This window comes from Biomphalaria glabrata, chromosome 11 (assembly GCF_947242115.1).
Source record: "Biomphalaria glabrata chromosome 11, xgBioGlab47.1, whole genome shotgun sequence".
In the NCBI taxonomy this organism is placed as follows: Eukaryota; Metazoa; Mollusca; class Gastropoda; family Planorbidae; genus Biomphalaria; species Biomphalaria glabrata.
The window spans coordinates 31652209-31724297 of NC_074721.1; the positions used below are offsets into that span (position 1 = coordinate 31652209).

General features: G+C 36.5%; 1 protein-coding gene and 3 non-coding genes across 4 annotated transcripts; 2 read left to right on the forward strand and 2 right to left on the reverse strand.

Moving 5' to 3' along the window:
- Positions 1 to 5794: 5794 nt before the first annotated feature.
- LOC129928965 (uncharacterized protein K02A2.6-like) lies at positions 5795 to 7774 on the forward strand. The gene has a single exon (XM_056045572.1). It carries the CDS (start codon positions 5795 to 5797, stop codon positions 7772 to 7774), a length of 1980 nt encoding a protein of 659 aa, XP_055901547.1.
- A 13563-nt stretch (positions 7775 to 21337) lies between these two features.
- Trnaq-uug (transfer RNA glutamine (anticodon UUG)) lies at positions 21338 to 21409 on the reverse strand. Its single transcript has one exon. It is a non-coding gene; the product is annotated as a tRNA-Gln (tRNA).
- Positions 21410 to 30696: 9287 nt separating this feature from the next.
- Positions 30697 to 30768, reverse strand: Trnaa-ugc (transfer RNA alanine (anticodon UGC)). The gene has a single exon. It is a non-coding gene; the product is annotated as a tRNA-Ala (tRNA).
- Positions 30769 to 31170: 402 nt separating this feature from the next.
- Positions 31171 to 31244, forward strand: Trnan-guu (transfer RNA asparagine (anticodon GUU)). Its single transcript has one exon. It is a non-coding gene; the product is annotated as a tRNA-Asn (tRNA).
- The last annotated feature ends 40845 nt before the right edge of the window (positions 31245 to 72089 follow it).

Consider the following 72089-nt stretch of genomic DNA (forward strand, 5'->3'; position numbering starts at 1 on the left):
CAAAGTTAAAAAAGCACTTTTATACTGCTCATAAATGCTGTATAATAAAGTACACAAAATTGCAAGTCACAAATTTTCGTTTCATAAAACTCTTTAATTGGCCAGTCTATATTTATTTATGTCTATGACTGTGCTTCATTTCTGTGCACTCTTTAGCATTAGGAAATCAAATCTTCTAAGCACTTCCGTTTGTGGTTCATTTTTTTTTAATCTAGTTGACGTCATTGAAGTCTTAGTTTAGTGTTCTTGACATTGTTCAGTGTTCTGTGAAAATCCTCAATAACATAACCTGTGTACACTTTTATATTTTCTAACAATTATATATTAGATCTTTATATTACGATATTTTGTTTTTGACACCTTTAAAAAAATGTTTTCGATGGTGTGTTGATTGGAAACAAAATTAAACTTGTCCAGCTAGAAAAAACAAATCACATGACACGTAATGTTTACTAAGCGTGACGGTGTTGAAAATCAAGAGTTTGTTTATTTTCTTAGCTCTTCAAGACCTCATTCAATGTTCACTCTGGAGACACTAACAAACGAACAAACAATTTGTGATAAAAGCAACAAAGATTTGTGCGATGAAGTTGTTGTTTTTAAATCTATTTTTTTATCATTTCTCTCTCTCTCTCTTTCTCTCTCTTCAGTCTCTCCCCTCTCCTCTCTTCTTCTCTCTATCTAAATCTTACCTCCTCTCTAAAGCGTTTTTTTTTGTTTAGCTCCCAATAGTGACGTCGAGTGGAGGGATTCAATACGCTGAATAGACACTAGCAGCGTACATTGTACTTCAAAGCGTTCATTGTCGACTGCCAAACTGTCGTCTGCCGAACTGCTAGTCAACAAAATGGTATCCAACATTTCGCATAAATAGCACAGAAGTATAAAAACCTGTCCAGTTCTCTGACGGACACAAAAATATTTGTCTTTATCAGTTTGTTCTTTTTGACTAGAGGTTAGATTTAGGGGTCAGAGGGTGCGAAACTTCAGGTTGCATAACGGAAAGTACATTTCAAATTGAACACGTTATATCCCCTAAGTCTACCCAACTCTAAATGGGTACCAGACAGTACAACACATGCTCCGGAAGCTAAAAAGTTGGGACCGGTTCTTCATCGTTCTCATTGTTATGTTGGAGTGTTCATATGACTAGACCAATACATGAGATGAACTGCGCAGTGGTTTCCAAATCAGGGAGCTCTCCATATAGTTTTCTTTCTATTGGGGTGATTTGGGGCCAATGTCTTATACGGGCCTCTTGGTAGAGAGAGCAGTTTTGGAGGACGTGGTCGGCATTTTCTGGTGATGCTCCACATGGGCAGATTTCACGGTTCCAATTTTGAGCTTCCGGAACATGTGTTGTCGCATTCTGTTGTGTCCGGTCCTGAGTCGAAAGATTAGACGTTGGTCTTGTCGGGATAGCTTATAGTAAGCGTCATCTTTTTTGTGATTTGGATGAGAGCTCGTCCATTTCTCATTTATTTTATGTACAATTAATTTCTTCATTTCTTCTGGATAGAGTGCAGAGTTTACTTGTGAGTTTGTTCTCCCACTCTTGGCGAGTGTGTCAGCCTTCTCATTTCCTGCTAGTTGTATGTGAGCTGGTATCCATTGAATAACAGTTTTTTGCTGTTGTGGTTGAGCTTTGTGAGTGCTGTTCTGAGGTTTTTAATATAAGGGGAATCAGAGTTTTGCAAGCTTTGGAGGGTTGTTTTCGCGTCTGTTAGAAAGACAATCTGACTGTGAGGGGAACTTGGATGATTTGCTAGCATGGTAGCAGCTAGTACTAGTGCTTCCCTTTCTGCTCTGTGACTGTCAGAGAGCTCTCCAGTTGCAATGGATATTTCTAGTTTTCCTCCATCTGGCCATTCGATAAGTATTCCAGCTCCTCCATTTGTGGTGGCTTTATGGGATGAGCCATCCGTGTAAACTCTGATCCACTGATTGCTAGGGTAATTGGTATGTAGAAAACAGTTCACTATTTCCTTGAGCTCTGTTGGTCTGTAATCAGATTTTCTTTTTATGTTTTCAATATGGTCGTTGGGACCAGTGAAATCAGCCATTGTGGGGTGTCACCAGAGAATTGCTGACCGTGTCCTTCAAAACTGCATTTTTTTTATCAAGAGGCCCGAACAAAACTTTGGCCCATAAACACCTCTATAGACAGAAAACTATACGAAGAGGTGCCTTAATTTGAAACCACTGCGCAGTTCATACCGTATACTTGTCTAGTCATCTGAACACTCCAACATAATAATAAGACCGAGGAAGAAGAAGAAGTTATGGAAAATAATGGCGATAAGTCATTGTGCTGGCCACATGACACTTGTTAACCTTCGGCAAAAGAAACATTACCATTACATCATCTGGCTCACAGATTGCAAGATCTGAAAGGGGTATCTTTATTTTGTAAGTACATCTCAGTTGCAGTATTTGACCGTGACTTAGTGTCGAAGGTACCGATTTGACACACTTAGAGTTGTAGCTGATAGGAAGGGGGTAGGACTCCTGTCATCATTAAGAACCTTCACTTTTTTCTCGCATTAATACCAAAAAGTTTTTTAAAATAACTAACAACGTGTGATGTTTGTTTTTTTTCAAAGAGATTAATATACAGTGGACTTTTTCTTCTTTGCCATTGCCCTAAGAGTTGAGTCTAAGACTCTTGGAACTCTAGGCCTACAGAAGCTTGTCCTAATAGTTGAGTCTAAGACTCTTGGAACTCTAGGCCTATAGAAGCTTGCCCTAAGAGTTGAGACTAAGACTCTTGGAGCTCATGGAAGCTTGCCTCCATCTGCCTGTCTGAACAAACTTTTGTCTGGGAAAGATCCAAGCAGATGTAAATTATTACATCACTTTTACCGATGTCTCGTATCCGAAAACGCTCGGATTAGAATAGTGGCCAAAGGCCGAGCACATCGGAGAAACTACCCAATATTCCTGTACCACATCAGCCGTGCAACTGTTAGCCATAATAAACGGTCCAGTGAGAAACGGTGTTTGGAGGTTACATGTTTGTTCTGGCATTTGTTTAAATTCCCACCAGTTTAATGGACTCGATCTCTACGCAACCTAACGGGATTTAAAAAAAATAAAAAATTCTGTGTTGACCTTATTGTCTCTTCTAACAAACGTGTCCACTCGAACTCCACGGGGAGGCTGAGAAGTATTGCCCGAGTAAGCGGGTGGACAAAAGATTTTTTTTTTTATTTGCTCATTAATGCACCCCTTCGGAAAGAAAACTAAACCACGCCACCGAGATATTTTGTACTAAAAGGGTAGTTGAATACATGTCAATGGCATGTCGATGACATGTTGAGAGATTAAGGCACCTGCTGTAAAACAAAAAAAGTTTACCGCAACCTGAAACTTCTTATCGTGGCAAGGCAACCCTTCGACTCTGGAGAGTTCGTCCCATCAGCGCCAACTCTCAGCCATTTTTTTCCATGTGTACTTTAAAACTTCTCAACAGACGGGTGCCATTAAGGAATGGCCGTGTGGTAGAGCGCTTGGCCTCCAAAGGGTAACTAGTTCGAATCCCGGTGAAAACTGGATTTTGAACATCGAGGTCTCTTAAATTGTCCCTGAGTCTACCCGACTTGTTGATAAATAAAGGCGGTTGATCATTGTGTTGGCCACAAAACACCCTCGTTAACCGTGGGCCACAGAAACAGATGACCTTTACATCATGTGTCCTATAGATAGGACAGTGGAGAAATTTCTCAGTGAGTCTGTTAGCAGTTTTAAGTTTGGTGCTAAGTTGCATTGCTATGTTAGGGTTTGAGGGAAGAAGGTTGACAAACGCTGGTCTAAGGAACTTTCCTCTTATCAGCTTGCAATTTCTTCATCGACAAAACCAGAAACCTGGAAACGGACCTCGAAAACAGCTCTACGATTTTCGTAAAAATTTTGACAGGTTAAACATATCTCTGGGGAAAACAATACTAGCTCATTGACGGCACAGAGAGAACACTAGTTTGACCGTTATGATTTGTCAAAATATAATAATCGTTCAATTCAAATTTGGTCTGGAGGTCTAAACATTCTATATCTTGAACACATGTACGTCAGCGGGTATTCCCGCATGTTTTCAATAAAGAGTTAAATGAATAACTAGGCGTTTAGAAATTTAGAAATATCTCTCGCACAGTCTTTAAGTCTGGATCTATAGGCCTGACATTCAAATGTTTTAGAATTGGAGTAGATATAGTTATACATGCGCACATACCGAATGTTTTTTGTAGGGATGTGGAGGAATTGGGCGGGGTACAAAAATGTTCATTTTTTTAAATCTATAGATTATGCAAGTGTTACATATTGAAAAGATGCATGCCTGATAAACAATTATGGATTACTATAATTCTGACAAATTTGTAGTCAGACCGCGGTAAAAAAAAAAAGGAAGCTTTATACCAAAACTTTGTATTTTATTATCGGTATTTCCCCAAATGGTCGTATTCTAGACAAGTATTTCCCCAAAACAGGATTTCTTTCGTTTTCTTTAAGTCATTGACCTTACGTCATTTCCGCTTCCTTTTAGCCTCACTCTAAATTTAAAAAAAAAAAATTCTAATAGAACCAAAAGATCTAGAATATTTTTTTGAGAGAGACAGACAGACAGAGAGCAAACTACTTGGTAGCACTATCATTTTCCAGATTCAAAATGGATCAAATAAACGATTACACTAATCGAAACATCGGGATATACAAACACCTTACATTTATATATATTGTTGATGGAATGTTATAGGTCAGGAAGAGTTGTGCCCATGCACAGGGTTAACTACTCCAGTAATTAAGATGACTAATTAAACTTGTTTGTGTTTACCTAAGAGTGTCATTATTTCAAGTGTATTTATATTTAAGTGTCCATCGTAACATGGTGGCAGCGGTGTACACATCTTATAAAGGTAAACGATAACCTAGAGAAACTTGGAGGAAAATATAAGAAATCAGTAGCTAAAATGGCAACTTCTAACAGATATTTCCCAGTACCACAACCGCTATTACAAACAGGCAATATGGCGGCCAATTGGAAAAGATTCAGAAGAGACTGGGATAACTATGAAAAGGCCACGAAACTCACTACAGAGACAGAAGATATACGTGTAGCAACACTAATGACCATAATTGGAAGTGAGGCAGCAGACGTGTCTGATTCATTTGGAAAAGGGCAGGAGACAAAAATAAAAGAAATTTTAAAGAGTTTTGAAGAGTTCTATGTTGGGAGAACCAATGAAACATATGAGAGATATGTCTTCAATACGAGAAGACAAGAGGAGGACGAGAACTTTGACTCGTACATAACTGCCCTGAAGAAACTGGCAAGCAGCTGCAATTTTGATAAACTAGAAGAGAGTCTGATTAGGGACCGAATTATCTTAGGGGTTAGAAGTGAACACTTAAAGATGAAACTGTTGCAAGACGATAAACTAACCCTACAGAAATGCATAGATGTGTGTAGGATATATGAAAGATCACAAAGGCAAATGAAAGATATCAGAGAAGGAAGAAACGAACTTTTGGACAAACCAACGATTGAAAGAATCTCAACATCTAAGTTAGGCCCAAAATACAGGAAGGAATATCTACAGAGTGACAAGGGGCCAAGACAAAGGAAAACATGTAAATTTTGCAAGGGCGACCATGAATACATAAAGGAAAAATGTCCGGCCTGGGGAAAATCATGTCACATTTGTGGAGGCAGGAATCATTTCGCCTCAGTCTGCAAAAAGAAAATATACAGCATTACATTCTGGAAAGAATAACTGAACCCACAGAGTGGGTTAGCCAAATGGCATTGGTAGAGAAATCAGATGGTAGTATCAGAATCTGCATTGATCCTCAACCCTTGAACAAGGCACTACTGAGGGAGCATTACAACCTAACAACACTAGAAGACATTTTGGCTGAAATGGGTAAGGCCAAGATATTTAGCAAAGTCGACATTCAGGAAGCTTTTTGGCATATCAAACTAGAACCGGACTCATCAGGTCTCACTGCAATGGCGACCCCATTCGGTAGATACAAATGGAATAGACTTCCTTTTGGTCTCAAAGTAAGCTCGGAAGTCTTTCAAAGACATTTGAATGATGCGTTGGAGGGACTAACAGGATGTTTTAACGTGGTGGATGATATAATGGTAATTGGAAAGGGGGATACAGTAGAAGAGGCTCGCAAAAATCATGAGGAAAACCTATCAAAATTACTCAATAGGCTCAAGGAAAAAAACATCAGACTAAATGAAAAGAAATCAGCATTCCGAAAGTCAGAAATTGTGTTTTTGGGACACATTATTTCCCAGTCAGGAATAAAACCAGACCCAAACAAGGTGAGAGCCATAACAAATCTAAAAACCCCTGAAGACATTACATCGGTTCGGAGATTTTGTGGAATGATACAATATCTATCAAGATTCATTCCAGGTCTTTCAGCAGACCTACAACCAATAACAGAACTGACTAAGAAACACAAGCTATTCGTGTGGTCGAATGACTGTGAGAAAGCATTTAATAGTGTCAAACAGAAGATATCCAATCATGGAACTCTAAGTTATTTCGACCCGGAGAAGAAAGTAACTATTCAGGCGGACAGCAGTCAAAATGGCTTAGGAGCTGTACTACCCATAGCATACACATCAAGATCACTCACAGAGCCTCAGAAAAAGTGGGCTCAAATCGAAAAGGAACTCTTGGCTGTAGTGGTAGCTCTAGAAAAATTTGACCAGTACACGTACGGCAGAACAATAATAATACAGAATGATCATAAACCATTGGAAAATATACTCAATAAACCCCTCAGTTGTGCACCTAAAAGGCTTCAAAGCTTAATGATGCGTTTGTACCGATACGATGTTCAGTACCAGTATACCAAAGGAAACAGATTACAGATTGCCGACACGCTAAGCAGAGACCCTTTGCCAGAGCAGGAAGATTTTCCTGACACCTCTATCAACACTGTAGTACTGGCCCTCCCAGATATAATGTTAAATAAAGTTAAAGATGCAGTCAAAATAGACAATGAGATGCAGATGTTGAAACAGTACATATTGAATGGTTGGCCAGACAAGCATCATATTATACCAGAACTTAAACAGTATTGGTCACTTGCAGATGTATTGACCTATGAGGATGGCCTTCTAATGAAAGGGGAGAGAATAGTTATCCCAAGAGCATTAAGAAAAGAAGTTGAAACCAAACTACATGCAGCACATTTAGGGTATGATGCCATGATGAGAAGAGCAAGGGACGCAGTTTTCTGGCCGGGAATAGCGGCAAGAATAAAAGAAATAGCCAATGCATGCCAACCTTGTCAGCAAAGTAAACCTGCAAACCAGAAAGAAAGCTTAATACAGCATAATGAGGGTTCAAATCCCTGGGACAAAGTTGGAATAGATTTGTTTCAAATATTTGACCAACAATACCTTGCCATAGTTGACTACTATTCAAATTTTATTGAAGTAGAACATTTGCACACGACAACTAGTCAAGTTGTTATAAGAAAACTAAAAAATTTGTTTGCCAGATATGGGGTCCCCAAAGTGTGCATCAGTGATTTTGGACCTCAGTTTTCATCTGCTGAATTCACAGCATTTATGGAAGCATGGGGTGTCCACCATTTAAAATCCTCACCAGGACATCATCAGTCAAACGGCAAGGCAGAGGCAGCAGTGAAAATATTAAAGAATCTGATGAAAAAATCCAAAGAAAGTAAATCAGATGCTTATGAAGCCCTACTAGAGTTAGAAATACACCCAGGCAAGATACCAATTTAAGTCCGGCTCAGATGCTCTTTGGAAGGGCAACAAGAACGCTATTGCCAAGAAGAGAGCATCCTGCAAGAATGTCACACCAAGAAGCCACGGCCAAACGGGAGAAGCGACAGCAAAGTGTTAGAAAACACTACAACAAAACAGCTCGTGACATGAAGCTTATAAACGTCGGACAGAAAGTCTTCTATCAATCGCCAAACGATTCTACCTGGAGACAAGGCAGAGTATGTCGGAAAGTGAACGAACGTGCCTACATTGTAGAAGGTGAAAATGGTTTCAAGTACCAAAGAAACAGAAGGCACATAAGACCTGACACCACTAACAACATAGACTTTTCTCAAGACAGAGAAAGTAATTGTTCTGACATTTTCCCAGACGCAGAGAATGAGTGTATTAACAGTCCACCCAACGCCCAAAACACTCATCAGTACTCTCTGCGACCTAGGGCCACTCTCCAGAAAACGTTGAGATATGAAGACTATGTTTAAGAACTGTACATATTTACTGTTGGAAATAGTTTTGTTGATTTGAGTTTAGTTATTTCACTTGGAACATATTTACGTTTTGTCAATTTGATTATATTATTTTTTATTTTTGTATTATTATTTTTTGTTGCAACTTTCCTTTTTTTTTTAGTTTTTTTGGGGAGGAGAGGGGATGTTGATGGAATGTTATAGGTCAGGAAGAGTTGTGCCCATGCACAGGGGAAACTACTCCAGTAATTAAGATGACTAATTAAACTTGTTTGTGTTTACCTAAGAGTGTCATTATTTCAAGTGTATTTATATTTAAGTGTCCATCGTAACATATATATATATTATACTAGCCGACCCGTGGCGTAGCATAGGTTGCTATTTAGTGACGGGTGAACACTTCCTGAAAGACAGTTGTCCGAATGGGGTGGGTTTGGACTAACGACTGAGTGCGCATACCTTGAGAGCGAGGAAGCCGCGGGTGCAGGTGGGAGGAGGGTTAGAAAGTCGGCGTGCGTGCGTGGTGTCCCGCATAATTGGGTGACGTAGAGAATTATATGTACAGATAAATTTAAAACTCGGGTGCATCCCCCCCACTCCAATTTCTTTTTATTCGAGCGTTTAATAATGACATAATTATTTTTCAGCTACGACTTTGATAATTCACGATTATTCACGATGATTCACTCCTTTATCCCACTATCGGCCAGAGTGTTACAAGATCAGCTGTCGTCATCGAGAAGTTCATAGAAGTCAAACTCATAAAGCGCTGGTTGTAAATGTGTATGTGTGTGAGTGATTGCTGTTCGAATTTTCTCATCCATATTGTTTTTGTAAAAGTAGTTACGCTGAGGTTGTCAAATGTAGTCAAACTGAATTTCCATTAGATTGGATCAATAAAATTATCTTATCTTATCTTATCATATCTTATTAAATCTCAAAAACGAAGCCGTGTCAGGATGAGAATATAGGTCTAGTCAGTGTGTGCTAAAATGTTTAATTGACAAGTGTAAGTCTCATTATAGCAAGCGTAATTAGTGAGCAGGTTATATTATTAAGTTTTAGTAAGCAAGCTTAGCTGGCAGTGTTTAGTTGATAACTTTTAGTTGAAATGTTTAGTTAGTAAGTAAGACAGCCTAAACTTCTTTTTTTTTATATAGTTATTGGAGCTGAGTAATCTACCCCCTAGTCCGCCCCCACTCCCAACAAAAAAAAAAAACAAAAAAAAAACAACATTGAAATCTCCTCAATTTCGGTCCTCAGTCTGAAAACAGAACAATAGTTCAAAGTTCAAAGGGTACAGAGAGATATACCACACCGCGGTTCAATCGGAATGTAAACACCGTCGTGGAGACGGACGAGCCGTGTTGCACGCACCGGGGGGCGGCTTTCCCCTTGCGTGATGTGGCGAGGACACGACAATGAACGCCCCTTGTGTCCTCGACTGAATGCTGCCCATTGTGTCCCGGCCTCATCCCGACTGTCTGCTTGTCCCCCCTTATTACTGGGTAAGCTCCCCCTCGCCAAACAATTACGTCAGCGAGGACTACAAAAAGGTGCTAAATGAAAATCGGTGACTTTCTCGCGCTGGACAGTGGTCAGTGAAGAAGAGATCAGAGATCAAAGACAACAGTCAAGTGGAGATCAAAGACCAGCAGCGGGAAGTCACTGAAAGCGTTTCAATAACGGAAACCACTTTTGATTGACCTACAAGCCTGTAACTGTCGGACTCCTCACTTACAGCCGAGATCTCTGGGTGATTGATGGATGGACAGAGCCAGGTCAACAATACAAGTGATGTTCCACCAGATAGTTTCTTGGTGAAAAAACAACAACAAAAAAAAACCCTTAAAAGTCCTCCAGGCGCACGAGCGTGTAAGTGCTAATGATACGAAGCATTAGCTGAGCAGGAATCTAGAGAAAAATACCGTATTGTCTCTAATAACCTGTAGTAAACGCCCAAAAGAAGTATCACGAAATAAGGATCAAACTAATTATAATTACATTATCATTTAATAATTATATTTAAAGCTCTATTTTTTTTTACGTAACTCGAATAACTTTTAGTTCACTGACACACTTTTGCGAGTTATTTACCATTTTGTAATATTTTATGTGAGCAAAATCAACAGCAACAAAAGAATGTATAAAGATTATTTCCTTATTCTATTCGAGAGTCTCAATTAGTTATTTTTTTAAGCAAATCCCTTCTTGTCCTTTTAGTTAAACCCATCTTGTTTCTTAAGATAAGCCCTTCTTATCCTTTTAGATAAGCTCAATGTGTTTCTTAAGATAAACCCTTCTTATCCTTTGAGATAAGCTCAATGTGTTTCTTAAGATAAACCCTCCTTATCCTTTGAGATAAGCCCACCTTGTTTCTTAAGATAAGCCCAGCCTCCATCCTTCAATTCACGTAAGGCTTTTACTCTTTTCTTTACTTCCTTGATCGATCTCGCGCTTTCAGGGGGAGGGAGCTTCCCTGACCTTGACCTTCCACATCGCTCACTTCAAGAAATACTGCAGTATGTGAGCACTTAAAAAACATTGGTCAAAAATAGATTAAGCTTAGTCTATAGTCTCTTTTTTTTAGTCTAGTCTAGTGTAGACATAGGTGCAGGGCCGATCCTAGCGATTGCGGGGCCCTATGCGAAACTGATTGCTCGGGGCCTAGTTTGTGTGGGAATAAGGATAATAAGCTAAAATTAAGATTTTGTATACGAAAAAAATTCGACATTGAATTTTATTCATTCTTTACTAAGTTAAAAACTTTTCAAACCTTGTAAACAATGATATATTTAACTGCCAGTGACTATAAAAGTAAATAAAGTATTGGAACTTCCGATCAAGGTAAAATTGCTCGATTATTACATTTTATTACATGAAAGCTGACAATGTTTTTTTTTTTTTTTATGGCGCGTAGGATTGGCGTTTTACGCAATGAATGACACCCAAAAATGACAATTTTGTCTATTTTTCAAGAGATTATAATAAATTCAGGAGATTTCCACGAGTTTTTCGTATATTTTTTTGCAATTTAATAATTACACCTTGAATTAGCGCGGTACCTATGAAAGCGCGGGGCCCACTGCGTCCGCATAGGTTGCAGTGGCCTAAGATCGGCCCTGCATAGGTGCAGGCCCTTTCAGAAAGTTCTATGTGACATATTGAACTTCAACAAAGAAGAATATTAGGCCTAACTTAAAATGCTGTAGCAGCGAAAAAAACAAAACAATAAACATTAGCTGCCGAAACGGAATGAAATATTTTTCTAAATACAATTATTGTTTTTGTCTGGAAACAAGGGCTGCTACTCATTTTATTTATTCTCCTCTTGGAGAGTTATCTTTAAAAAAATGATTTTGTGGGGAGGGACGGGAATCCAAATCAATTCGAAAATATTTGGACGCGCTAGAACTTTTAGATGTTGTTTCTGAACACAAAGACAACAAGATTACATAGAGAGTTTGTGTTAATACACAAACTCAGAGGCGGCCCCCATAGAATTCACCAAATGGACCAGGAATATTAAAGCCATAGTCTTTTTTTTATCGTTTAAAGTAATAAAAAGCGGCGATCTACAAAGAATAAAGGTGGCTAATTCAACTCATACCACTAAATCAGTCAAGTACAATTTCTTTCTCTTGTTCTATGCAAAACTAAACAATAAATTACCAATAGTTAATTAACTAATTGGTCTTTTGGTCTTGGTCTAATTGGTCTTATACTTGTGTTTTGTCAGGTAAAAGAAAGAAGTGTGCAAATTTCAACTTTTATCGGAGATTAGGTGTCGGAGAGAGAACGTGTTTAAACTTTTTACCAGAAGAGTTGTTATATGCCTATATATATATGTCACTGTGTGCACAAGACTATATATATATATATATATATATATATATATATATATATATATATATATATACAGTGCTTTCTTTTCGTGATGGTACGCACCAATACGGCGTACCGGCACCTTTTCAATGTCAGGAAAAAATTAGTAGGCCTACTTTTCTTGTATTTTAATATTTATAAATAATCTATTAGTAGTTAAAAGTTGTTGTTTTTTTACAAAAATTAAAAATGTTAAGATTTCAATGTGGCTTAATTTTTTTTTTCATTGACACAAGTTTGTATTTTGTAGCTCCGTTTATTTGTCTGTCTGATATATTGATCTATCACTGTGTGCAAGACTATGTCACTGTGTGCAAGACTATGTCACTGTGTGCAAGACTATGTCACTGTGTGCAAGACTATGTCACTGTGTGCAAGACTATGTCACTGTGTGCAAGACTATGTCACTGTGTGCAAGACTATGTCACTGTGTGCAAGACTATGTCACTGTGTGCAAGACTATGTCACTGTGTGCTAGACTATGTCACTGTGTGCAAGACTATGTCACTGTATGCAAGACTATGTCACTGTGTGCAAGACTATGTCACTGTGTGCAAGACTATGTCACTGTGTGAAAGACTATGTCACTGTGTGCAATGGACCTATTTCTTTTGAAGTCAAACTGTACTCTGAGACAGAGTTCTGAGATTCAGAAAATAAATCTTTTTCTTTTTGCAACAAAATGAAGACAAAAAAAAATGAAGACAAAAAAAAATGAAGACAAAACAAAATGAAGACAAAACAAAATGAAGACAAAACAAAATGAAGACAAAACAAAATGAAGACAAAACAAAATGAAGACAAAACAAAATGAAGACAAAACAAAATGAAGACAAAACAAAATGAAGACAAAACAAAATGAAGACAAAACAAAATGAAGACAAAACAAAATGAAGACAAAACAAAATGAAGACAAAACAAAATGAAGACAAAACAAAATGAAGACAAAACAAAATGAAGACAAAACAAAATGAAGACAAAACAAAATGAAGACAAAACAAAATGACAACTAAAAGTGTAGTTCTTGGATGAACTTTCACACCAATCTTATTCTAATCACAAATAAACTGAATTGGTATTCAAATGTATAGGAATGAATTACTGTGAGAACGGGTATTGAGGTGTGCGCTCTTAAAAATATGCACTTTGAAACTAGAGAAAATGAAGCAGCCTAAGGTGAGAAAAAGAACCACGAGTAGGGACAGAGTTATGTATACTGTGTGATGGAAAAGATTCCAATGCTAACAAGTGTTACAATTTTAATTACATAGTTCAGCATTTAATGTTTAAAATTGATTCCAGGTAATTATTAAAAACCAGCCACCACTCTTAAAGTTGTTTTTTTCTGTTTCCTCAGACTAACTTGTGGTCTATAACCGCAGCTTAGCTCACACACACACACACACACACATATGAGAAGACTTTTAAAGCCTTTAAGTTTATTTTTCATACGTCCAGCATTTATTAGGTACACTTTGTAAATTGTGTAATATTAACTTCTGAGGCTAAACACCAAAGTTCAAAACTGTTCATAGGAGATTTAGATCCACCCATCTTGGTCTGTGTCAGAGGACCTAATAGAACCATACTATTTCTACTGTTCTGAAGGATATTCATAAATAAATGTGCAGGGTATTTACTAATATGAGTGTTTAATTGTCACTAAATTTCATAATAGTGTTCTGGTTTCAAAACAAAGTAGCACAATTTGAAACTCTTTCGGTATGACGTATTCAGTACATAATTATTTCTATCTAAACATTTACCTAGATTAGCTTTTCATTTTGCTTTGCAAGTTGAACATTTAAAACAAAATGACTCATTGAAACTTCCTGGAGAGTGACTTTCTTATTAAAGTTATTTTTATGAACTGGGAAAATGTAATTGTTAGCTCCCTTTGTTCTCTTATATTTTTCTATAACTTCTATTGTACATTTCTATTCACACTTTGTTCTCATATATAGGCCTATATCTGTGTCATTATAGTAGGTTAACAGATTTCAGTAATTTTGTGTTGGGCACATCGGCACAATTTTGGCCATGTCTTGTACATATTCCAGAGTAACTATCAAACAAACCAAACTACATTAGTAAATGTAATAAAACTGGTTGAAATCTTGAAAAGTTTTTAACCCTACAAAGGTGTAATCTAACCAAAGTTTGTGTAAAAAAGAAGATTAAAACTGTAAGTGGAATTATCTAAAATGAAAAAAAAATGCATCTACAACAGGCAACATTTCTCTTTGTTTCCAAATTTTTATCTTTTCTGCTTTAAAATTTGAAAATGTGTATCGACTTGGAAAAAAAAAGATTTATTGGCTAGTCTAGAACATGGATTCCGCGCGGTTGCGCAATAGATAGAGCTTGACTCAAGGGAATTAACTCAAGAGAACTTGTCTCCCGTATGGAACAGTTGGACATCACGCGCCAAAACAAAGATATCCTCAGTTCCAGAAGAGGTATCATACATGGTATCGCTCCTTCCTCTCCCGCCCTTGCTGATGCACGGACAGACCGGAAGTACCCCCAATAAATCACCCAGAAGCCAGTCGTGAGTCTATGGTCGGACAGAGGGGGGCTTTATTTGACCATTAGTTTTTGTCAGTGTCAACCGGCAATCACTGATCAGTCGCGCTGTCAGGGGGCGGTATATGGATGGCCAATTGAGTGACGTGGGAAGCCGATAGAGAGGCAGGATCAGAGTGTGTGTGTGTGTGTGTAACAAAGAGAGAGAGAGAGAAGGGACTTACTTGCGAAACAGCCAGAGCTTGTTACAAAAGTCTAAAATAATATTGAAATAACAGAGGAAGCAGTATTAAGGGATACAAATATGAAATAAGCAAAATAAAAAAAAAAATCCTTTTTAAAAACAAAACAAAAAAATGCTAGATAAGTGATTTAACTACGTACTTACAACCATATGTCGCAATAATGTGGAAGTTATTTCCCTTATTCAACATCAAACAAAATAATTAATTACTAATAATTAATAGACTACTTGGTTAATTTTAAAATTGATTCAAGTTTTATTAGGTACAATAATTCATAGTTCAAAGTTTCAGCTTGATCCGAAAATAGGTGTGAGAGAAATAACGTGTTTAATTACTTAAGGGGATTAAACCCTACATATTTAACCATATCTGTGACTACTAAGGGATTAATTTCACCTAATGGTATCAAACAAAATACTAAATTACCAGTAATTAATTGACTAATTGGTTACTGTTTTTATTCATGTCTTGTCTACTCCAATGAACAATTGTGCAGATTTTCAACTTGATCCGAGAATGGGTGTGAGAGAACTAACGTGTTAAAAAATTGTTACCAGACTGACAGAGTGAGCTGATACTGAACAAGGGAAAGAAATTGATAGATGTGGTGGTATAAGTTCAATTAGTCTCCAATATACTTTCTCGCTTAAAAGTTCGAAACTAACAATGGATAGCTATGAAACCTTCTATTTTCAAAAGAATTTCGCTGGCAAAGTGGTTAATGCATTGGCTTGGGGAGGCTTGAAACCTCACTTTTGAATTCAATTCGCTAAACTTAAAAAAAAACAACAAAAAAAAACATCTAAAAAGTTTTCAAGGTAAGTTTTTCTTCCCTTCCCACCCCCCCCCCCAAACTTTTTTTCCCCAACTGGTCCAGAGACAAGTGATAGGATCATAGTGCACTGAGACAAGTGATAGGATCATAGTGCACTGAGAAAAGTGATAGGATCATAGTGCACTGAGACAAGTGATAGGATCATAGTGCACTGAGACAAGTGATAGGATCATAGTGCACTGAGACAAGTGATAGGATCATAGTGCACTGAGACAAGTGATAGGATCATAGTGCACTGAGAAAGCTAAAAGCACGCAATTGAGATAAACAAAAACCATTGGTAAAAATGTTTGCAATCGCATAGATTTATTATTGTCTCGATGTAATACACATTTAATTACTTGGCTGATCCAAACTATTTGACACAATTAAACTTAATATAAGCTTTTTCTTTTTTTTAAAGTATTTTTTTTTTTCCTTCTTTGAAATGACTGCACATCTTGGCAATATTCTGTTCTTGATTATTCTGTAGCAAGCACAAGTGTGACACGTTGTCACAGTCTTAGTTGACATTGCATGATCTAAAGTTCACGTCATGTTAAGAGTTCAAATTGCATGATCTAAAGTTCACGTCATGTTAAGAGTTCAAATTGCATGATCTAAAGTTCACGTCATGTTAAGAGTTCAAATTGCATGATCTAAAGTTCACGTCATGTTAAGAGTTCAAATTGCATGATCTAAAGTTCACGTCATGTTAAGAGTTCAAATTGCATGATCTAAAGTTCACGTCATGTTAAGAGTTCAAATTGCATGATCTAAAGTTCACGTCATGTTAAGAGTTCAAATTGCATGATCTAAAGTTCACGTCATGTTAAGAGTTCAAATTGCATGATCTAAAGTTCACGTCATGTTAAGAGTTCAAATTGCATGATCTAAAGTTCACGTCATGTTAAGAGTTCAAATTGCATGATCTAAAGTTCACGTCATGTTAAGAGTTCAAATTGCATGATCTAAAGTTCACGTCATGTTAAGAGTTCAAAATGCATGATCTAAAGTTCACGTCATGTTAAGAGTTCAAATTGCATGATCTAAAGTTCACGTCATGTTAAGAGTTCAAAAGACACGTGGAATTCCTGATGTAGAAAACAGGAAGTAGAATGAAAGTTGACTTTGAGTTCAGTGCAGATTTTCAACTTGATCCGAGAATGGGTGTGAGAGAACTAACGTGTTAAAAAATTGTTACCAGACTGACAGAGTGAGCTGATACTGAACAAGGGAAAGAAATTGATAGATGTGGTGGTATAGGTTCAATTAGTCTCCAATATACTTTCTCGCTTAAAAGTTCGAAACTAACAATGGATAGCTATGAAACCTTCTATTTTCAAAAGAATTTGTCAAAAGAGTTCAAATTGCATGATCTAAAGTTCACGTCATGTTAAGAGTTCAAATTGCATGATCTAAAGTTCACGTCATGTTAAGAGTTCAAATTGCATGATCTAAAGTTCACGTCATGTTAAGAGTTCTAATTGCATGATCTAAAGTTCACGTCATGTTAAGAGTTCAAATTGCATGATCTAAAGTTCACGTCATGTTAAGAGTTCAAATTGCATGATCTAAAGTTCACGTCATGTTAAGAGTTCAAATTGCATGATCTAAAGTTCACGTCATGTTAAGAGTTCAAATTGCATGATCTAAAGTTCACGTCATGTTAAGAGTTCAAATTGCATGATCTAAAGTTCACGTCATGTTAAGAGTTCAAATTGCATGATCTAAAGTTCACGTCATGTTAAGAGTTCAAATTGCATGATCTAAAGTTCACGTCATGTTAAGAGTTCAAATTGCATGATCTAAAGTTCACGTCAAGTTAAGAGTTCAAAAGACACGTGGAATTCCTGATGTAGAAAACAGGAAGTAGAATGAAAGTTGACTTTGAGTTCAGTCAAGTCAAGTCAGTAAGGTCTTGCTCCCGGTCCAGGAAGGTTGGACGTTTCTTCCTGGACTGGTGTATATATATGTATATAGCATGAAAGTCGATGGACTAATGATTGTTGATTAATTATATTTGAGAGTTGATTTCATTATGTGCTTATTGAATATTAAGGTATTATTCGTATTTCAATGGATATCTATAGTTGAAGCTCCAGTGTCACTAGTAGTAATGGTTCTTATTGTTACCCGCTGAGATGCGGACGTGATTTGTGACTGACAGACATGATTGATACTTTTGATACCGCTGTTATGCGTATAGGATTGTTATTATTTCTTGACTTAATGTAGCACTAACAAGGAGTGCAGTATATTATTATTATAGTAAAATAAACTTCATGTTGTCTGCTGAACGGACTTGAGTCAGTCTTGTCACGTGTCTAGAGTACTTCAGGAAGTAAGAGACCAGTATTACACCATTCAACGTTCATTGACACACGTGACCACGTAATGTCAAGCTCACTCTTGATCTTCGATTCCTTTCTTGTTATTTATTATTATTATAAAACACATCCATAGGCAACACAAGCTTTAGCTTAATGTCCTCACTTGCTTGGGGGGGGGGGGGGGGCTCAAAAATAACTCCATGGATAGTGTCAGTCATTTTGAAGTTAGAGCAAAGTAAACATTGCCTTATGTTTGATTCTGTCTCAAATAGCTCAGTGTCTCATCAAGTCCACCGCGATCGACAGGTTTACGGTATTTACTGACTCACAGTCAAACTGGAAAATCTCAAATAAGTTTGAAGAACAATAAATATACCGTCAACAGTGGACTATTTCCTCTAGTACCGCGTTCAGACCGTGCCAGATTTTAGGGTAGCTCATCTGGTACCACGGCTAACAAGGGAGTCACGTGACCATCTCGACGACCGCACCCGCACCTACTTCCCAAACATGCACTCCTTAGAGTTGGTCAGACTATAAAACGTCCTTCAAAATGCGGAAATTCAAAATCCCAATCATCGTCTGGATTAAAACCAAAGAATCCTCGGTTCGGAAATCAAGCGCTTTATCACTCAGCCACCACGCACTCAGACTACACCCTTTTCAAAACAAGAATTCGCCATTTTTTAATTGCAATCCACTATTTCCTTTGATTGAGATCCATATAGGTTATTAAGGTGATGTAATCCTATCGCAATGTCAACAATGAGGACGCCTACAACATTTGGCTAATGAATGCATTTCATTGGTTGGTAACCCTGAAAATAAACGTATATATGTAAGTGCATATGTGTGTGTGTTTGTATAGGCCTAATGTGTTTGCGTTTATGTGTGTATGTGTATTTCCTCGAGTTAACTCATACTTAAACTCTCTGAATGCGAGATTTGCGAAAACGAACGAGCCAGCATGAAACCTTAAAAATATCCGTGGGTCCGGCTCTAACCCTTCTAAAAAAAACTTGAAGGTTGAGAATGGGCCCCTTATGATCATGGCCCCGGACGCATTGCACCCCTTCTCGTCATGGTTGCTACGCCAATGCATTAGTCCCGATGTGATAAAACTCAACAGTAACGTGTGCAGTGTCGACTGCCTAATCTGGATTACCGGAGTGAACATATGTTCCATTTATGCTTCAAAGCGCAACGGAGCCTAAGGGACTAGGATTAGCTGAGTGTGAGCTTTAGTAAACTAGCGAGACGATGTAATCCAAGTTTGTTTGTGTTTCAACTAATATTAACTATACAAACACACAAACATACAAATACACAAACATACATTCTTTTTTAAAATCTCGAGCTTCAGACACACAAGAAAGTCGTATATAGCCTTTCAACGACTACATAGAGGTCGGGATAATGTAGTCATAGTCATTTTAGGGATACTTAAAAAAAAGTAAAAAAAAAAAACGTTTTTAAAAAGTCAACGGAAAAACCTTTAATGCTTTCCAACACACCCCAAACAATTATTTCATGGATTCACTTGAGCGTTTCTCTTCATTAATAGTTGTTTTGAAAGGTGACACCATCATCATTACAGGAATATCTCTGTCCTTGGAAGCAACTTGTTGTTTCGGTAAGACACTATCAAGGCTCTGCTGTTCGGACGAGGAGGGGGGGGGGGTGAAGAGGTGGTTGAAGAGATGGGAGCATTGGCTGGGAGAAGTACATGCATCTAAAAAAAAAAGGTTACAAAGACAGTTTGTGAGAAAACCCAAACTGAAAATTGGTTCCGAAAGTGGTCCGCTCAAGCAGGTAAATAAGCAGTTTTGAATAGTTTCATTCAGAATGTCAGCTCCAATGAACTAAAAACTATTCAAAACTACAACCCATTTCCGTCCATACTTCTTTATGTTGTTGTTTTTTTTTTCATTTTCTCCCTCTCTGATAACTCACCTCCCTAAATACGTAATCAATTTTGTTTTTTTTTTTTTAATATTTTGTAAAATAGTATATTTTAATTAAAAAAAACTGCTGCATAGTTAATTTTAAAAATAAAAATTTTTGCTTTCAGAAAAGAAAAAAAAAGTATTCGTTGGCTCAAAATTTATATCATAGTATCGAATTTTCAATTTCCTTTCTTTTTTTTTTTTTTTTTGAGATCTAAACTGGATGGAACGGACAGATGGATGAACAGATAGACAACACAAACCTAATAGTGGTTATTCCCCTTTCGGGGGCCGCCAAAAAAACGAAAAAAAAAGAAGATTGTGTAGAGTGTAGAGAAATAAAAGTTAAAAACTAAAAAAAACTACACCTTTGGCCTACGTTAACTGAATCAAGGTTAGTAAACTTATCAGACTAACCAAGTAGGCCTACGGTAACTGAATCAAGTTTAGTAAACTTATCAGACTAACCAAGTAGGCCTACGTTAACTGAATCAAGGTTAGTAAACTTATCAGACTAACCAAGTAGGCCTACGTTAACTGAATCAAGGTTAGTAAACTTATCAGACTAACCAAGTAGGCCTACGTTAACTGAATCAAGGTTAGTAAACTTATCAGACTAACCAAGTAGGCCTACGTTAACTGAATCAAGGTTAGTAAACTTATCAGACTAACCAAGTAGGCCTACGTTAACTGAATCAAGGTTAGTAAACTTATCAGACTAACCAAGTAGGCCTACGTTAACTGAATCAAAGTTAGTAAACTTATCAGACTAAACACGTTAACTGAATGCATGTTCCTTGAATGTTGAGTTTGCACGTTCCTTGAATGTTGAGTTTGCATGTTCCTTGAATGTTGAGTTACGTTGTAAGTATTCCTACAGCATCTGGTCACAATTTTGGATTTTTTTCTTATCTACTATCTTAAAAAGTATCACGAAAAACAAAACAAAACAATTAAATTTAGCGGTTAAAAAAATTTGTTGTAAATCTAGCCAGATTAGTACCAACAATGATTAAAAATTAAATTAGGTCTTTGGGGTACTGTGCTGAAAATATGGAATACTCAATGTAATAACAAGTAGTGATCTTCTTGGAACAGATATTAGAATATTGATGTTTATTCAATAATAACAAGTAGAGATGTTGGAACAGATTTAGGTCTATTTAAATAATAATGCCTGAGAAAAAAAATGAGCTTCCGTTAGCAAGAAATTTAAAAGCCGCCAAGGAAAGTAAATGTCATGTAAACAACAAAACGTATGCAGTAAGTTCGTCTCGCAAGCCTGACAGCGTAATCCAATGAAACACAATATTTGACATCAGAAGAAAAAAGAAAAAAAAATTAAGGTTCTACCGAGATTTGAACTCGGATCGCTGGATTCAAAGTCCAGAGTGCTAACCATTACACCATAGAACCACATACCGAATGAGTGCAGCAGAACTTGAGTTTAAGACAGTGAAAGATACATTTGTATCGCTTTGAAAGGGATATTTTATTTGTGTTAGTAGGACAATACAGGTAAGCGTAACATTTAGATACTAGATTCTAGATCTATATCAGTGACTCATAATAAGATGGTTTACTGTCTAAGCATACTGTGCGCGTTACGGTTCACTGAAATCTTGTTAGTACATCAAGGTCTCTATCGCAGTGGATCCCAAACTTTTTCCGTGACGGAACACGTCGCGTATTCTGAGTGTTTAGCGCAGTGGTTCCCAAACTTTTTCCGTGACCGTCGCGTATTCTGAGTATTTAGCGCAGTGGTTCCCAAACTTTTTCCGTGACGGAACACGTCGCGTATTCTGAGTATTTAGCGCAGTGGTTCCCAAACTTTTTCCGTGACGAAACACGTCGCGTATTCTGAGTATTTAGCGGAGCACTCTGTTTATTTTTTTTGTTTTAGAGAAATTACTTCACGTGGTGGCCTACTTGGTGATTATTCTAGTACTTCGTGGAACTCCTATTCAGGCCTCGCGGAACACTAGGGTTCCGCGGAACACAGTTTGGGAAACACTGCTCTATTGTATGCTTGCGTGTGTGGACCGAGACCATTCTTATGAAGGGCCTGAACACTGACCTGCACAATCTGTGGGCAGTTTAGACCAATAGCTAGAAGCCATGTCGTAAGGGAAGTTTTGACTTGGAGACAATGACGCGACTAGTAAAAACTAGACTGGGTTTTGAGAAGGAATAGCGAAAGACAAACCAATGTAAACAGACTACTCTTGACGGCTTTAGAGAGAGGGAGCTTATCATGAACGTAAAGATTTAGCTTGACGACATTCGACAGTTCCCTTCGTTATTTGTAAACGTCTTGTTCGACATTCACTATAAGCATCGACTGACTTCTATTGTTGGCCTTTCGTCTGTGAATTATGGGATTTCGTTAGTTGAGTGTTACCTACGCTTGGTTTATCTGCGCTAGACATAGCGAGGAAGCGCTTAACATAATTTACTACATTTGGTAAACCATTTCTATGTGAAACTATTTCCGTGTTTCTATACAGTGATAATTTCTCTGTTTAGTCTTCACGAGACCAGGAAATTTACTCGCGGCAGAGTGGGGGATTGTAAAAAGGGGTCGCCGAGCCTAAAAGGTTGAGAACCGCTGCTATATACAGATGTATGCTTTTACATTATTTCGGAAATGCGTTAGATTAGTAGCACTAATACAGTGTAGATTGTGTAAATCACGACACAATCTTGTTCCAAGTTAATACAAGTCTTAGTGGCATACATGCGGCCTTTTCGATGGGGTACCGGCCCACCAGGCATTTGCCCGAAAGCCCATATAGACAATCAACTTTTATGTGGAGTCGCTTGTGCTGAACAACTGAAGAAAACAACACACTTTTTTTCCTTGGCAAAGTCTGCAAAAGAGCTCACAGCTCAGCAGCAATAAAGCTGGTCGAAAGAAGAAGAAGAAGAATGTGGAGTCGCTTAATTAAGAAAAAGAGTTCTTTTTTTTTTTTGGTCAATATTTAGTTGCATCATTTAAGTTCATTTTAAAATGAGTAATGTCACTGGTTTTCCCTTTCGAGATAATTTGTTGTCTTTGACAAGTCGTTTTCTGATCACTGAGGTCTTTAAAGGTCGTTGAGAGGTCGTACTTAACTTATAGTCAAGCTCGGCTATTTCTAGTGAGACTCGAATGGTACTAAATTAGAGCAAGGTTAGTGTGGGGGTTTTGTGAACGGCGCATGTCATTGACTTGAATATTAGATTATAGAGACCATATCATGCTCTCTTACAGAAATATAGATGAATATTTGATATCTATATGTGCTACATTAACATTGTGATGAAGGTAAGTATATATGTGTAATTATAATAGCTTTAATCTAGGTCAATAGGTCGCAGCATTTCTAAATTGTATAATTTATATTATTTTGTAATAGAAAATCATTTATATTTAAAATAATTAATTAAAAAGGCAATAGATCAATAGAATGAAGTCTACGTAGATAAAATAGCTCAGCATCAAATGCTGTAGCCAAAATGATACAAAAAGGAGTTGAGTATTACTTTCCCGTGAAGAGTTTGTCCCATTACACTTCTACAGAAAACAGAAAAGAAAATATTGAATTTTTATTAGCGGCCCTCGAAAGGCGAAAAGACGCTATTAGTTTTGTGTGACATGTCTGTCCGTCCGTCCGTCCCTTTTAGATCTCATAAACTAGAAAAGATAGTGAAAATCCGACATCATAATATTTTAGTCCATTCAAAGTTCTGATGCAACGGCTACTTTTTTTTTCTTTTCTAAAAGCGAAAAATCTAATTTTGTAAATCACTTATGCAAGCAGTTTTTTTCATAAAAATACACCACTTTTACAACTATTCACTATTAATAGTAACAATCACGGGAGGCTCATTAGTAGGGGAAATATATGTGTAGATTTATTGTTAAAATTATTTTTTTTACATGTGTATTGCTATATTATGTAAGTTCTGTCCTACTATTTACTACATTTACCCAAAAATAATGTTTACTTTTTTAAGAGAAAAAATCCATTTAGTATGAATATAAGTTGGACATAATTTCAAATAACAATTAATAAGTAGATTTTCATATTAACGGTCGCGTGAACTGCAGTGCCATATAACACATAACTAAAGGAATTTTTTTTTTATTTACGGAAATATTATTTTCTTTTTTTTGAGGATTTGATTAAGAGATTGACCTTTACAAAACAATTAGATATTCATTATGAGACATCAGTTAGGCCAGGTTCGCATTTAACTTCATATTCATTTTTACCTATCCTTTGGTCTGCTTGACCGCTGCGCTGGGGCACCACACAAGATCTGTAAACCTTCTTTCTCCATTCTTCTCTGTCATTAGTCATTGATAGGATTTAATTTTGATGTTCTTTCTGAAAATATTGATACCTGCTTTTTTACCTGCCTGGGTGGACCACTTCGGGGGCCGATTTTGAGTTTGTGTTTCCACACAAACTGTCTTTGTAACATTGTTATTTTTATTTTTGGTTGAGGTATTCGTCATATTGTAAATATCTGATTTGAGTGATGGTTATTGGACACAGATCTATATATATCTTATACATAGACTGGAAAACGGAAACAAGTTCTTATCCGATAATGATCAGATCACAGACCTATATATATATATATATATATATATAATATATATATATATATATATATGGCATTTTACGTCTCGAGAGACGATCTTTTCCCTTTGCAACTTCTTATGTGGCTGAATAGGCCAATCCTTGATACACAGCTGCGGTTGCAGATTGGGCATATGAAATCAACAGGCACAGTTGCATTTTCAGCCTTCTTTCTGCTTCTGTTGTGTATGGCATCTGCAATCCGAGACCCTTCTCTTATACTCTTTTTCCATGTGAATCTATCCAGTGCTACTTTTTCCCAGCTGCTAGTGTCGATTTTAAATAGTTTCATGTCGCGTTTGCATACATCTGTATACCGTAAAAGTGGGCGACCAGCGGCTCTCCTGCCTTCAATAAGATCGCCATACAGGATGTCCTGTGGAAGTCGACCTACTGGCATTCTGCGAACGTGGCCAAGCCAGCTAAGGCGTCTGCTGCTGATAACAGAGCGGATGTCGTGGCACCCTGCTCTTCGTAGCACTTCCTCATTGGTTATCTTATCTTGCCACCTTATTTTAAAGATCCGCCTTAGGCATCGAAGGTGGAAGATATTCAGCTTTTTTTCCTGCCATGAGTAGGTTGACCATGCTTCACTTCCGTATAGCAAAGTGCTCATCACACAGGTCCTGTAGACTAAGGCTTTAGTATTGTTAGTCAGCAATATGTTGTCCCACACTCTTTTCTGCAACCGTGACATGGTGCCCATTGCTTTGGCTATCCTATTGTTGATGTCTTTATACAGTAGAGCGTTGTTGGATATGATGGAGCCAAGATAGCAAAAGTGATCAACAATTTCAAGTGGCCATTAATGTTTACTTGAGGTGCAGTATTTGTGTTTTGGACAAGTATCTTGGTCTTGCTTTGATTAATATTTAAGCCGAACTTCTGGCAAGCGGCAGATAGTTTGTCAACCAGGGTCTGAAGCTGGATATCAGAGTCAGCCACAATATCTGCATCATCAACATACAGGAGTTCTCTGATAAGTATCCTCCTAACCTTGGTTTTAGCCCGCAGCCTTGATACATGGAATAGTTTTCCAGAGGATCTTGTATGGAGAAACACACCTATATATATATAATAAGGCTTGTCTTCGAGTCCGAAGATTAGTGAGGAGTGCAGTATTTCCCGTGGCAGCGCAGCCCCAGATGTGATCTACATATTATGCCTCATCCAGGGCAAGCATAACCATTGTCCGCAGGTGGTTGATTTAGATTTTCTTTTAGCCGTCTGCGTTTGTCCTCGGCAGCGGATTTTTTTTTGGTCTCAAATATTTGTTATATATTTAACGCTTTTTTAAGCTGTAAGAGAAGTCGCCACGAATTTAGTAAAATAGATCTTTTCTATCTTAGATAAATAATGATTTTTAGTTTTCAAAGTTTAGAAATATTGCAAAACCATTTGGAGGATTTTAAATAGAATGGGCTATTAATCACAGAACTATTTATTCACGAAAATATATGAAATGAAGCCATTTCCTGTTAGTTCCCATTAAAATAATGTTCCGAAAATCCTAGATTGAAATAATTCATGTCTATTGATTTTAGTCATCTGACGTACATTGAAATAGATTGATGACCTAGATAGTTTTAGATAATGTATCTGAAAATTGCAAAATGTTAATTATGCGACGTCTAGATCTAAACAATTATCTGTTATATAGGTTAGCGTTGAAAAAACAACAACACAACTTTACTTCCTTATAAATACTTTATAAAACCACGCCTTTCAGCTTTTTGAAAAATGTTTTTCACGACATTTCTGTGAAGTGCTAGAGATGTCCATGCCCGATCAAGTATAATATATGTCTGTGGTATTGGACTAGTTTTAATGAATTCTCAATATACGGGTTTGTGACATTGGACTGAATCGATTATCAATTTTGTTGTCGTAATTAGGTTTGTTCTGAACCCAAATAATTCAATAGTATAACGCTTAAATGTCGTAAACATTCACTCAAGCATAATGGAGCAAGCAAAACAAAAAAAGAAACTTAAAAAAAAAGGGTATCAATTAGATTTGGATCAGTCATTTAATTAAATTTGTAATTGATCTACACTGACCCTAATAAATCTGTTTGATTTGAAATATTTTCACCTTTTGTTTTTGTTCAGCTCAGTTTCTTCCTTTTAGCTTTCTCAATACGCTATGATCCTATCACTTGCCTGGACCAGTTGGAAAGGGGTAGGGAAAGAACGGGGTATCTGGGTGATCGCATTTTAAATGTTTTTTTTTTTTTATAAATTCAAAAGAAAAAAATTCATACAATTCAGTTTAATCAGGTTAGAATGATAGTAGGATTACTGTTGTAAGATTGAAATGGTAAGATTTATATAGACTTTATAGACTGTCATGTGAAATTAATAATAGCTTTACATTTAAAAAGTGTAAATGTTATTTTAGACAGCCTCTAGGGGTGGTGAGTGGGGCAACCGTCCCAAGCCCTGCACCTGAAAAGGAGCCCACGATAGCGAGATAATTCCGCTGCCCCGTCAGCCAATCATAAAATTATGCAGCTGCCCACACATTCTAAATATTCTAATGCACCGCAGCCATTTGTTACAGACTGCAATACTCTGTGTTGAATGTTTTGTTCAAATTTGAAGTTGATTTTAATGATTTTTTTTTACATTAAGTAGGTTAAAGTCATTACATTAACGGTAATGAAAACAATACAAACTGTTACGTCATCAAGTGAACAATAATAACTGACCAATGATAACTGACCTCCGATAAAGTACATTTTATAGTGAATGTTAAAGGATACAGGTACAGCATTAGAGGCGGGGACGCTAAGAGGCGTGCTATGACATTCAAAGCATATACTTATAAATCCTGTAGGCCCCGCATATGACACTCGCCCATTCACTCAGACCTCATCTGATTATGTTAGAAAAAACCCTAATGAGATTATGATAAGGGTTTGATTACATTTTTTTTTAGACATACAACCTTTATGGATGAAACATTAAACGTAAAGTCAAAATGATGATGATAATAATAATAATAATAATAAGAAGAAGAAGAAGAAGAAGAAAACAGAAACTGAAAAATGATTTTTCAAGTCAAGTGACACTACCGGAGCCATGATCCCATGGTGAGCATCTTTCCACACGGGAGACTCTTGATATCTGTGAGTCTGTATGTGTGTGTGTGTGTAGGCATATCAAGCCTGAATGTCAGTCAGTGTCATAGACGAAGTTGACGTTTTTTTCACCCACAAGAGTCAAGGGGAGATAATGCTACAGGATGAAGTCTGCCGAAGCAGACGACAAGGGCGGAGTTATCACATTGGTAGTGAGTGCACAGCAGACATGTGTGGCAGGGTGATCACGTGGTAGCGAGATTGCGACGGTAACACCGATTACGTAATATATCTATTTATATATATATATATATATATATATATATATATATATATATAGAAAATGTAGGCCAGTGGTTTCCAAAAAGTTTTTGTCCGTGTGGGGGTTGGGCGGGGGGCTTCAGTTAGATTTTCTTCTCACGAGTCACTTGTCGAATATCGCACATGTCCGATGGAACCTATCGTCCGTACTTCATTATGCACTGCGGGCAGATGTTACGAGGGGTCGGAAAGCAGCGCAGAACTTTGTGGATATGACCCCCAGTGTCGTAGTGTGGTCAGCACCAGTGACTTGGCGGAGTTTAGGTTATTGGTTAATATACATGACTAAATGCAAGACGCGTAGGACGTAATCATCTTCTTTTTTGAAGTAACGTCTGTATCATTTAAGATAAGATAAGATAAGCACTGACGCAGTGTGTGTGTGCGTGGTTCTAATGTAACAATGCATTACAGCCCAGTTTCTTGCTAGAGAGCACTACGGGACGACTAGTCTTTCCTGCTCTGTTTCCAATCGGAGTTCATCTCAGATGTAACTATGAGTAGAAGTAGGCGGATTGTTTTGGTTGTGTAGACTGAATAGATTCCGATGTAGCCTCGAGGAAGTCTATCGTCAGGGCCGGCCTTAGGCATAGGCAAACTAGGCTTTTGCTACTAAGGTATCCAATTGGTGGGCGCCTCGCACAAGGCTAAAAAAAATAATTGTTTTTGAGAAAAAATTTAACAAATTGGATCACATCTCAAACATAGCAGAGCACTATGACTCTATGTTTCCTAGATCCAATCTAACTTTGTCTCCACTACGGAAATAGAATTTCAGTTATTTGTCGATTTAGAAAGACAGCCAGGTTTTTAATAAATTGCGTAATTTTATTTTTTCGATGTTTATTTATGTATTTATCTATTTTAAAATAGGCATTAAAGTGAAAGATGTGATAGCTAGGCATGTGGGACAGGCAAGACGTAAATGTTCTTTATATTGAGCTAGATTATTTGATTTGTGTTACTCCTATGTCTGAAATATCTAACAAAAACAAAAATACATTGGTACGAGAAAATAGACAACGCCAAACTGTGGGAGATGAGTGGACAGAAAAGTTAAAGGTGCAGATCTTAGAGAGAAAATGTCGATGGATTGGCAACGCCCTAAGAAAAAATACTAACAACAGAGCTAGATAGGCCTTAGGGTGGAACCCCCACAGGGCACAAGTCGTGAAGGAAGACCAAAAAAGAAAGTGGCGACGCAGTGTGCTAGATGAAGCCGAGATGACCGGAAAGAGCTGGGAAGCCATTAAAAAACAACCAAGAGACCGTGGAGAGTGACGTGTTTTTACTGAGGCCCTATGTTCCATGAGGAACGCAAAGGAAAGATGATGATGACTTCTATATCTACTTTCAAGTTGAGTCTATGCATATTTATAATTAAGTAATTATATGCAAGTAGGTTTAAAGTTAAATAGAGAATTTAATACGCTTATTTTGGTTTACAGAAGATAAAGTCACATTCTTACACAAATACTATAGGACAAATGTGTACAAATGCTTCTTCTTCCCAGAATGGGAGCTAGACAGGAAAACCGGGGACCTAGCAGAATATAGGTCATTGGTTAATATGCATGACGCGTAGGACGTAATCAGTTTTGTTTTTTTAAGTAACGTTTGATTATATAAGATAAGATACATTGGTTTAGTAGTACTAACTGTTTAAGGCTACACACTTAAGACCGAGCATTCGCACCAACAAAAAAAAAATATATGCTAAAATCGAAGATGCCAAGAAATTTGATTTGAAAGTGCTAAAAGGTGGGGAAATTAAATCGTATTGCTTCTAAATTAGATAAATATTCAATAAGTCTTATTTTATGTACAACAGGATACACCTCAAAAAATAAAGGTAGCTATTTATAGCTATCTGCTCTAGGTAAAATCTCCATTAAAATAAATCTACATCTCATTTTCTAAGTAATTGTTAATTCTCTCTCTCTCTCTCTCTCTTATTTGCTTTCTCTGCTAGGTTTCCATTGACGACAGTCGAAGAGATTGTGTGTGTGTGTGTGTTTACAGAAAATGGAGAAAGGAGGGAGAGAGAGGGAGGGGGTAACGGAAAAAAAAAAGAAAATGAATGAGCGTGAAAAGACTCACCCCCCCCCCACTCACACATCGTCTAATAAACCGCTTATCCTAGCTTTCGTGTCGTAACCGCAGCTGCCGGAGCCGCTCCTGGCTCGTTCGGGTCACCAAGAGAGAATCCTCCCCGAGGGGATTATGGCGGGGCAGATGGGTTAGCTGCGCATGTCCGAGGGTGATTGACGATGTTGGCGAAAGGCTGCGCTCAGAGCAACATGCCGAGCTTTGAGGAGGGTCAACAGACAGCGTGTCGCGATGGAAGCAGGATCAATTGAATGTCGCCAAGCTTTAGGGTATGTCAGGGCGCTAGAAAAAAAAAGTAGAGAGAGGGGGGGGGGCATCGAAAAAAAAACCTGAAATCAAGGTATAAAAGTTTGATTGGAGCAATGAAGTGTTTTGTAAAATGTGAAAATACATTTTTAAACAAATCTGTTACTGTCCACTTGTTCGTTGAGGAACATAATATGTAGAGATGTGAAAAAAAAATGTAAAGAAAGTTTAGACTGTAATCAATTTTGAACTTTGTAATCATTTTTTGTAACATATAAAAAAAAAAACAATAACAAAAAATAATTTAAAAAATATGGAGATGCCGGGGATCGAACCCGGGGCCTTTCACATGCAAAGCGGACGCTCTACCACTGAGCTACATCCCCTATGTAATACGTGACGACAGAAAGAAAGAGTAGCCTGACATGACCTACATTTTTTTTCCAAAGCTTCTTTCGCTGGCTCAGCCAGTAGTTCGAGGCAAGGCGTAAAAATTACACGCTGGCCAGGTTTTCTTCTGACGACGAATGTACACTCTAGATCTAGGCCACAGTTAAACATTGATATTGTTTGATTATTGTTTTAGTAGTGCAATTTAATTACAGGAGTCTAGACTAGCATCTACAATTAATATTTAGAACATCAAAATTTATAATTATAATAACTTCTGGATCTAGATTAATATGATCAAAACACTAACGGCACACATTGTTACAGATTGTAAAGGGCGTGTACTGTGAAGAAAAGATTTTGGAAAGTTGTCTTTTTAAGACGCTATAACAGTACATGTCTCTGTGGCGCAATCGGTTAGCGCGTTCGGCTGTTAACCGAAAGGTTGGTGGTTCGAGCCCACCCAGGGACGTTATGTTTTCCTATATTTTTTAAAAAAGGAAACATTTTTTACTTCGTTATCTAATTATTGCGAGCGATTTTTAATAAATTTTAAATATTTTATAGACGTGTTTATTTAGGGATATAGCTGCTTACACACTGTTTAATTAATAGTACCTATATATTTACATAACGTTATCTTCAAGATGTGTTATTGTTTTTATTTTTATTTGGTCCTAGCTTTATATTGAACCAGACATATGCCAGGGTCCGGGCTGCCCAGACTTTATTTATTCTCTACTCTAAACTTTAAGTATTGGCGTTTCATTGTTTGTTTCGTAAACCAGTAACTAATTAATTACATAATGTTTGTGTACGTTGAACCAATTCACAAGTTTCTCAGAATATTTGGTTGTTCAACCTTTCAAGTATTAATACATTTTTACCGGCAAGATCAAGGGCAGAGCAGAATGACAAATGTGGGACGCGTGGGTATTGGGTTCCAGCTCTGGTCTAGTAGGTTACTGAAACATTTATTTATTAATCTCACCCAAAGTATTGGTTACCCTACTTAGTAAGCCAATATCGTGGAAATGCAAAACTGGCTAGACCTACGATGGACCTCATTCACCAATCCGTAAACAAACAACATTTTGCCACGTGATTCTCTATTTCGCATATACAAATTACGATCTAATTTTAATACACAATGGCTATCACGTGACATTTTTTTCGCTGTTTTATCAATATTATCACGTGACTAAATATTGCTTGTTTACGATTGGTTAATGAGGTCCATTGAGCATGTGACTTTGTTGGAAACCATCATTATGATTATGACGTCACGCAACAAATTTTGTGAATTTGGAACTGCAAATATCCTGAAATTATTAAAATCTCCTGAAAACTCATAAACATTTCATGAAAAGAGACTACACTGTCATTTTGAAGTGTCATTCAATAAGGAAAACGCCAGTCCTACGCGTGGAAAAAAAAAGGCATTGTCAGCTTTTATTTGATAAAAATGTAATAATAGGGCGAATTTAAACCAAAAGAAGATGACTACAGTATAAATTGCTTCAACAGAATTGTGGACACTGCAATTCATTTCTTGCAGCAGAGATTTAAACAGCTGAAATTCAAAACATAAATATATATATATACTAGACATATGTTACCCGCGACCCGCGGGTCTTTATTTGCGCATTACTTTCGATATAGTCACTGAGAGTGTTTTGTAAACAATTAAACGAAATAATAATGTAATAAGTAAAGCGAATGTGTCAATGTAAAAATAGCTAATAGGCTTAAATCCATTTTTTTTTAAATTAAAACATTTGCTTTTGAATAATCTAGTGGATTGGATTTAGATGTATGTTAAACGTAGCTAATGATCCTTTCACGTTATTTCTCTTTCGCTACGAAAATAAAATTAGTTTTGCGAAAATGGTTTACCCGAAGTCGATACATTCTTATCTATTAAAAACGAAAAGAGCGATAGCTTTGTTAAATAAATGGGATTATAAAGTGAACAATTAAACGAAATAATTTTTAGTACGCGAGTCATGAATGAATATAGATCTAGGCCTATCTCAACTCGGCTTCGCAGCTTTCGTAAACGGATGTAGCTTTAGAAAACCAAATTTGAATGTTTATTTGATCAAAATATGAAATGAATGGACTTTAATTAATATGTTTAAGTGTTAAAGTATAAGACTATCTGTGCGAAGAGAAGTTTTATCATCTTAGTGTTGAATTAGAGTTTTAGATCTAGGGATGGGATTATAAAGTAACAATAAAACGAAATAATTTTTAGTACGCGATTCATGAATGAATATAGATCTAGGCCTTTAACTCGGCTTCGCAGCTTTCGTAAATGAATGTAGCTTTAGAAAACCAAATTTGAATGTTTATTTGATCAAAATATGAAATGAATGGACTTTAATTAATATGTTTATGTGTTAAAGTACAAAACTATCTGTTCGAAGAGAAGTGTTATCATCTTAGAGTTGAATTAGAGTTTTAGATCTAGGGATGGGATTATAAAGTAAACAATTAAACGAATTAATATTTAGTACGCGATTCATTACGGAATTGTCTAATGAAAGAATGTTCGTCAGGAAATCTGTAATCACAGATATAAGGAACTAATTAATGTAAAAAATGCTTTTGAAACACAAAATTGAAGGTTAATTTTATTATATAATGAAATCAATGGATCTTCTTTTGTCTTTTCATGTGTCAAAGTAAAAAACTATCTGCGCAAAGTGTATTTCTTAAAATTAGATCTAGGTCTAAATCCTTTCTATCTTTTCTCATGTCAACATTGTAGACATGGCCTAGATCCATAAAATACTATAGCTGTAATAGAGTCGGACAACTTTATTTTTTTTGAGGGTCTTAAGTTTGTTTTAGGGTTACAATACATACACTACGGTCTAAGTTGGTACCCAAGGAACATTCCTGCCTAGTTTTATCAAGATTGGTCAAGCGGTTTTGATGTCTATAAGTAACATACATACATACATACATACATACATACCCCTCACATTCTACTTTATAATATAGATAAATAAACACAATAATAAAGAGAGTTTACACATAAACTCATAGTTGGCCCTTGAGGGTCAGACACATTCACACATTACGTTATACATATACGAATGTACATGTGATTTAAAGAGTAAAAAGGTTCCCACTTCATACATTGAGTTCTATAGATGTAAAGATCACCAAATTCTATGGTCACGTGGTCAGCACAACGACCATGGGCCTTTACTTTCCTTAGAGACTCAGACGCGTCCTAAAAATCGGCAATTTCAAAATCCCAGTGTTCACAGAGATTCGAACACGGGACCTCGCGGTTCGTAAGCCAAGCGCAATACCAAGTAGCCACAAGTAGTAGCTAGTGTAAACTAAAGCAAAAAAAAAAAAATAAAAAAAAATTTTAAAACGAGTTTTAAAACTGCTGCCAACGTTTGTGCATAACATTGCATGCGTAGTTTTGTTAATTTTTGTTTCCCACATCTATGTAAAGGACATACCAACAATGGAGTCCACAGGCGCACAAGTTCTGTGCTAAACGGAGAAAGTGAGATGATATAAGCATTGTAGAAATAAGCAATCACTATAAGGGAGGCAACTCAATCGGTATTAACCAATCGCTGTTGCTAAACGTTCTGCCCAAGAGCAAATTAACTGAACACAGACTGTAGAGTTATCTCTCAGGAGTCTAGACTTTTTTTTTTTTTTTGTACTATATATTCGATCTCACGAGACGTAGCAGTTGAGAATGTCGAGAGCATCTCACTGGAAAGGGTGAGGGGCATACGGAAGAGGGAGGGGGGAGGGAGGGCGCCATTTCGTCAAGAATGGAAACTGTAGGTTTTGCATTACAGGCTTATCCACCAAGACGACAATCAAATGATTAGGATTTCCTAGCGGCCCCCTTCCAGGATCCGCGCAGATAATGTCACAGTGTCAGAGATGTTCGCGGCCAAAATGGCGGGAACGGCTGCGGGCAGAGACGAAGTTGTCTCCGCCTGGCTGGATCAACCTACCCCACCCCCCTTTTTCTATAGCATGCCCGTTCTCTTCCCGCCTCTGACTACTGGCAGGCCTTTCTTGTTATGATGCAGCAGTCACTACAATATTTTTTTTTAATGGTCAATTTCTTTGCTACACCAGTCTTACATCTTATATATTACATCTTTTATATTATCTCATGTATTACACACATTACTACAGCACGGCATGATGTGTATATCAAAAGTGGATATAGTTGTCGGCCTTGTTTGTCAAGATGGACCACTATCTTTGATATGCAAGTGATAGTTTCCAAATATTCAACTTACTTTCCTTTTCGAACTCTGTATTTATGTTAATGAACTAAATTTGTTTAGATGCTGTTGTATGTACCAGACTAAGATGCTGTTGCATGTACCAGACTAAGATGCTGTTGTATGTACCAGACTAAGATGCTGTTGCATGTACCAGACTAAGATGCTGTTGCATGTACCAGACTAAGATGCTGTTGCATGTACCAGACTAAGATGCTGTTGCATGTACCAGACTAAGATGCTGTTTAATGTACCAGACTAAGATGCTGTTGCATGTACCAGACCAAGATGCTGTTGCATGTACCAGACCACGATGCTGTTGCATGTAATGAGCATAAAATGGGTGAAGGTCTCATGAAAGGCAAAGACGGAAACATAATGAAATACAAAATGACGAGAATAATCGATTACAATCGAGAGATTTAATGAAAATCTGTTAACATCTTTCATTCCAAAAGTGCCGTTTTAGACTTGTAAAGTACTTAAGGTATTTGAAATACTATTATATTTCTTCGGTTTCTGTTGTAAAAAAATAAAGTTTCCCTTTCAGACCTTGAGATCTTTTATGTTAAGGTAATTTCTTTGGGCAACGGTTAACGAGCAAGGTGTCTTGTGGCCAGCACAACGACCAACCGCCTTTACATTCCCCAACTTAGGTCAGGTACCCATTAGAGTTGGGTGAAATCAGGGGCGCCCTAAAAATCCCGAAATTCAAAATCCCAGTCTTCACCGAGATTCGAACACAGGATTCTAGGTTCGGAAGCCAAGCGCCTAACCACTCAGCCACCGCGCCCCTAGTAGTCCATATAGATAAATCATGCCTTGGATTAGACATTTATTCTGTATGTTTCTACAATGTCATTAAAAGCCTGTAGATATTTGTAATAACCATAAAGTTTATTTTGTTTATACAAGAAGATTTCAAGCGTGTGTGTGTTTGAGTTAATATTCAAGTACAGGGGCTGCTATGTCGGGGTAGGTTCACTCTGTAAATCAACAAACATGCCATCAGTGAGCAAGATCTGCGCTAGCCTCATGTCAACCAAAAGCGCTGTATCAATCCAAGGATTTCCTCCCATGTACTCTTGAGGGGCCACAACCAGCGCAAGGCGTAGGCGACTTTGGCGACCGCTTACGGCAGCATTGGTCTGAACTCGCAGTAGCTAAGCTTTTTGTCAACGGGTATACCCGTTACCTCGACATTCCAGTAGCCACAGCTAGCTTTGTTCTGACTCCGCTGTCAACTGTTGTCGGATCTGGCCATCTCTGGCCTAGTCTGCAGATTTAGACACTAGAAGGAATGAATTAGGTTTAGTTCAAAACTAAAGAGACACGAGTCAAAGAAAATTATAAGATTGTGAACAATATGGAACTTGGCAGTTCGTGAGAAATAGTGACTCTGTACTTTTTACAAATGTAATGCGGTTTCGAGACCTGTCACTGGCGTAGTCTTCTGACACCATAATATCACTGGCGTTGTCTTCTGACACCATAATATCACTGGCGTAGTCTTCTGACACCATGTCACTGGCGTAGTCTTCTGACACCATAATATCACTGGCGTAGTCTTCTGACACCATAATGTCACTGGCGTAGTCTTCTGACACCATAATGTCACTGGCGTAGTCTTCTGACACCATAATGTCACTGGCGTAGTCTTCTGACACCATAATGTCACTGGCGTAGTCTTCTGACACCATAATGTCACTGGCGTAGTCTTCTGACATCATAATGTCACTGGGTGGTTTTGGATGTAGGCGTGGTGACATTGGGTTCATGTTATAAACTTATATTATAGGCGTTGTCATGATGAATACTTCATACGTTTATACATCTCTCGTAAATGAGGAAATAACTTCTTATGTAGCAGACACAAATATTATGTTTATATATATATATATATATAATGATAATAACAACACATATGGAGTATGATACAATCCACGAATATCCACTAATCATCCTTTACAGAAATACTTGACAATAACTTATTGACTCCTTATAGAAATACTGGTACATATCTCAATTTACTTTAGAATAGCTCGATAACATTTGCCTGTCCTTACTGACTGTCTCTTACCAACTGCTATTAACTATTTCTCTGATAACTGACGATACCAGCGTTGATTCCACCAGAATGTGGTAAATAATTACGGAGAGAAAGATTTAAGTCACTGCCTAACTCCAGGTTCAAAGTGTTCACCTTGTTAAACCATGAGTTGTGAAGAATACTCATATTAAAATAGGGTATCTACTCTATGGCACCAACTTTGAGGTGATGACAAGACCTAACCTTAATTTAAATAAGTGAATCCACAACATCAACCTATCTTCAGAATAATTGAGACTAAAAGTCCAAGGATACGACAATGGTGTAAATATGGTAGGCGTCAATAGTGGATTTAAAACTCATTTACTGTAGTGTAGATTGTAGATTAATCCAAAAACTAAAAACTAGGCTAAGCAGGGATAGACGCACGAGTAGGTGAGAGCAGTACCCTTTAACCTTTCGAGTCATAGGAAGAATTGCAAAATTGATTCTTAATTTACCAAATGTCATTTAATATTGAGCTGCTATTCTAACACAACATATATATATAAGAGGGCCTCGCAAAATCTAATATATAAAGCAGAAAGTAAGGCGTATGGATGTTACGTATGGATGTCCCGCATAGAAATCAAAACCATTTGAGATCTTGATAAAGCTTGGCATCAATGTTACTTAGATCATTGCGGAGACCGTAATGTATGTTTAATGTCCCACTCACTGCCGAAGGACCCTACAAATAGACAAAAATTACCTAATGGTATCTCTATTAAAGAATGAGACGTTTTAAAAAATCGGGAAATCCCATTTTCATAGTATTTTATATTTGATATTAATATGTCGGTTTTATGGGTAAACCCATTTTCACACTCTACTTTTATTTTCGTCACAAAATAAAAAAAAAAATTGAAGGGAACATTCTCCATGTTTGACATAGATCTAAATTCAAACCAGTAGATCAGTAATACCAAAACTAATGGCCCTCAGCCGCAGGTCATATCCGGCTAGTATAATATAATTGCAATACATACAATTTAGTTGAATTTAGACCTCGCACCTCCAGGGACAACTGTAATAAAGTTATCTTTCTTTTATCATTCATTGGATTACTTTGAAAGCTGGTGTTTTCAATGTGACCTGGAAAGTAAGTTAGTGAGTCGTTCTTCTTAAATAGCCGGTGCAGGGTCATGGGAGAGAGGGCTAGAAACGGAAAAAAAAGGGGGGGGGGAAAGGGGGGAAAATTGAGACGGATAGGTGAGATTAAGAGCTGTCTGTAAGATTAACCAAGGGGAGTAATTGTCAACGTCGATTGTATTTCTAGAGTTACGTCTGAGAGATTAAGTTCGCAAACCTCGTCTAGGGATAGTATTTTAACAGTATCCGACAGATTTGGCGATTGGAGGGTGGTAGGGAGGTCAAACTATGAGACAGAAATAGACAGACAGACAGACAGACAGACAGACAGATAGATAGATAGATAGATAGATAGATAGATAGATAGATAGATAGATAGATAGATAGATAGATAGATAGATAGATAGATAGATAGATAAATTTAACGACAATTTGTTCAAATTCATTTTATTTACTAGAAGTATAGAAACCACGTGACCAAAAGGTGAAAAGATGAAGAACTGTGTATTTATTATGGCTGTCTATTACATTAAGTAAGAGTTTTCAACACGCGGAGATAGTCTGAGCAGTTAGCAGTGCCCTGTGCAGCGCCAATAGGACTCTAGTTGGCTATATTCCTACAAATATAAAAACCGTCTCTTTTACAGGAGCAGGGGTGTGGTTAGAGGTATTCTTTTCTTTAATTACTCATACCTTTTTTTTTTAAAGAAAAACATTTCATATTGGAATATTGGTGCTATGGGCCAGTGGCGTAGCTGGGGGGGGGGTCAAAATTTGAAAATCCCCCCCGGGCTCCCACTTGAGGGTCCCCAAATGAGTGTTTGAAATTTGATTTTACATTAAATATTGTACCATTATCTCATTTCATGATGTCGAATGTCAAAATGCTGGGGCCCCTGAAGAGGTCGAGCCCCCGGGCACCCTAATCCCTAGCTACTCCACTGCTATGGGTGTATGTGCGTGTGTGTGTGTGTGGATTTACGATCACGTAGCTAGTTCATTTTGTTTACAACTCAGCTGCAAACTGTCCCATTTGACCTCCTCGTAAACTGTGAGCCACGCCCTTTATAATTTGATAGACTTGTAGCATCAAAAGATTTACTTAGTTAAGTTTGTTGATACAAAATTGAAGGTTATTACATCCAGTTTAAACCGCACAACGACGGGCAGGATTCAAACCCTAGACCATGGAGACGACAGTCCAGAGCGAGTACCACAAGACCAGGGAGCCACACAATACCGAAACATTTTGATGGCTAAATAGGTGCGCTAAATACTAATTTCAAGCCCTTTAAAAAAATATAACTCACTCGCACAGAAGCACTTACAAGCCGATTATCGTTGGTAGTAAAGCCGCCTATAATAAACACACAAAATCACACCCTCCGTTGTGAGGAGGTGCAAAACTAAACATTATACGCACCAACCGACACCTCATAAATGTCACTTGCCTAAGTCTCCTCTCGATACCAGCCTAGTGTTTTTATATCTTCCTGTACTCGTGTCGACCAGTTCCCCCCGCTATTTCTGTTTTTTCACCATTCCCACTTCTCACACCAAACTTAACGCACCGGATCGTCTGCTGTTTTATGTGCGTTTGATTGTCCCACTCGTGACGGCGTCTTCGCCTGGAGGAGATAGGATATTAAGTAGACTTGACTAGAGTTTGGGATCAAGTCTGTAATAGTAGAACTATGTATTTTTTTTAAAGAGTAAAATACCAGTAACAAGATAGTCTTGAACAGAAACAATAGAGTTTGAATGACAAAAATAAAAAAAAAATAGTTAAATCTGTCAAAATATTCTTATTACAAAACTTAGATCAAGTCACTCTGTCTGTCTGTCTGTCTGTCACGTAAAAAGTTTTTGCACATTATTTTTCCCACACCCAATCAAGATCAAGCTGAAATTTCGCACGTTTATTTCTTTTACCTGACAACACAAGAATCAATTTAAAAAAAATTAAACAATATGTTAATTATAAAATTGAAAATAAATTTATTTTTGTTTGCTATCTCGAACAAGGGAAATAAATTGTAATTGACTGAAAAGGTGATATAAGCTGAATTAGTCCCCTTTATAGGTCGTCGTCTGTGTCTATGTGAACACAAACCTGAAAAAAAAAAAGAAACTAGAGAAACAATAGACTAGTATACAATCTTCCATGTTCATAAGCTCTTAACTAGCAGAGTGGTTGCCGTGTTGGCATGAGAAGCCTGAGAAGGCTTGAGTCATGAATTTGAATTCAGGATGTTCCCCCTTATTTACATTTGTATAATTACTTTTTTTTATCTATTACAAATTTAATTACACGACTGATCCAAACTAATTGATACATGTACACTTAATATAAGCTTTGTTGTTGGTTTTTTTTTTTTAATCTATCTCCTTTATTAATTTCATCTGGTAGTCTTAGAGTTTATAAATCGTCCTTTTTCTCGCTACGATGTAATAGATTTAATAGTAGGCTACCAGTACCAAATAAATGTAACGAATCGTTATAACATAATAAAATCAAGCAGAAACAGAAGGGATAAAAGTGAAAAATGCGAAATGATAGATATGACATTGTACACTAAATTCAACAATAACTTAACTACTATTTTGAAAAGGCAATAATAAGGTAGATTACTCCATGAATGTTATATGTACTCATTAATGTTACAACGTTGTATTAACATTCCCATTTTCCGACCTTAGGCATAAGTAAACAAAGCCACCTATGGCCTCCGAATGGTGGAGCACTTTGTACAATTATTTTAAGAGTACAAATAGCGAAACCTGTCCTCAATGTTAATGGTTTGAGGTTTCAAGTAAATTTGTAATTTTAGTCTTTAGCTATTTATGTATTTTTATTTCTTTATTTCATTTGGCGACATCAAATACACTTCGCCTAGGGCTTCCAATTATCTAAGGCCGGCCCTGCCATTTAAAAGGGAGAAATATTAAAAATGGGTTGATAACGGGACAGTGACTAGAGTCAGGTAAAATAGTTTGTTTTTTATTTTATTGTCGGATTGTTGCCTTAGTCATATAGAGATAGTTAGGCTCCCTTTTAAGAACGGAGTTTTGGGTGCAATTAGCCACTAGCCCTTTTTCGTGGATTTAATTCTCCATAGTATTACATTACAGCTGTGTTAGACTATGCCTATATCAGAGGTATGTCTAAGAACTATACGGGTATAGTCTGCCACTGACAAGTAGGGCTGAATACTACAGAAAAGTCAATGGCTTGACTGTCTACCTTGTCACGTCGACAAGGGGCCTCTTTTCCACCCTGCCCATCTACGTCTGACGACTGTCCCTTTCCGAGCTCACGTTACACGCGCTGGGGGCGCCCCTGCAAAGGGAGTGGGGAGAGGGAGGGAAAGGACGTCTGAAATTATTGTATCAAGTTTTAAGGGGATTTAAAAGGGGGATCAACAGAAAAGCTGAAAAGATTTTTTTGTTGTTGAAAGAAGTGATACTACGAAGTGAAGATTGGTTACTGAATAGAGGAAGGGGTGGGGGTCCTGAAACTAAAGGAGGCGACATGAATGCAAGGGAGGGGCAATGAGTGATGGAGGATGGAACTTGGTCAGTGTCTAGGGCCAAGAGGTTGATTGATGAACTTACATACACAAGGAATCAGTGCAAAACACACATACACACACTTACACACATACACACACACAGAGTCGTAATAATAAGGGACGGAAGCCATAAAACATATATATTAACATTGAAATATTGTATTGAAGCATATCTATCTATCTATATCTATCTATCTATATCTGTCTATCTATATCTATATCTATATCTATATCTTTATCTTTATCATCTTAATCTTTATATATATATATATATATATTATATATATATATATATATATATATATATATATATATATATATATATATATATATATATATATATATATGAGACAGACAGATAAACAGATAGAAAGATTGTGAGATTGATAGATATGAAAATGCATACTCGAAGTTATAGAAAAATTATATGACAACAAAGGGAGTTAACAATTCCTTTTTCCTTGTCCATAGAAATAACTCTAATGTGAAAGTCAATTTCCAAAAAGTTTCAATGTATTTTTTTTTTAAATGTTCAACTTGCAAAGCAAAATGAAAAGTTACTTGGGGTCAACGGTAAGAAAGAAAGAAATATGCACGGAAGACATCATATTCAAAGAGTTTCAAATTTTGATTCTTTGTTTTGAAACCAGAACACTATTGTAAAGTCAAGTCACAATTAATATCCCTTTACTTGTCTGGTAGATTTGTTGAAATAATTAAATCTTAAATTTTGCAAAATCCCAACTATCCTTACGAAAAAAAAATTCTTTAAAATGTCAACTATCATTTAAAAAAAAAAGAAATGTCATCAGTAATGTATGTTTGAACATAACGTAACAGACAGTAATGGTACCAAGAGCAACATGAGCCGAGACCAGCCGTTATAGGAGGCTTGAACACTGACCTGCAACGTCACAACCTGTGTGCAATTTAGTTCAATAACTCGTTGCCACGCTGTACAGACCTGTGACGTGGCTACGAGCTATTGATCTAAACTGACCACAGGTTGTGACGTTGCAGGTCAGTACTGAAAGCCTCCATAACGAATGGTCTCCCATGAGCTGCACAAAGTTAGGTGCGTAGCTAGGAATGTTTCATCGTTTGGGGGTCCGGGGGGGGGGGGCGTGACCTCTTTGGGGGTCCCTGCATTTTGCGTAATATTTAATTTTAATGAAAAAAAACACTCACTTGGGGGCCCCCCATCAAGTGGGGTCCAGGGGGATTCTCCAACTCCTTTCCCCACCCTAGCTACGCCTCTGCACACAGTGCCGCAGTTTAGTAAGTGGAAACCCTTGATTTTTGTAAACATCCCACCCTTCTTCAAGCTTCAATATAAGCGCACTAAATTATATATATAAATTAATTAATTATATATAAATACATCTAAAAGCATGTCACATTTGTGAACTATGAAATTCGAGTACTATTTTATTTTGTAAAAATTATTTGTTTCTAAAGTACTGTGGCGTCTCTCTTGTTTTATGAATAACATATGCTATATAAACCTGAAAACAATATTTAATTTGGGTTTTCATAGTTTGCATTGATCCGTAAATTGTGGAGATGGGTGGATATCTATAAGATAAAGGAAGCACAATGAGCTAGAGATTAAAGCAATATTTTAAATTTTACATCTAGCATCAAACATTTTTTTGATACCTACAACATGGCGGATTGACAAGTCCTATGTCCTACAGCGCATTAGTATGGTTGTATTGTTTACAATTTCTAAATGCACTATACATAGACACGTTTCTAACAGCCCACTACGTTCAAATAAGAATTTATTCACACTTCAGCCATTGTATACCAACAACGTCGTCTCCATAGGCATACATAAATATAGACTGGCTGATTAAAGAGTTTTATAAAATGAAAATTTGTGACTTGCAATTTTGTGTACTTTATTATACAGCACTTATGAGCAGTATAAACGTTAAGTATTCATATCTATTTCAGCCACACACCTATATATATATATATATATTGTAAATAAGGAGGCAGTGTAGTTTTGTTTAATCTCTAAGAAAGAAGCTCATGAATTATTTTCATAATTCGGAAATCCGAATACAATAGATATACATGTTTTCAAGTTACATGAAGTTACTTCCTTCGGCCAGTCTATATTTATTTATGTCTATGGTCGTCTCACATCCAAGAGTGCAGTCCCTTGTAGAAGCCTCGTTACGAGTTTTTTTCTTTTACTTCGAAATAACTCATTCCCCCGTAACCTCATTAATGGTTACATTCAAACTAAAAAAAAAACATCCGAATTTCGTTCTCCCACGCACCATTGCTCACCCCCACCCTTGTCTTAATAATAATAATAATCTTTATTGTCCGTAAGGAAATTTGTCTTACAATTTGTGCATTACACCAAACAAAACATAATAACTATATTAAAAAAATGTACATTCACAGCAGACTCACTCATAATTTACATGTAAAAAGTGTATATCAAATTGTTTCTGTTTAATGATTTGATTATCCAGACATCCTTGTTTTCCTAGCAAAGTTTTTGGACCACCGTAAATTTTAGGCCAACTGTGTCGCTTTGTACATTTGTTCTAAATATAGAAAGTTAGCTTGGAAATGATCCAACCCATTCTCAAGAGACATTCATTCACTGCGGTACCAATATTTCATTGACTTACTTACATGCAAGCGTAGTCCCGTTGTTATCCAAGTAGTTCTGGCAGATGGTCTAAATTCCAAAACACCTGGCTTGCGTTTCCAATGTTATCCATTGTTCGTGGTATCCATGGAAATATTCACCACCTTAGAATAATAATAATACTAACAATAATAATTAGATAATAATTAAAACGTCTTCAGTTTGTTATTCTTTTTTTTTTGTAAGAAATATAAAAAAAAAAGCACTTCCTGTCCAGCCCTATCTATGACGTAGAGGTATGATCTCGATGACGTCATATGAAAAACAAAAACTAGAACATAATCTCGCGAGATGCACAGATATTGCAACACGTGATAACCAAGGCCTCTTGAAGTAAAGCAGTTACTTGAATAGTGTGCCTGTCTTCGAGGCAGCGAGTCTTAGGGCTATGAGCGTTCATCTTTTTTGGCTTGGTAACTAAGGACGCCTGCGACACCCAGGCACGGTCCCTGTGTGTCAAAGCTAAGCCTTCAGGTAGGTGGATCTACACCTAGCACGAACTGACCATCTACGACCATCTTCACTGGTCCTTTTTGCAGACCCCCCCCCCAAACGCATTATAGCAACACACACACAAAAAATACAGGGGTGGGCTTATGATGGGAAAGGGGGGTGGGGATGTGGCGAGGGGCGCCCAGCGCCTAGACATTGGGTGATGAATTTATATAATAAGCGAAGGCTACTTTGTCATAGTCAACGCTAATTGTTGTTTGGGAAGATACACTACTGGGGGGCGGGGGAATAGGAGGAGGCGGGAAAGAGGGGGGTGTTAAGAAGAATGTGTATGATGGAAATAATAGTCGGGGGGGGGAGAAGGAGGTAAGGGCTGCTCTTTTCTCTACCACTTCCATGTCCTTTCTTGTCCCTAGGTCATTAGTTTTACCTGTTTCCTCAATTGCACAATTCCAGGACAGCGCCAACTTTGTTCACACCCTGACATTCATGCACACACACACACACGCACACTTCTACAAAGGGGAGGCAATAGAAAATGAAGATAGATGACCGAGCTAGAAACCACCGCATGGCGACAAACAACAGAATGGGGAAGGGGTGGGGTGGGGTATGGGAGTCAAAATAAAGGGGGGGCGGGGGAATGTAACTCCAGCGATAACCTTCATGTAGACTTATCGAAGAGTTCATATCGTTGGTATTTATAAGACTTGTTGATTCCTGTTACAATATTGACATGCCCTGCGCCCTTGAAGTGTTTGATAATATCTTAACATGATCAATATAAATGATCAATTAGAAGATCAATTAGTCTAGTTACGTTTAGAATATTCTTACATTTTTTAGTAGTGGCTTCAAAACGAGGAGTACAAAAAGTCTGGTCCCACCGAGCACCGCCGCGAGGGTTGTGGCCGCCTGCGTGCAAAATTAAAAAATGCCCCCCCCTTTTTTTTTTCTATAGAAAAACTCATTAAGACTGAGCTGGACGCTGTACCTAAAGCGCTCTTTGATTTAAATCCATTTTGTTCCATCCCTTTTTCCTTTCATTATTCGCATCGTTGTCGTATCCCCAAGCCCAAGATGTTTTTTTATTTTTAATTTTGGAAATGCAATCTCACTAAAATGAGTCAGTTTCATAGAACTTGTCCTAAGGTCAGTTGTTTTTTTCCCGAAATAGTATTGTCTACATAAATGTTGTAAAAGTTTCGTCATGGAGATAGAATTGAAAATGCAGCAGGTTTTCGTTCAAGTCGGCAAAGGGTTTGATTCCGGGCGAGACTCGGCGTTAAGCGTCTTCTGGCCTTTTTCTCTTAGTAAGAAGAGAGAATATTCAAAAGGCTAATATTGATGTGTTTTCTTTCAGAACGCATTATTCATCCTAATAAAAAAAAAAGTCGAGGGCCATATTAAATCTAATAATAAAGAGGCAGCCCTGGCCAATCGTATTATGCAAGGGACATTCAAGGTAGGCCTACATAATGGGCGTGAGTTTTTTTACAAATATTCTTTGTGTTAAGTCTCTGTCGCAGACGTTGTTTTTTTTTTCACATAAAAGTCGTCACTATGATAAAGTACAGTAGACGGAAGAAATTCGACTATTCTGAGACAAAAAAAAAATCCAGAAGAATTTCAAAACGTTTTGACCCATATTGTTGCATACGCGCCTCGCAAAAAAAAAAAAAAAAGAAAAAAGCGGTCAACATTTAAGTCTTATGGGAACATAAAACAACGTTTCCTACTTAAAATATTTTAATTTTTACACATGTAATTTTACTAATGTTCAGATAAACTTAATAGAATCCTAACTGCTGCTGGCAAAATCATTGGCAAAAAACAAACCCCATTTGGGCAGTTGTTTGAGACAAACATCTATAAAAAAGCTAACAAGATCATCGAAATAAAGAATCACCCTTTGTGTCAGGATTTTGTGATTTTACCATCACAAAAGAGATACAAGACACCGATAGCAAAGACAAACAGACACAAACACTCTTTTGTTCCCCTGGCAATCAAATCATTAAATAAGAACAATCTGATATAAACTTTGTCACATGTAAATTATGAGTGAGTCTGGTGTGAATGTACACTTTGGTTTCTTATAGTTATAATGTTTTTTGTTTGGTGTAATGCACAAATTGTAAGACAAATTTCCTTACGGATATTAAAGATTATTATTATTATTATTATAAATTACACTGAAAATAAAATATTTTTTTTCTCCGCCCCCTCTAATTGTTGTTAGTTGGTCGTTGGTTTGTCGCTACAAGCAGCTAGTACAACTGAACCAATGAAGGCGTTTTATATTTTTACTAAATAAACTTTAAATAACTTGTAAAAAAACTTCTTATGTGAACATAAACTCAATAAAGCCTAACTGTTATTACACTATTCACAGATCTAATAGTAATGAAATAAACTGACGAAATCTAGCTGACCACAAAACAACGTCTTAACTCTTTCGTGTCTCAAGTTTGTCTGTCGGTTCACATTTGCATTACGCTAATTTCATCATCCTTGATGCATAAACACCAATCAATCGCCTAACCTCTTCTTACCACCGCCCTGGAAACACACACACACTCTATAACACCATTTTGGCAGGAAGATGCGTCTCTCCCGTCCCCCCAATTCGAGGTACTTCGGGGGGGGGGGGTAGCAAAGTTTAAGAAACGCTGCATTAAAAATACTGATGATCAATAATGCAAAACAGAATAATTGTAATAATAATCCAATACTGAAAACTTCCACAATTTAAAAAAAAACAGCACTAAAAAGAAATTTAAATACCGTTACATATAGGCCCCTACCTAATTAAATATTAAGTAGTTCCAATATTAAATATTTATAAACCAGATTCCGTTTTTAGCTTTTAACTAATTTTATCACGAAAAGAAGATAATTAAAAATGTATTTTAAACCAGAGCACAACTGAATTTAATGTAGATCTATATCTACTCTCTAAAAATGGCCCAAAATATGTAACTCTCAACTAACAGCCACTTCAAATAAAAGTGACATTCTAATAACTAGATCTACTTACAGGGCGGGCTATTCGACTCAAAACAAATATCACAAACAGCCCGCAAAAAAATCTAGACCAGGGAAGAATCGGCGATTAAATACAAACCACTGCAAACCAGTATATAAAAATACTGTACTAAATATTGTACGTTGCACAATGTGTAGCGACGGCCCTGGGACTCCCACAGTCCCACCCCATAAGCTATTTCCCCCCCCCCTCTTTTTTGTGATAATAAACGGGGAAAGCAATTAACGTGGAATGAGCAAAACAAAATGCTTGTGACAATATTGTCAGGGATAGTGTGAGCATACATCCAGGGTTTGGTTCATCATGTTCGTGTTGGCTGAATAGAATGATTCAAAGACACTTGAAATATTGCTGGAGTTTTCACATATCTCATGAAATTAAACATTTTATAGCACACGTTTATTGACATCTAGCAAAGAAAATACACACTTTCACTTTATGGAGTTTTCATGCATGGAAGAAAACCTTACAATAGCAAACACTTTGGTGTATCTGGTGTACAGAATAAAGGAAAAGTTGACAAACAATTGGGTTTTTTTACAGTTACATGTACTGTCCCTTTGTGGAAGATAACAATACAGAATCAAATTTCTTAAGCTCTTCTTTTTGTAACTTTTCTTTAGTTGGCAATTTTGAATTTTAATGTAGCGTCCTTGACATTGTTGAGTTAATCGTGACAATCTCCAAAACTGGGAATAAACAAGGTTACAAAGACAGTTTGTGTGAAACACACAAACTCAAAATCGGCCCCCGAAGTGGTCCACCCAGGCAGGTAAAAAGGCAGGTTTCAATATTTTCAGAAAAAAATATCAGAATGAAATTCTATCAAAGTCAAATGACCGAGAAGAATGGAGAAAAAAGGTTGTGTGGTGCCCCAACGGTCCAGCAGACCAAGGGATAGGTGAAAGTGAAGCTGAAGATAAATGTGAACCTGGCCTAACTGATTTTATATAATGATAATCTAATTGATCTAATTGTTTTGTATAGGGTCAATCTCTTATCCAAAGCCTCATATAACAAATTTTCGTCTGACGAATGTGTGATATACGGAATTCTTTTGTACACGTGATAATATGAACAATGCTGTTTTAATATACGTTCCACTTATATGCATATTAAATAGATTTTTTTCCTTTGTAAAAAAAAGTAACCATTTGTTTTTAGAATCTTGTAGTTAATATGACAGAACTTACTTAACTTAGCAATACATTTGTAAAAAAAAATATTTTTTTAAACAAAAAATATAAAAGCGTTTGCATAAATATGTTAAAAATATGGTAAGTGGTTATCACCTTTACATAATAGCCTCCTGTGTTTTTTTACTATCAATAGTGAATAGTTGTAAAAATGGTGTATTTTTTTTTTTGAAAAAAAAAACAAAAACTGCTGGCATAGTTGATTTTAAAAATTAAAATTTTCACTTTCATAAAAAAAAAAAAAAGTAGTCGTTGCATCAGAACTTTGAAAGATTTAAAATGTCATGATGTCGGATTTCCAATATCTTTTCTAGTTTACGAGATCTAAACGGGATGGATGGACGAACGGACAGACATTTCACACAAAACTAATAGCGTCTTTTCTCCTTTCGGGGGCCGCTAAAAACTGCTCATCATAGATACAAGGCCAAAAAAAAAAATTTATTATTTGGACAATTTTTGGAAGAAGAAGCTAAGATCGACCGAGACATGATCTATACGTCTAGGTCATCGAAATATAACGACATAACCGCCTTGACCTTATAAGGTTACTCTTGCGCTTTGTCAGAATCAATCTAGGAATCTTGCAAATTAAATAAGTTTCTACACAAACGATAAAACAGTTATCTCCTTATTGTTTAAATTTTGATCTTTAAGATCCCGTTTACATTCTTGGCTTACGAACCGAGGAGTCCCGGGTTCGAATCCTGGTGATGACTGTTAATTTCGGGATCTTTAGGACGCCTCTGAGTCCAATCAGCTCTAATTGGGGACCTAACATAGGTTGGGGTACAGTAAATACACGGGTGGTCGTTGTGCTGGCCAAATGTCACCCTCGTTAGGCAGTAAACACAGATACAGATGACCTTTACATCCTCTGCCCCATAGATCGCAAGGTCTGAACGTGGAACTTTACAAGACTTACATTTTTATATTCTAAAAGTAAGACGGAACGGGAAACAAATCTGAAGAAATATGGTGGCGCTATTAGGAAACACAAAGAAAAGTGTGAGAAATTGAAAAGATTGGCAGACGTTTTGAAATCAATAGACAAAAGAAAGAATGTCAAGGACGGCGTATTAAAAAATCCCTGTGGCTAACTAAATAATCCCACTAGCCTATTAAAATTTGTTTAACTAAAAGTTTAGCCTTTACTTTTCCCCAACTAATGTCAGGTACCCATTAGAGCGGGGTGGATTCAGAGGCGCCCCAAAGATCCCGAAATTAAAAATCCCAGTCTTCACCAGGATTCGAACTTGAGACTTCTAGTACGGAAGCAAAACGCTTTACCACTCAGTCAAGGCGCATGTCTGTTTTACTAAACAATAACAAAACTATATTTACAATGTGAACACGTATTGCTCTATGTGTGTGTGTGTGTTAGTTTGAATGTTCAGATTTTTTTAAACATCGTTATGGACGTTCGCTATTTAATCTTGGTCAGTGTTTTTAGTCTGGGTAAATCATCAGTGGCGTAGCTAGGTATCCGTGGGCCCGGGTTCACGAATATTTTGGTGGCCCCCCTTCTCCCAATAAGACGTATGTAGATTGTAACAAAACAATTGAGTAATCTGAATGTCACATTGTCACATTTACCAAAAGACATTCCACTACAAGTTGTGTAGACTTTTTTTTTATATGTAGACCCAATTATGTCATTACGTTTGATTCAGTTAGGACTCGAACAAGTAATAGTGTCTTTAAAGTCATGTTTGTACAACGCTTAACAGAATTAAACGACTTAAGGGTGTTTCAAATGAATCAAGAAATGTTTTAATGAGTTCTATTTGCCACTCCGCAAATTTTCATTTCGAGAACACTTCTAGGTGTAAAAGTATAAATAATTAATAAAAACATTTATCAGATTCTACGTCCATTAATTAACAGAAAATGGATCCAACATTTATTTACTAACATTTGTTCTGGCCTTCTAAGTAGAAAAGTCAGTAACTAGTGCATCTGTTAGGCCTACTAAGCTTTTGTCTGTTTCTCGATGGACAGAACACTAAGTGAAGTCAACTTTCTCTGTGTCATATAAATATTCAAAATTAATTTTGATCAATCGAAATTTCAAAAATGACTGCTATGCTGAACAAACTGATACAGACAAAGTGAGAAATGACAGGCATGCTATGAAAATGTTTGGAAAACTTGATGTTAATGTAGCTGTCTATGATAAAAAAAACAACCCCAAATCTAATGTAGTTGTCTATACAAAAATAAAAAATAATAATATAAAGTAACAGCCGAATCTCGTATTGAACACAGACTTGATATGTCGTCATGAAACGCTTCTTGTGAGGATTGCATCTCTGAACATTATTCTATAGAAATATCATAAGGGTCAGGTGAGAATAGAAGCATGGTGACATCTAAATTTTAAGCCTGTTTGCACTTGAAAGGAAAAATACGAAGCTGGGCTTTACCAACTAAAACATTTTGACCATTTTTTATGTCCATGAAATCTGTCATGTAATTTAGAAACAATGACATCAATAATTCCGTAAATTACGTTGATTTAGAAAGTCTTCTCTTGAATCTGAGATTTTCTTTTCTTAGTAGGCTCATTGAATTGCCTTTTAGCTTTCCGCAACATTGTAGAGCAAAAACAAGAAACAAATAACAAACTGTATGACTAGCTCAAGACCAGTTACTTCAGCAGCCTCTATTGTTACACTTTTAAAAGTCATTCTCCATTGATTTATTTCATTCTAGATCTTCTTCAGTTGACTTTCTGCTTTATGTTGAACTTGCTGCTCACTTTCCAACATTTCTGACACAACGTTGATTGCTCTTACAATTTAGTACTTTACAATATCTCCAAATGTTAATTATTGTTTCTGTAATTACCACAACATGAAAATTTGTTTCTTTTTAATTTTAACCATTAAGAAGTTCGAATAATAAAATCTCTTTTGAAAATTTTATTTTCAATAGAGAAAAAAAAACAAAACAAATTCAGCTTTGAGAAAATTGAATAATTAGCAGCTGTGTCGAAATTTTTATTCATGACCATCAGGACTATCCCTATAGACTCATAGACAATAGATGATGATACAGTTGTCTCCAGCGCCCCTTTCCTTTTTATCTCGACATACTACGTAATACTATTAATGGTTTTATGACTATACAAAGTTTAAAACAAAGAATGGAACGATCTGGCAACAATAGTCACCTCCAATGCACGACCAGGGGCTAGCCGCCATTACAATAAACCAGACCGAAAGCAGTTTCTTACATTACATTAATCCAAGCCGCTGGTACACTTACTCTAGCTTAAAACACGTATTAATGCTTATGAATATAAAGTTTTGGTATACATTTTAGGACATTTTGAGGCAGCTTTTTAGATTGTAATTTTGAAGCGGTTCTTACAAAAGTGTTATTTTGTTCACTTTGGTGTCATCCCCAAAGTTTTCATGTGGGCCCCAACTGGTCATGAGTCATGGGCCTAAGAACAATGAACCGGTTGCGCCATTGTTGCAACGCTACAGGCAATGGGCCCCTAATATGGTCGTGGGCCCGGGTTCATTGAACCTCTCGCGCCATGGATGCTACGCCATTAGGTAAATGCATATATTGTGTGCCACTCTATACTTATAAGAATCTTTAGACCCTTCTTTGGTAAACACGGACGATATTATATTGACATGTTTGATATTATTATTTAAAAACTTCAAATTAGAAAAATTCATGCATAATGTTAATCATAATATCAATCACAAAGTCATTGATTATTTCATGTACAATATAATTCATTAAGTTATCTATAATGCTATTTATAGTAATCTTTTTTCATCGTCCATTGGCAGTCAACGTTTTTGTCTGTGTTGGGTATAGGCAAAACTATAGGTCAGAACAACTAAAATAATTTATACTCTCCCTTGATCTTCGGACTCTAAAGACAAGCCTTATTGTTTTAATAACCTTCTTAACAACATTCGTAAATAATAATGATAATAATCTTTGCTATCCGTGAAAAATTTGTTGTAGAGAAAAAAATTGAGCAAACAATAGGTACGATAATACACAATATATAGATTCATACCCTAGTTTCTCTTCAGTGTACTATCGCGATAAAAAAAACAAACAACAAAACAAAACAAAACAAAACATGTACTTATTAGGTTAGAAAGAATTCACTGAATGTCCGCGCGCTAGCACGAGAGCCCCTGGAATATTGGTCCTTGATGAATAATAAATTATCATACCAATGTTACATAATGTTTATAAAAGATATGCTTAAGTGCAGTGGCGTAGCTATGGTGGGAGTATGTAGGAGGCAATTTGAAAATCCCCCCCCCCGGTCCTCTACTTGAGGAAGCCCCCAAATGAGTGTTCCAATTTTTTTGTTTACATTAAATATTAAATATTAGGCCACTGCCATGTAATCTAGCTCTTCACGTTAAGTCAAAAACCAGTGACTTGGCAGAATTTAAGTCATTGGTTAATATGCATGACTAAATGCATGACGCGTAGAACGTAATCATCTTTTTTTTTGAAGTAACGTCTGTATTATATAAGATAAGAAGATAATATATATACATATGTATACATATATAAATATATATATATTTTTAATCGGGCTCTTCTCAACGGTGAAGGGTCCAGATAGATTTATAGATAGATAGATAGATAGATAGATAGATAGATAGATAGATAGATAGATAGATAGATAGATAGATAGGTAGATAGATAGATAGATAGATAGATAGATAGATAGATAGATAGATAGATAGATAGATAGATAGATAGATAGATTTGAAAGATAATTAATTTCATGTTGTTGTTTGTTATTTGGTCATAAGTTACATTGCCTCTCCCCTTTCCAGAGTATAAAACCAAAGTTTATCGGTCAGTTGATTACGCCACGAACCTGGACGACCAAAACTTTTAGTGACTGTAGGAGGTAGAATAAAAGGTACCACTATTGGCTTTAATGTTATTTGAAGTGACAGAATAGTGCCCCATAAACAACGCACTTGGGCGCCCTAAGTTCTCCTTCCCGCTTTCTCGTTTACAGGCTTGGCCCCCGTAACAACTCCACCACCAGGGCACCCGAGGAGAGTTCAACGTATTACCTGCAGGCCAGGTGAAACAGAACTTGGGCTGTTAGAGTGTGTAATTAAAATGCACCAAGGCGGATGGACAGGCAAAATGAAAACACCAAAGAAAGCCATTTGTCACTCTGACATGTCATTGTCAGCTGTATACTGACAGGGACATATCTGGGCGTTTGAGAAGGGGGGGAGGCTTAGTCTTTCTCTTTGCTTCGTATTGGACTTGAGCCAAAGGTTATCTCCGAAATTTAAAATGTTTGAATATATATATATATATATAATATAACATATACATATATAATTATAAAAAAAATCTTTCATCTGTCCATTAGATGACTTTACTATATACATGTTTTAACATTACAACATCGAAAACCTTCCTAATCTTAGGATTGATGTCTTATTTGTTCAAGAGGAAACTATTCGGACAAGGTCCTAATTAAATGTTCTGTCAGAAACGAGAGACACAGGTCAGGATTAGAACTTTGAAACAATGTGACAAGTCTGCAGTTCTAACCACTCGTGAATGTTTTTTTTCCCATCCTTAATTTGTTTCAGCGCTTTTTGCATACAATTTTTTTTCGAATTAATAAATACGGAGTTTGTTTTAACTTTATAAACAATAAACAACAGTGTTTACTTTTCGAGAAACAACCAAAAGCTTCCAAAAGAACTAAAAATAGCAAAGGGAGTTAGAAATTAGTAAGGATCTAACTCTCTATTCCAACATGTTGAGTTTTAAAAGAATATTCAAACAAGAGTATGATAAATCGGGGAACAAATCAAAGGGCGTAGCCGGTGGGTAAAGCTAATGTAGGTAAGTCCAGTCTATGTAAATCTAAAAAGTAGAACTTCATGCACTGAAATGTAACAAGGAAATAGCTTTTTATTTTTTTTTTATTTTCTTAGCCGGCAACTTTATTGCTCGAGGCTGACATTAACGTCTAGCTTGTGTATTCAGTTTCCGGAAGCTGTACGAACTTGTACGGAGATAACCGAAGATACAGGGGAAGTAATATCACTTAAATATTTTATTCTTGCGCCCCAGGCAACACGAACACTGCTCTAGTATTTGAAACCAGGTTTTTAAAATATATTTTTGAATGTTTTCAACGCTACCGTAGTGATGATAATGCCTCTAATCTACTTAACGACAATAATAGTTTTACAGTAATGTCGTTAGATAAGACGCGACGAAGATCACATCTGAAAGATTATCTACAATATCCACACCCCCAGGGGGAAATAACTTTTGACAGCAGACGACTCGGTTTCGTCCATCGCGCATCTCACGAGACAATACCAGGATGCATTGTGCAGAGAAACACATCCTGTCTGGGCGCCTAGCTAAGGGAAATTACTCCCACATATTAATTTTATGGCCAGCACGAGATTTTTAATTTCTGTTTAGGGCCAGTGTAGACGTCACCGGTGCAAGGCTCATGTCTGACTTCGGTTGACTTGTTCCAATTGTAACAGACCGGAACTGATATTTTCTTTTGCTGATCACAATAGATTATTGCATTACTTCTTTTTTATAATCATGCATAACTGAAAAAAGAAAGCCACTGCCTTGTAATCTTGCTGTTCACGTGGAGTAAAAATACTAAACAGCCCATAATACGTCCACGTGGGTCAGATCTAGCCCGCAACGTGGTTCCACTCGGCCCGCAAAAACGTCGGCACAAAGTATAGAAAAAATAAATCTCCATAAAAAAGAAGCTTGAAAAATGTATCTTCACATTCTTTAGGGCCCTCACTATTTCTCTGACGGATTGGTATCATGGCCTTTAACGTTTGTGCGTTTATGAACTGGGACTCTGAATGTAGAGTCAATCAAGCAAAAAGTACGGATCTTTACTTTTTAATGGAACATGATAATAAGCCAACATGTTGTGTGTTTTTTTAAAGCGTAAAAAAGAAAACAAAAAAAAAAAAAAAAAAACATGGCAGCATTCTTGATTTGAGCCGCGAATAAAAGGTTGGTTAAATTACCCCTACAGATTGGAGAATCGATGACAAAAAGAGTCAAGAAAATTAGTCGGTGGTAAAGTTAGTTACATGTTTGTTGCTAACATTTTAAATAGAGAAAGAAAGCCATTTTACGATGCATAAAAGAAAAGATAAACTTAAGGCATCACATTAATTAATATAAGTACTAGTTTCACGGATTTCTAATAAAATAGTTTCAAGTCAATTTCAGCTTATATTTACACAATTTAAACTTTTGTTTTCTATTCACAAGAGATATAGAGAGATATGCGTGTAGTTGTTCACCTCAATCAGGAGTATCTCAAAAAATATAAATATTTTTTATAGACAAAAGTAAGGATAGCAAGCACATCAGGGCTGAGAAGCACTTGTCATTGATAATGAATCTGGAATGTGTAAAGGTGACCTTGCTGGGGACGATGCTCCAAGAGCTGTCCCCCCCCCCACCCCATTGTTGGTAGGCCTCGTCACCAGGGAGTGATAGTTGTTATGGGTAAGAAAGACAGCTTGTTGGTGATGAGGCTCAGTCTAAAAGAGGCATCCTCACTTTGAAATACCCCATTGAACATGGCATTGTCACAAACTGGGATAACATGGAGAAGATTTGGCAAAACTGTGACTCGGCAAAGAGTGGTTAGTCGAAACCAATAGCTCGCTGCCACGTCATTGGTCTGTAGTAAGGCCCTCTATAACAAATGAATATTCACACTTGAATTGGGTAATAGACTTTTCAGATTAGAAGACTAAAAAAAAAGTAGCAATACATAATGCACTGAAATAAAAAAAAAAAAAAACAACCAATAAAATACTCAGAAAGACACAAAGATAAAAACACAGTTCTTGGTCCACATGCTAGGCCAAATTTGTAGAAGTGCTCCATCTTTCATAGTGCTATTAGGGCATGGAATGGATTACCTGAGCCAGCCAGAAAAACAATGACGAGGTTAAGTCATTGATTAATCGTGTATGACTAGATTGACCTAAGAACATGCGTAGGACGTAATCCTTTTTTTTTTAAGTAACGTCTGTATTATATAAGATAAGATAAGATAACTATTGGCTTCGACCTAGTTCATTGTGATCTACACCGAATTTAAAATCAGAAGTTGGGCACATTTCTTAAATGTTAAAGAGCCGAGATAACATTAATAGCTGTAATTATAGTACAATTTCTACTCTAGTGTCAGTGCTGTAAGTGAAGGTTAGTGAAAGGAATTAGTAGTTAAGGCCGATACTGACAAATTGGGGTCAATGATTATTTGACAGTTGCTCTGTGTTGGGCAACTGTCTTGTGAAAGGGAAGACCGCATGTCTTGTCAATGAGCTTATCAGAAGACATTGTAATTTAGGCGCTTCTAGGAAAAAAAAAGCAACAACTTTTAAAACCATTTCAAAAGGAAAGATAACTCTGAATAGCATAAAGAACATCAGCTGCAAATAATTCTCCAAAGGGATAACTGGAGAGCTCCTTTAAAGATCGTAGCCGACACATTGCAGATTCAAGGAAAGGCAACAGCTGAAGAAAGGTTTAGATTTCTCAAACCAAACTAAACAACATTTTTTTAGCACATTTTCTTTAATTTTTACTCTAGAAGTCTAACAATCGAGTTTCTTTCAAGACAAAGTGGTTCATGGTGCAACTCCTGTAAAGTTCACTAAGCCACAGTGCCAAGCTGTTATTAAGGTATCACATCTCGATTGTTATCTTCATTGATTCGAACGCCAAGACATCAGTTCAGCAATAACCGGTTTATCACTCAGCCACCACATCCCTAGAAATACCAAATTGCAATATGCACGGAAAGCTTCTTCGAGAGTCGGATACTGGGTCTGAGATTGGTACTCAGAATGGAACAGATTTAATCTCTAGCCTTTCGCACACTAGCACAGAGATTGATAATTAGGATTCACACACAAACATATATATATATATATATATATATATATATATATATATATATATATATATATATATTATAAAGTAGAATGTGTGGTGTATGTATGTATGTATGTATGTATGTATGTATGTATGTTACTTATAGACATCAAAACCGCTTGACCAATCTTGATAAAACTAGGCAGGAATGTTCCTTGGGTACTAACTTAGACCGTAGTGTATGTATTGTAGCCCTAAAACAAACTCAAGACCCTCAAAAAAAAATAAAGTTGTCCGACTCTATTACAGCTATAGTATTTTATGGATCTAGGCCATGTCTACAATGTTGACATGAGAAAAGATAGAAAGGATTTAGACCTAGATCTAATTTTAAGAAATACACTTTGCGCAGATAGTTTTTTACTTTGACACATGAAAAGACAAAAGAAGATACATTGATTTCATTATATAATAAAATTAACCTTCAATTTTGTGTTTCAAAAGCATTTTTTACATTAATTAGTTCCTTATATCTGTGATTACAGATTTCCTGACGAACATTCTTTCATTAGACAATTCAGTAATGAATCGCGTACTAAATATTAATTCGTTTAATTGTTTACTTTATAATCCCATCCCTAGATCTAAAACTCTAATTCAACTCTAAGATGATAAAACTTCTCTTCGCACAGATAGTTTTATACTTTAACACATAAACATATTAATTAAAGTCCATTCATTTCATATTTTGATCAAATAAACATTCAAATTTGGTTTTCTAAAGCTACATCCATTCACGAAAGCTGCGAAGCCGAGTTAAAGGCCTAGATCTATATTCATTCATGAATCGCGTACTAAAAATTATTTCGTTTTATTGTTACTTTATAATCCCATTCATTTAACAAAGCTATCGCTCTTTTCGTTTTTAAAGATAAGAATGTATCGACTTCGGGTAAACCCATTTTTGTAAAACTAATTTTATTTTCGTAGCGAAAGAGAAATAACGTGAAAGGATCATTAGCTACGTTTAACATACATCTAAATCCAATCCACTAGAGTATCCAAAAGCATTTTTTACATAAATTAGTTCCTGATATCTGTGACTACAGATTTCCTGGCGAACATTATTTCATTAGACATTACCAAATGGTTACACATTAACTCATCTCTCTACTGAGTCTATTCCTAGGCCTAAAACTCTTATTGAACTCTAAGATGATAAAACTTCTTTTCGCAAAGATAGTTTTATGCTTTAACACATAAACATACTAATTATTGTCCATTCATTTCATATTTTAATCAAATTAACATTGAAATTTGTTTTTCTAAAGCATTTTTAATACATTCGTTCGCTGTTCGCTAAAGATGCGTAGCCGTGTTGAGATAGGCCTATATTCATTCATGAACAAAAGTTCACGCACAGAATGAACTCTATAAAAGCCAATTTTTAACTCTAGATTAGTGTAGATTTAGATCTATGTCTACCTCAAGATCTACTTTATACTTTATACACATGAACATACAAAATTTAGTCTATTCATCTCAAATTTTAATCAAACATATGTAGGCCTAAAAGCAAATGTTTTAATTTGAAAAAAAAAAAATGGATTTAAGCCTATTAGCTATTTTGATTTGATAGCTTCATTCACACTATTTTTACATTGGCACATTCGCTTTACTTATTACATTATTATTTCGTTTAATTGTTTACAAAACACTTTCAGTGACTATATCGACAGTAATGCGCAAAAAAAAGACCCGCGGGTCGCGGGTAACATATGTCTATCTATATTATAAAGTAGAATGTGTGGAGTATGTATGTATGTATGTATGTATGTTACTTATAGACATCAAAACCGCTTGACCAATCTTGATAAAACTAGGCAGGAATGTTCCTTGGGTACCAACTTAGACCTTAGTGAATGTATTGTAGCCCTAAAACAAACTTAAGACCCTCAAAAAAAAATAAAGTTGTCCGACTCTATTACAGCTATAGTATTTTATGGATCTAGGCCATGTCTACAATGTTGACATGAGAAAAGATAGAAAGGATTTAGACCTAGATCTAATTTTAAGAAATACACTTTGCGCAGATAGTTTTTTACTTTGACACTTGAAAAGACAAAAGAAGATCCATTGATTTCATTATATAATAAAATTAACCTTCAATTTTGTGTTTCAAAAGCATTTTTTACATTAATTAGTTCCTTATATCTGTGACTACAGATTTCCTGACGAACATTCTTTCATTAGACAATTCAGTAATGAATCGCGTACTAAATATTAATTCGTTTAATTGTTTACTTTATAATCCCATCCCTAGATCTAAAACTCTAATTCAACTCTAAGATGATAAAACTTCTCTTCGCACAGATAGTTTTATACTTTAACACATAAACATATTAATTAAAGTCCATTCATTTCATATTTTGATCAAATAAACATTCAAATTTGGTTTTCTAAAGCTACATTCATTTACGAAAGCTGCGAAGCCGAGTTGAGATAGGCCTAGATCTATATTCATTCATGAATCGCGTACTAAATATAATTTCGTTTAATTGTTCACTTTATAATCCCATTCATTTAACAAAGCTATCTCTCTTTTCGTTTTTAATAGATAAGAATGTATCGACTTCGGGTAAACCCATTTTCGCAAACCTAATTTTATTTTCGTAGCGAAAGAGAAATAACGTGAAAGGATCATTAGCTACGTTTAACATACATCTAAATCCAATCCACTAGATTAGTAAACACAAACTTAGACCCGAAGGCCGCGGGTAAAGTCTGGCGAACATCCTTTCATTAGACATTACCAAATGGTTACACATTAACAGTGATTAACACATCTCTCTACTGAGTCTATTCCTAGGCCTAGGTCTAAAACTCTTATTGAACTCTAAGATAATAAAACTTCTTTTCGCAAAGATAGTTGTATGCTTTAACACATAAACATACTAATTATTGTCCACTCATTTCATATTTTAATCAAATTAACATTCAAATTTGTTTTTCTAAAGCATTTTTAATACATTCGTTCGCTGTTCGCTAAATAAAGCTGCGTAGCCGTGTTGAGATAGGCCTATATTCATTCATGAAAAAAGGTCACGCATGCGCAACACAGAATGAACTCTATAAAAGGCAACTAGATTAGTGTAGATTTAGATCTATGTCTACCTCAAGATCTACTTTATACTGTAACACACGAACATACAAAATTAAGTCTATTCATCTCAAATTTTAATGAAATATATGTAGGCCTACAAGCAAATGTTTTAATTTGAACAAATGGATTGAAGCCTATTAGCTATTCTGATTTGATAGCTTCATTCACACTATTTTTACATTGACTTTACTTATTACATTATTATTTCGTTTAATTGTTTACAAAACACTCTCAGTGACTATATCGACAGTAATGCGCAAATAAAGACCCGCGGGTCGCGGGTAAACATATGTCTAGTCTTCTATATTATAAAGTAGAATGTGTGGAGTATGTATGTATGTATGTATGTATGTTACTTATAGACATCAAAACCGCTTGACCAATCTTGATAAAACTAGGCAGGAATGTTCCTTGGGTACCAACTTAGACCGTAGTGTATGTATTGTAGCCCTAAAACAAACTTAAGACCCTAAAAAAAAATAAAGTTGTCCGACTCTATTACAGCTATAGTATTTTATGGATCTAGGCCATGTCTACAATGTTGACATGAGAAAAGATAGAAAGGATTTAGACCTAGATCTAATTTTAAGAAATACACTTTGCGCAGATAGTTTTTTACTTTGACACATGAAAAGACAAAAGAAGATCCATTAATTTCATTATATTATAAAATTAACCTTCAATTTTGTGTTTCAAAAGCATTTTTTACATTAATTAGTTCCTTATATCTGTGATTACAGATTTCCTGACGAACATTCTTTCATTAGACAATTCCGTAATGAATCGCGTACTAAATATTAATTCGTTTAATTGTTTACTTTATAATCCCATCCCTAGATCTAAAACTCTAATTCAACTCTAAGATGATAAAACTTCTCTTCGCACGGATAGTTTTATACTTTAACACATAAACATATTAATTAAAGTCCATTCATTTCATATTTTGATCAAATAAACATTCAATAAAGCTACATTCATCAGCGAGAGCTGCGAAGCCGAGTTGAGATAGGCCTAGATCTATATTCATTCATGAATCGCGTACTAAATATAATTTCGTTTAATTGTTCACTTTATAATCCCATTTATTTAACAAAGCTATCGCTCTTTTCGTTTTTAATAGATAAGAATGTATCGACTTCGGGTAAACCCATTTTCGCAAACCTAATTTTATTTTCGTAGCGAAAGAGAAATAACGTGAAAGGATCATTAGCTACGTTTAACATACATCTAAATCCAATCCACTAGATTATTTAAAAGCATTTTTTACATAAATTAGTTCCGAATATCTGTGACTACAGATTTCCTGGCGAACATTCTTTCATTAGACATTACAAAATGGTTACACATTAACTCATCTCTCTACTGAGTCTATTCCTAGGCCTAGGTCTAAAACTCTTATTGAACTCTAAGATGATAAAACTTCTTTTCGCAAAGATAGTTTTATGCTTTAACACATAAACATACTAATTATTGTCCATTCATTTAATATTTTAATCAAATCAACATTCAAATTTGTTTTTCTAAAGCATTTTTAATACATTCGTTCGCTGTTCGCTAAAGCTGCGTAGCCGTGTTGAGATAGGCCTATATAAATTCATTCATGAAAAAAGGTCACGCATGCGCAGCACAGAACTCTAGATTAGTGTAGATTTAGATCTACGTCTACCTCAAGATCTACTTTATACTTTATACACATGAACATACAAAATTTAGTCTATTCATCTCAAATTTTAATCAAATATATGTAGGCCTACAAGCAAATGTTTTAATTTGAAAAAAAATATGGATTTAATTAAGCCTATTAGCTATTTTGATTTGATAGCTTCATTCACACTATTTTTACATTGACACATTCGCTTTACTTATTACATTATTATTTCGTTTAATTGTTTACAAAACACTCTCAGTGACTATATCGACAGTAATGCGCAAATAAATACCCGCGGGTCGCGGGTAACATATGTCTAGTATATATATATATATATATATATATATATATATATATATATATATATATATATATATATATATATATATATTGTTATGACTCTGCCATGCGCACCGCCATCCAGACTAGTGCAGAGATGCGCACTTCTAGGAACCAGACTAGAAAAAGATGTTGACATTAGGAGACAAACGTTTTCCGCCCAAGTTGAGAGCCGAGATAATGATGTTGTGATCAATACATTGTTGTTCTACATGTATTTGTGATGTCCTGTAAATAAACATCGATGTGCCCCGTTTAGTTGCCTCACTTCAGTTAGTACAATATATATATATATATATATATTGTTACAAATGACCAGTGACAGGAAGAGGTTAACGTGTGACCCCGACGAGATAACACAGCAGCGGGTGTTCCCTGGAATGTACATGTATAAACAGAGACAGGATGTGACGTGTCCTTACATGTTATTCCAAAAGGTACTAGCAATGTCCAGTGACAGATAGAGGTCACAACTTGTGACTCCGGCAAAATGACACTGCAGCCGATGTTTTCTGGAATCTACATGTATAAACAAAGACAGGATGTGACGTTTCCTCACGTGTTATTCCAGATGATACTAGCAGTGTTTGTGGAACTTTGGAGGATCGATTAGGGACTCTATATAAGCCAGAGAGTTAATGTGAAAGTCAGTCGTGAGTGAGTCGTCGGTACTGTTGTCTACTGTGCGAGACAGTAGAAGAGAGATGTGTACGACTCGATGCAAGTTAACTAGGGTAGAGTTAACTGGAGTGAACTGCTGTCGTTAAAGTCTATACAGCGTACTACAGTGGACTTGAGCCGTTACAGTCGATACAGTCGATGTAAGACGTGTACGGCTCTGATTCGGTAGACTTTGAGTACGACTTGGTTCAGCTTTGGGAGACCTGGAGCGACACTGGGAAGTGTGTCGTTGGTCTGTTCTGTGGAATACGGCTCGAGGAAAGTTGAGAAGAGATGAATTGCAACGAAGTGAAGAGATGAATTGCAAAGAAGTATAGCTAACTGTAAACTGACGGATATTGTACAGTCTTCTACGCTACATGTTACAGTAACAAATTGTTAGAGTTAATAGTCATTAAAGTTATATGAAACTGAAAGTTGAGTCGTCAAGTTCTTTGCAGTGTTTTTATTTGTGTGCCTACTAGTACATTTAGCCAGAAGATTCAGAAATACGTAACAATATATATATATATATATATATATATATATATATATATATATATATATATATATATATATATACACCTATCTATGTATATATGTGTGTGTGTGTAATATAGCTTGAAAAAAAAACAAGAATGTACGAGACTAGTTTTTCTTTTTGGGGGCTGAGAAAGTAGACTAAAACTATTGATTGTTTTTTACCGTTCTAAGCCACCGTAATTCCACGTGGTGGACTAAAAGGACAAAACTGGGTGGAACTGTGTTTTTAATGGTAATGGTTTTTAGTGGGGAAAAAAACAAACGCCAAAGTCTCGTGAGCTTTGGTTAGGTCGTCTGCCATTTTCACCCTCAGATAAAATAAATGCCTCTTGGGATTTCTGACGAAATGGCAGACAGTATGTAGACATGTGCATTATTTATAACTTGATACAATTAGTTTCAACCTAGAAATGAAGGAAAAAAAAGTATTTTTAACAGACATTCAAATTTATTGTAATATTTTTAGATAAATGATGATAGTACGGGCTACCCCCCCCCCACACACAAAATAAAACCAAAACAAAAAAAAAAACCTAGCCTAAGTCTCAGTGAATCATGTTGAAGTGGATGCCTACAGACACAGTGCACGCTAAGTATCGTTACTTCAAATGATCGCAATACCGCGGCGTGTAAAGATTTAAAAGTTAAAAAATAGTCGACCGCAAGTGGATCTAGTGCTCTTATGTACACCGTGATGGCTTCAGGCGAGCACACCTAATGAACAGATGATGAAACTCAGGAAATAGACATCAATATCAGATGACAACACATGGGTATAAGTTCTGAACACTTATAAAGATAATGTGGCGACACTTACATGTACGGCGTGGCTACACCTAGATGTATAATATGGATACACCTATATGTACTACGTGACAAACTTATATGTACAACGTGGCTACACCTATATGTACTACGTGGCTACACCTAGATGTATAATATGGCTACACCTATATGTACTACGTGACAAACTTATATGTATAACGTGGCTACACCTATATGTACTACGTGGCTACACCTATATATATAATGTGGCTACACCTATATGTACTACGTGACAAAACTTATACGTACAACGTGGCTACACCTATATGTACAACGTGGCTATACCTATATGTATAATGTGGTGTGGCTACACATATAAGTGTAATGTGGCTACACATATATGTACACATTGGCTACACTATATGTATAATGTGGCTACACCTATATGTACAACGTGGCTACACCTATATGTACAACGTGGTTATACCTATATGTATAATGAGGAGCATTATTTCTGGTAAGAGCGATGTATTGTAATGATCGCTATTGTATTATACCAAGAAACGCATCAAGAGTGTTGAGTGTCAGATTATGGATTTTTTGTGTTACCTACTTCATATCATTGAACTCCAACATAAGATGTTAAAGTCGGGAATAGCGATAGCTAACGTGCGGAGTCGTCGCCAGAGAATGCTGACCATATCCTTAAAATCTACATACTCTAACGAGAGGCCATTTGAGGCTCTGGCCTCGTAACCCTCATATAGATGTGGAAACAAATACGCGGTTCCTTTCAAATATAGGATTACTGATCTGAGCCTTCCACAATTGCAACAATTACAAAGAAGAGTGGCTCAATCAATTGGCATCAGGAAACACAGGCAGAACTATGTACAAAGAAATGACCATGCCAAACAAACTGGACAGTACTTAATTCCTCCTCCACAAAAAGTAATCTATAATCTTCCAACTACGAACAGGACACACACCTCTGTTAAATTACCATCTTAACAAGATAAATCCCACACAACTCTCCCTTTGTAGATACTGCACCCACCCTTATGAAACCGTAAACCATATTCTTTTTGAATGCCCCTTCCTAATCCTCTTTAAGCCCATCTTACTACCACTCCAGCCCAACATAACCAACACCCAGTACGGCAGTGCTGAACAACTGAAGAAAACAGCACACTTTTTTTCCTTGGCGCAGACTGCTAAAGAGCGCAAATAGCTAGTTAACAGAAGAAGAATCTGATTCCTCTAACCTAAATAAAGGAGAACATGCTTGAGACTCTCCAATGGTTTTAAAAGTGTATTGGCCTTACGATACAACAAATAATAGCAGTATGCATTTTAATCATACCTTTTTATTATCGTTATTATTAGTACCAATATTATTATTATTAACATTACTAACGACACTATTACTACTTTTGCTATTATTATTTTTAATTTTTTCTTCATAATAATAATCATTATAACAATAAGTATTATTATCATTAGTTCGTGTACATGTATCTAATTCTTTTAATGGGACCATCGTTCTTATTGTTTATAATTTAATGTATTTATTTATTTTATAATTATTTTACTTTTATGGTTAGGAAATTCTTGAATAAAACATATTTCACCCATCACCAAGAAGTGCTTCCCCTGCTATCAAAGCTTTGCCGCCGAAAAGCATGTGTGTGGGTGTGTGTTTAGTTTTTTTTTTCAAAGTCTAGATCTGAAAGTAAGTCAATAAAAAAAAATAATAACCACTCCCTCTACCCATGGGGCGCCTCGTCTCCCTTTTTATAATATCATTATCATGGCTGCGGCGGCGAATCATTTAAAAAAAGCCGTCTCATAGCCGGAGCGCCCCTCGACGCCCTGCTGCGCAGGCTTTGCTTCTTCGTCTCGGGACAGCATCTTGCCAATTTTCTCTCATTAGACGTATCTTTGATGCCGAGCAAGGCGCTAATCTAAACAGTAAGCCAAGCGTCCTGGTTCTTTCCCAGTTCTTTCCTTGTTGTGTGCTGCTTATAAGCTTGTTTGTTGGTTACTCTTTTTTTTTTATATTCTTTTTTTTTTCTCCATCTTTATTTTAAGTCTTTCGTTGAATCTCTCTGTTCAAAGCTCGAGCAACATTCTGGTCTAGTTTTCTTTTACCTTTTTTTTTTTTTTTTTCAGTAACTAAAAGTCGATATTGATTTTTTTTTGCTGTTTGCTTGTTCGTCTGTGCGTCCGTTATTCGGTGTGTGGCGTTTTGATCTCCAAAAGCTTAAAGAACTATTTTAAAATCATACTAGAAATAGTTGCAGTTGTGCGTCGGTTTTCTGGTGTCATATTGTCTTCTCTCAAAAAATTAAATATGCAAAAGTTTTTCTAAGCATAGACCAGTTTTAGAACAAGATTTCAAGTTTTATATAATCATTATAAACACCTTTCAATAGTCTTACGGCATTATGAGAAAAATTTAAAGATATCTCTATTATCTAAGCAGCCTTTTTTTAAGCAATTCCTCTAATCAACTTGTATATTCGTGGAATGTGGGGGACGAGGATATGGTTAAACTAGATCTAGAATTCTATATCTAGAGTCAGATCTGTTCTTAGAATATAGTAAGCGCTAAAGCGGCTAATAAGCCAAATGCTCCATTCAAATCCCATTCTTTTCCCGACAATGGACCCAGATCTAGATTTAGCCTCTATATCTAGATGTTTAATGAACTCAATAACTAGCACAATTTAAGTCTCATAGACCTATATAAGAAAAGTCTTTTAATAAGCCAGCCATAGTGCTAGGATAATGTCAAGGTCATTGTCTGGAACATTAACACTGAATGGATTCACGGAGGAGAACTCTGTATTAAATGTGTGTTTTGATAAATCTAACTTTAAGTTGACAAGTCACACAAAGCTGTCAATTGTCCCTTTTTCATCCTTGTTCTCCAACTTTTCAGCTATTTACCTCATCACCTTGGAAGCAAATGATACAAAAGTTGCAGAAAAGAAAAAAAAAAACATATACAGTAGAAAAACAGAAATTCGCACACATTCAGGGCGGAAGAGCTCTGCCGTGCGGAGCAGGCCGTCCTAGCTCAGTTCCGAGTCGGGCAATGTCCAACAGGCGGATACCTCGGACGGTGGAAGGTGAACTACGACACACGGTGTCGCCACTGCGTCGAGGACGACGAGACAATAGAGCACATTCTTTATGAATGCCGAGCTCTGCATGGGGGACGATCGGGACAAGGAATTGATAGAGAGAATACTGGTCCATGTGCGGCAAGAGGTCTGTCCTTGTACGGAGATAAGGCGACCTTACAACTCACTGCCCGCTTCCTCTTCCGTGCTCTAAGGGAGTAATTCTCAGCATGGTTTGTTACTAATGGGGTTTTTGATTCGGAAGAGCTTGCCTAGTGCGCAGCACAACATTCATGGATGACCTAGGTCCCAGCAGCCACGAGGGGATTTTAAGGTTTTGTATAAAACTGCAGTGTAAAGCCCTGGGGATTTTTTTTAAACGGTTTTAAAGAAATATTTTTATTAGTTACATAGATTTAGTTACAAAATCACGATTTTTTTTTCTTCAGCATTAAATTAAACACAAAAAACAGTATCCAGGTTCAACAATTACTTACAGTAAGCTGAAAGTATGACGTTTCTTTAATTAAGAATAAAGACAACTAAAATCAAAGACTAAATGTGTACGTAAAGACGTGTGTATGAGCATCGTTAAATTATCGTATAAACACAACCACAAAGGTAAAAACGCAAACTAATAATCTATACGAAGAGCTAAAAAGGAATGTACACTTAAATCTAGTGGAAAAAAAAACAACAGCTAAATGTTTTTTATAAACTTTATTTGTTTAATGTTTCATTTATTTTCTAGCCTAAAATCGTTCCCAGAAGTCTCCCGTTTGTTTGATCGCAGTTGATTCAAAGGTCGGTATCCTCCCATTTAGGGTTCGAATCTGCTCTGATGAACACAAATAACTCTTACCTCCACCACCGCCTACTCACCGGTGCTTACCTAACACACAGGAGACTGTAGGCAATGTATTTGTTTTCCAAAGCTCGGTATTAACTCTGGCACGTTTTGTTTTGTTTTTCAACCAGTTCCCAAACTCGGATCAAGGTGAAACGTTGCAGATCTATAAATTGTCGATGACAAACGCACGAATCAATGAAAAAGCTAACCAATTAGGTAATTAAATAATGGTAATAAATTATTTTCTTTTTACAAAAAGGGAAATGCATCTTGTAATATTGAGAGATGTGGCATTAAATGTGCGGTTCTTTCCCTTATATAAGCTTATTTATTTAAAAAAAATATTTTTATATATTTCGAGTTTTTTTTTAAATTCTGAAAGTCGGTCACGTGACCACTTGCACGTTCCTTTACATATAATTTTTTCCTTCATCTACTTTCGAAAAACGCAAAGACCTTCCTTCAGGGAACAGTACCAGGAAAAAGAAGAAGTTGCGGTCAGAGAAAGCGATGGTAAGACATAATACAAGAATTGGTGCGCCTGTCATTGACAGAGATTCTATCAAAGGCAAAAGACTTGGGGAATGAAGAAAGACGGTCAACAGATCTTATGTGGTGCCCAAACTGTCCAACAGACTTAGGGATAGGTGAAGGTGAAGGAAGGTGACCCTCAACATAATACAAAATGATATAACAGACAAACTTTTGTGCACTTCCAAGGTTGTGTGTGTGTCTGCGTTTGTCTGTCTTGTATTCAGTTGTACATTGAAGTGTGCCGAAAATAGCAAAAGTTCAAATCTTGTAACGAAACATGAGCGACATGAACAGAGCCAAGTGTTCAGACTTCTGCCACAGAAGTTCATCTCCAGTGTCCTTCAATCAATTTGACCTTGTCGTAAGTGACGAGGATGTAGAAGTTTAACAAAAAAAAAAAAAACGGTTTCAGTGAACACTGCTTGGGTTTCAATAGGCTCTTGAAAAACTCTCGGTAAGTAACGCGAGAAGATCGTCTGCAAGCCATCGTCTGCTGGCAATACTTGTCTGCGCTGCGCATGTCTAGTCTACGGCCACCGAACCAATCAAAAACGCTAGAAATGTATCCAACTTGAGAACAGTTTTTAAGAGGGAAGAAAAAAAAAACACTTTTAGAGAGTTTTTGCTTTTGATGTTGGAGCCAAGACGGGAGACTCCGGAGTTCAAGAATTTTAAAAAGCTGTTGGCTCCCAGCGGAGATTCCCGAAGTATCTGTTTGAGAGAAGAGTTGAAAAGCCAAAGATGTTGTTTTTTTTTGTTTTAAATCTTCGCCCGTTAATGGGGAGTCACTCTTAACTTCATTAGTGAAAAGAGGAGAGACATCAAGTGGTGGGGAGGCTAGGGGGCGTCGTTCTGAGAAGATTTCAATGCACAGATGTAAACACTCGGCATGATGTATGTACGAGAATGATAGATAGATAGAATAGATAGAATAGAATAGATAGATAGATAGATAGATAGATAGATAGATAGATAGATAGATAGATAGATAGATAGATAGATAGATAGATAGATAGATAGATAGATAGATAGATAGATAGGTAGGTAGGTAGATAGATAGATAGATAGATAGATAGATAGATAGATAGATAGATAGATAGATAGATAGATAGATAGATAGATAGATAGATAGATAGATAGGAGACACAGAGAGAGAGAGAGAGAGAGAAAATTAAGGTATGGTGGCAAGTAGTTAATTGAATTCATTGGTAGTTATGTGGAAAAGGATTTAAGATTGTTTGATGCATTCATACTTAGAATTAAGTTAGAAGGTTAGCTAAACTAGGAATGCAGAAATGAGAACACTGTGTAGGCAGACAGAAGGACCTCATTCACCAATCGTAAACAAACAACATTTTGCCACGTGCTTCTCTATATCTTCTATACAAATTACGCAATCCGTAAAGGCTGTCACGTGATACGTAATTTTCATTGTGTTATCAATATTGTCACGTGGTTAAATGTTGTTTGTTTACGATTGGTGAATGAGGTCCATTGTAGCTAAACAGATCTTTACGTGTGCAGTTTCATTGTTTCAATAATATTAGAGCCCACTATCCTTATGTTGATGGGTGCGAGGTCAGGCTATAGCCCCCAGAGATCTAATCAAACTCTGTCAGCGAATGTGTTGACACACACACACACACACATTTGAATAAATGCTTAAAATCCTCTTTTATGGATAAATAAACTCAATTAGATTTAACGAGACACACTCTTATCTACAGCTTCTCGTGTTTTAGCTTTTATGCGTAACCTCTTTCACCTTTCTACAGACTCTTCTTTTTTTCTATACACAGCACATGTATTTCGCCTGTTTTAGTTGCACATCAAATGCCCACAAAATAGGCTCGAGGGCCCCAAGCATTCCTATGATGACAAAACAAAATGAATAGCAAAAATTCTGAGGTTTCCTATAAAAGAAAGACATTATTTCAGTAGTTCTTGGATTACACTTTAGGAAACACTGATCTACATAGTAGTTACCGTGTACGTCATGACACAAGACCTGCATAGTCCGTTCAACAAAATCAGTCCCCGACTCTTTAGATTCTACGTTCATTCTCTCCCTTTAGCTACCTTCATCATCAAATGTAGTTCTCCAAGCCTAAACTGTAGATCCACGAGTCTCCCACAAAAGGCTCTCACCGAGCTATCAAATAGTAGGCACCGAGTCGCTTTTACTTCAATCCATTTTGTTTTAGACCACAACTCCTGTCTCTTCCCCATTTCAAAAAATAGAAGAGTGACCTTCCGGTATCGTTTTGTATCCGAGCAGTGGCATGGGCGTAGGAATGATAAAGGGGAAGCTGGGGCGCGTAAAGTGGGGCGCGTGTGTCCACTCCAAAAAAAAA

Excerpts from the sequence above, each read along its gene's own strand:
- LOC129928965 (XM_056045572.1), top strand. The coding sequence starts at position 5,795 with ATGGCATTGGTAGAGAAATCAGATGGTAGTATCAGAATCTGCATTGAT.